Raw genomic sequence first — 71,353 nt, forward strand, 5'->3', positions numbered from 1 at the left:
TTTACCGGAGAGTTTGGTGCATGCAATGTTCACATGCACTGAAAAAGCAAAGAATAGTATGGCCGTTCCTCAAAAAAAAAAAAAAGAAAAGAAAAGAAAAGAAAAGAAAAGAAAAGAAAAGAAAAGAAAAGAAAAGAAACGAAACCTAGAATTACCACGTGGTGGAGCAATCCTATTTGTGGGTATATACTCAAAAGAACCGAAGTCAAGGTTTCAAACAGATATTTGTACATCCATGTTCATAGCGGCCTGGGTCACACAACAGTCAAAAGTGGAGGCAAACGTTGTATGGAACAAGAGCACCGACACACGAATGGGTAAACAGAAGGCTGTATCATACAAGGGAATATTATTCTGACCTGCACATAAGGGGCCTGGAAGACATGCTGAGTGAATATGCTAGTCCCCAAACTCTACACCGCTTACATCTAGCAGGCAATGAATGCAATGAGGGAATCAAGAGTTCACAGTCACATACCCCAAATAACTAAAAGGAGGGACTCTAGCAAAAACTGATACATGAAGGACGCCTGGGTGGCTCAGCTGTTGGGAGTCTGCCTTCCCCCCAGGGCATGATCCTGGGACCCCAGGATCGAGTCCCACATTGGGCTCTGTGCGTGGCGCCTGCTTCTCCCTCCGCCTGTCTCTGCGTCTCTCTCTCTCTCTCTGTGTGTCTCTCATGAATAAATAAATAAAATCTTAAAAAAAAAAAACCCTGATACACGAATGTTCACAGTGGTAATATTCACAGTAGCCAAAAGGTGTAAACAATTCACATGTCCATCACCAGATAAAAGGGTAAACAGAATGTGGTCTATCCACATAACGGAATATATTCAACCATGAAAAGAAGTGAAGCCACCGACCCATGGTGCAACACAGATGAGCCTCAAAGACATGATACTGACAGAAAGAAGCCAGGCACAGAAGACCACATAGTGTATGATTCCATGTATATGAAATGTCCAGAACAGGCAAATCCACAGAGATGGAGAGTAGACTGGACATTACCAGAGGCTGGGGCTTGGAGGAATGCCTACTCAATGGGCATGGGGTTTCCTTTTGGGCTGGTAAAAATGTTTTGGAGCTAGACAGTGATGATTGCTGCACATCACTGTAATAAATGCTACAGAATTGTTTACCTTAAAAAGACCAATTTATGTTTTTTTTTTTTAATTTGTATTTATTTATGATAGTCACAGAGAGAGAGAGAGAGGCAGAGACATAGGCAGAGGGAGAAGCAGGCTCCATGCACAGGGAGCCCGATGTGGGATTCGATCCCGGGTCTCCAGGATCGCACCCTGGGCCAAAGGCAGGCGCTAAACCGCTGCGCCACCCAGGGATCCCCCAATTTATGTTATGTGAATTTCACATCAATTTAAAAAAATAAAGCAGCCAGAGTCACAGAGCTGTTTGGGGTAACTCAGGCAAGCCACATAACCCCTATAGTCATTTCCAGCTTTCATTCAGCAATTTGTGTGAAGGATAAAAGGGAACTAATATTTACTGATTCATATTGACTTTATTAACCTTTTTTCAAAAGGAAATACACACATAGTAAAAACAAAAAACAAAAAACAAAAAACATAAATGTGAAACATAAATCTGGCTCCCAATCTCATGACCCCAAGAAGAAATATTTAATGTGTACCTACTGCCAGGTGATGCTGCTAAATGCTGGTCTGGGGTTGCGCTTGATAAGAGAGGGATTAGAACTTCCTTCAGAAATATTTGTGGGTTTTTAAAAAGATTTTATTTATTTATTCATGAGAGACAGAGAGAGACACACACAGAAAGAGGCAGAGACACAGGCAGAGGGAGAAGCAGGCTCCCAGGTCTCCAGGATCACACCCTGGGCTGAAGGTGGCGCTAAACTGCTGAGCCACCCGGGCTGCCCTATACTTGCACTTTTGAAGTAACCTCTAGGTCTCGTTTCTCATCTGGAAAGTGGAAATCACAGCTGTCAAGTGCGATACTCTAATTCTTTAGGAAGTGTGCCCTTTCCAAATCCACTTTTCCATTTGGGTTTCAAGAGGCTACCAAGTGAAGCTGTTATTTAATAAGTATGGAGTCTCTGTTTTGTGGGATGAGAAAGCTGTGAAGACTGTACAACAATGCAAATATACTTAAATTTCCTAAACTATACACTTAGAAATGGTTATGGTGGTAGATTTTGTTATGTTTTTTTTTTTTTTTTTTTTTTTTTTTTTTTTTTTTTTTTTTTTTTTACCACAGTAAGAAAGTAGTTTTTAAAAAGGCTACCAAGAGAGACATCTGAAAAGCTGTCCCAGGAGAGGGATGATGTTTCTGTGGCTCCTAAAGGAGAGACCCAGGCCATTGGCAAGCAGTGAGAGAAGCCAGTGGGAGTCCTCTTGCAATGGGCAGAAAAGGTTGCATAAGGGATGGTTCAGACCAGGTCAAGGGAAGAATTCCAGCAGGGACACTGTGAAAATGCAGGGCAGGACTATGGGCAAAGGGCTGGCCTTGATGATTGCTAGGGTTCCTTCCAACTTTGAGAGGCTGGATTGGAGCTGAGTCAAGTTCAGCAAATGCTAGAATTTTCCATTCACAGACTATAAAATCTTATGATGATATATTTGAAGAACAGAAGTTTATAAAAACAACAACAACGGTGTGTGCTTTCACACTGTAGGACAATATAACCTGGTCAACATTTCTGGTTGGAATCCACTGCTAAAAATGTATCCAAGAAAACATCTGGACAAGTGTGAAAAGCATGTCATTGCTCTTCGTAATAGCAGAAAACATCAAACAACCTAAATGTCCATTAAAAAAACAGTGGCCACTTGATGACATTCAGAGGGAGGAGACACCACTACTCTAAGCAAAAGGGAGATGTCTGGGGAAGGATGTGAGACAGGAAGTGCAGTGAGCCGGAATACTGCTCCTTTCTGCTTCTCTCCACAGCTTTCTCCGCTTTAAAATTCATGGGACAGACAATGACTGCCTCAGCCTAGACAACATGACCCCTGACTGGCTTCATGTTCCAGTCTCAATTCCCAGAAGCTGAGGGCTCAGCTTGGGTCAGATATCCATTCCTGAGCCAGTCAGCTCTGGGTGGAGGATGGGGTCACATGGCCCTTGCTTGTAGTTAGGCCCATCACCTACACAGGGGCTACTGAGTGATGGGCACCCTGGAGGTGTCTATACTCGCTTATCAGAGTCATCTAGGACCAGCTAGAAGCAACTACATCACCAGGCAGCTCTGAAGCTATGCAGAACCCGAGGTTCCACCCCACACCTAGGAATCATTTTAACAAGGTCTTCAGTGGTCGGTATGTTCATTAAAATTTGACAGACACTGGTTTATCACAAGAAAGGAAGGTTGGCTCTCTTTTGTTTCCTTCTTTCCTTCCTTCCCTCCCTTCTTCAAACAACTTTATTCCATACAGTTCACCTATTTAAAGTGCATAATTCAAATTTTTTAGTTATGTTCACAGAATTGTGCATCTATCACTACAGCTGATTGTAGACACTTTCATTGTCCAAAAAAGAAACCCACACTCTTTGGCTTTCATCTCCCAATTCTTACCACCCCCCCATCACCCTCCTTCCTGGCAATCATAATCCAGACATTTCAGATTTGCCTGTTCTGGACATTGCATGTAAGTGGAGTCATAGGGTATGTGGCCTCTTCTATCCGGCTTCTTTCACTTAGTGGAATATTTTCAAGATTTGTGCACAGTGTAGCATGTGTCAATACTTCATGCCTTTGTATGGCTAATACTATTCCAACATCAGGGCAGATCACATTTTGTTTATCCATTCATCTGCCTGTTCCACTTCTTGGCTATTATGAATCATGCTGCTAGGAGGATTCATGCACAATTCATGAGAGTTATCCCAAACCACCATGGGAAAAGAAAGAGAACATGCTTTCCTGGCAATTACTCAAGCAGATTACCCAGTAAGTGAGATGACTAAACATGTCAGACTCACAAGTTCACTACCCTTATTCTAAGCACTTAGAAAATTCATCTAGTACCCTGGGTCTCTTCATATTCTAAGTGAACTTTTAGCTGTGTTATGAAATAATTCAGTTTAAAAAGGAAACATCCTTTTGAGAGTAATGGAACTAACTGTCACACTGGTTTTTAAATTAAGGTCAAATTCACAGAACATAAAATGGACTATTCTAAACTGTACAGCTCAGTATGCATTCAGCACATTCTCAGTGCTGTACAATCCCCACTTTTATCTAATTTCAAAACATTTCCCTCACCCCAAAAGGGAATTCTGTGTCAATGAAACAGTTACTCTCAATTCCCTTCTCCACCTAGGTCCTGCCAATCACTGGTCTGCATTTTGTCTTTACGGTTTTGCCTATTCTGGAAATTTCATATAAATGAAATCCTACAAGAACCTTTTGTTCTTGTTCAACATAATGTCTTTGATGTTTATCCACGTGGTAGCATGAATCAGTGCTTCTTTCCTTTTTACGACTGAATAATATTCCATCATGTGGATATACCACATTTTGTTTATCCACTCACATGTTGATAGATGTATGGGATGTTTCCACCTTCTGCTGCTGTGAATGGTGCTGCTATGAACATCTGTTTACTAGTATTTGTTTGAATACCTATTTTTGATTCTTTAGGGTATATATCTAGGATAGAATTGCTGGAGTACATGGTAATTCTTTAGTGTCCTAAAAACAACATTTTTCAGTTTCCGTGTGTCAGGAATCTGGGCATAGCTTAGCTGAGTGCCTCTTCCTGGCATAGAAGGCTGCAATTATCTCAAGGTTCAACTGGGGGAGGATCTGTTCTAAGGTCATTTATGTGGCCTTGGCAGGCCTCAGGTTCTCACTGGCAGTTGGCAAGAGATATCAGATCTTTGACATGTGGGCCCTTCTACTAGGCAACTAGAGTGGGCTGATTAGTATCCTTCCCTTCAAATTCACATCCACATGGAACTCAGAATGTGACCTTATTTAGAAACAGCATTTATAAAGATGTAATTAGGAATAATATCATACTGGATGAGGGTGGGCCCTAAATACAATGATAGTGTCTTCATAAAAGGAGAGGACGCAGTGAAGAAGGCCATGTGAAGACAGAGGCAGAGATTGGAGTAATGCACTCCTTTGGGCTAAGGAATGCCAAGGACTGCTGGGAGCCACCAGAAGCTAGAAGAGGTAAGGAAGGATTCTCTCCTAGAGAGAATTCTCTTCTTCAGAAGGAGCAAAGCCCAGTAAACACTTGGATTTCAGACCTTTGGTCTCCAGATCAGTGAGAAAATAAATTTCTGTTGTTTTAAGTCACCCAGTTTATGATAATTTATTATGGTAGCCTCCAGGAAACTAACAAAGTACTTCACATTTTTTTTTAAATGATACAAATCATTTTATTATTATTTTTTTAAAATTTATTTATTTACAATAGTCACACTCAGAGAGAGAGAGAGAGAGGCAGAGACACAGGCAGAGAGAGAAGCAGGCTCCATGCACCGGGAGCCCGACGTGGGATTCGATCCCGGGTCTCCAGGATCGCGCCCTGAGCCAAAGGCAGGCGCCAAACCGCTGAGCCACCCAGGGATCCCAGTACTTCACATTTTAATTGGCTTCCTTCACAGCAAATGAGGGCGAGTTAAGAGAGGTGCCCAAGATGGAAGACTAAGTCTTTCTGTCATGTAATTTCAGATATGACATCTCATCAAGCAAATCCCTAGATCAGCCCACCAGCTGGGTGAGGTGATTACATAAGATCATGAATACAAAGAGGTGGGCATCATTGATGGCTATCTTACAGGCTGCCTGCTAGAGCCACCGCCCAAGCAAAAAACAGAGGAAACTTCTTCTCTGGGCTCTGCCTTCTCCATTCATTGATTCCATCAGCAAATATTAAACACGGGCAGTAGGCTGAGTGTTGAGGATGTGGCCAATAATGCAGATAAGATTCAGGGCACCTGGGTGGCTCAGTGGTTGAATGTCTGCCTTTGGCTCAAGTCTTGATCCTGGGATCGAGTCCCACGTTGGGCTCCCTGCGTGGAGCCTGCTTCTCCCTCTGCCTGTGTCTGCCTCTCTCTCTCATGAATAAATAAAACAAAAATCTTAAAAAAAATATATATAGGCAAGATTCTTTCCCTTAAGATTAGTCTAGTTAGGGAGAGAACACTAAAGAATAATAAACAATATATAAATAAAAACTGTGATAAATACAAGAAAGTTATGAGACAATAGGAATATCTTAGATTGGGGATAAGAATTAGGCAGGTTTTTTTTTTTTTAAAGATTTTATTTATTTATTCATGAGACAGACACACACACACACACACACACACACAGAGGCAGAGACACAGGCAGAGGGAAAAGCAGGCCCCATGCAGGGAGCCTGACGTGGGACTCGATCCCAGGTCTCCATGATCAGGCCCAGGGCTGAAGGCAGGCACCAAACTGCTGAGCCACCTGGGCTGCCCTAGGCATGTCTTTCTGATAAAATGTTGGTTTTTAAAATCTTTAAAAAAGATTTTATTTTTGAGATAAAGTGTGAGCTAGAGGAGACAGAATCTCAAGCCTAACACAGGGCTCCATCCCATGACCTTGAGATCATGACCTGAGCTAAAACCAAGAGTCAGCCACTCAACTGAGTCACTCAGGCACCCCTAAAATGGTATTTAGAGTGTGGTTGAAGAACATGTGGAAATTAGGCGGTGTGTGTGTGTGTGTGCTGGGAGGGGAGATTGTTTCTAGGTAAAGGGAAAGCACATGCAGATAACAATCAGTAAGTTGAGCTGCCAGACTCAGAGTGTAGGAGTTCTTCATCACTGCGTTTCTATTATATAACACAGTGCCTGGCACAGAGAGACACCCGATAAATTATTACTGAATTAGTGAATGGATACATCCAAGTCACCTTCTATTTCCTAATTGTTATGGATAATGTCAATTCATTTAGAAATTTTCTCCCAAAGTTCACTGCTGGATCACTGTTCTCATTTGTAGTAGACAGCACAGGCAAAGCTATTACAAAAAGACTCAAATACATAAAAGCTCAAAAGCAATAAAGGTTTATTTTTTTCCTCAATAGTCCTGGGTGGATATATAGGTCAATGGAGCAGAGGTTCTCCTCTACTCAGGAGTCTTCTATCTTGAGGCCTTGCCTTCTCTAGAACGTTCTCATCGTCTTCCAGCCAGCTGGCAGAGTACACCTGTTGACAATTTTCTGGGCCGAGTCTGGAAACTGCACTGTTGACCAGAGCATAGGCACGTGGTCACACCTACTTTAAGGGAGCTGAGGAACGTACTGTAGGTGAATGGCCAACAAAGAGGATGAATATGTCTGCACCACAACATATATCCAATTACTTGACTTATCCTCTGGAATAGTGCACAAAATCCTCAAATTAACCTCGACAGAAAAAAGTTCTGGATTTCCCACCTTTACTTGCATCAAGGCTTTCATTCACTGAATGGCACCATCATCCCTCCAATTGCTGAGGCCAGATTCCTGGAAGTTACTCTTGATTCATTTCTCTTACCTTCCACATCTAATCCTTCAGGAAATAATGCCACCTGTACTCCCAAAACGTCTCATAAATCCCTCTACTCCATCTTTGCTGCCACTTCCTTAGTTCAAGCATCAAAATAACCTCTCCTCTGGATTTTCCTTTTTTTTTTTAAAAAAAAAAAAAGATTTTTTTAATTTATTCATGAGAGACACAGAAAGAGAGGCAGAGACACAGGCAGAGAGAGGAGAAGCAGGCTCCATGCAAGGAGCCCGATGTGGGACCCAATCCCAGGAATCTGGGATCAGGCCCTGAGCCAAAGGCAGACGCTGAACCGCTGAGCCACCCAGACATCCCTCTCATCTGGATTTTTCCAATAGCCTCTTAATAGCTCTCCGTGTCTCCACTCTTGGTTGCACATGTTTCTCTATCTAGCAGAATGAGCTTTCAAAACATAACTCTGATCCCATCACTCTTTAGTTTAAAACCTTCCAATGACATAGAATAAAATCTAAAGTCATTACCATGACCCTAGGGTGTATGATACAGCTCCTCTCCAACCTCATTCTTTGTCATTATTTCCTACTTGCTCTGCTCCAGCTACACTGAACATCTTGCAGCTCCTTGAACATATTTCGCTTATTTCCACCTTGAGGTTTTTTTTGTTCCATCCGCCCAGAAATCTCCTCCTCAGATTTCCAAAAGTCGGCTCGTTCTCTTTCCTCAGAGGTCTCCGCTTCAATGTTACCTCCGGGGAGCCCTTCCCTGAAAAGTCCCTACATCCAGTTATTCTCTTACCTCATTATCCTGTTCGCGGTCTTCTTATCATCTACAAACTCTGGGTTTCCTCCTATTTGCAGCTTAGCTTTCCTGAAAGCCAGCTCCACCGAGTAGGTACAGACTCCGGTCCTACTCTTCCCCACGTGTTGAGTAGGCCTGGTACACGGTGGTGCTCACTACAGGATTGGACGAAGGAAGACCCACCAAGAGGCGATCTGCCCTAAGCTCCTTCGAGGTCCTCGGACAGGTTGTTGGTGTCGTGGAAGGAGCACAAACGCGGGTGTCAACTCTGATTTGACCACGTCTCAGCTGTGCCCAACTGAGTTGGGCTCTCAGAGCCTTAATTACCTAATCTGTGAACGGGAGAATAAGAACATGCTTACCTCGCAGCGCCAAATGCCTACTTTGAAGAAACTGCTGGGGGGAAAGAGCCTCACGTAAAATTGACCCTCCTAATATATAATTATCGTTGCTATTAATACACACAAGTCTGTTCTCTTACCGTTAGACCCGCCCGGGACCTCCGTTTCCTCTTCCTCATCACGAGCTGCAACCCCCCGGCTCCTTCTCCCCCGGGTGTGTCTGGCGGCAGGAACCTCCTTCCGCGACCCCTGGAGGAGAAAAGAGGCCCTCACCCCGCGGGCGCCGGGGAGCGGTAGTCAGGGGCCCCGCCCCGCCCCGCCCCGCCCCGCCCCGCCCCGCCCCGCCCCGCCCCGCCGGGGGCCAGACGCAGTACGTCATCAGCGCGGCGCCAGCGCTGCGGAGGGCCCCGGGGCCTGTCCCGAGTGTGGCGCAGCCTGAGGAGGCCCTGGCTTCCGCCTGCCAACCAACTGCGTGGTTTGGGGGCGCTCGGAAACCCCAGCGGACGGCGGCGAGGGGCGCGTGGAGCCGTGGGGCCACGGAGTCGGGCGGCAGGAGGGGCGACCCGGAGCTCAGGCGGCGCACAGCGCCGGCGGGCGGGCGGGCGGCCGGCGGGGCTGCCCCGCGCGGGTGTCCCGGCGATGTGTGGCGCTGAAGCGGCATCGGGAGCAGCAGCGGCGGTGGGTTCGGCCTCGGCTTCGCAGCGGTGCCGGCGGCGGAGACGGAGGCGCAGGTTCCTTATTAGGACCTGGCGAGCCCGGGCCTAATCGGCGGCCCCGCGAGGCCTGCGCATAGCGCCTTAGACAGGGACCCTCCCCGCCTCGCCCTGCCCCGGGACCCGCCTGCCTCCCCGGCCGGGGATGAAGCCGGGAGGCGGCCGCGCGGGGCCCAGCACAAAGGCTTGTCCCCGGGGGCCGCCGCCGCCAGCCTAGAGCTGCCCGCCGAAGCGGAGCCGGCGCCGGGGCCCCCATCCCCGGTGGTCCCTGGGGGCGGCTGCTGCCGGTCTCCCCGAGGCCCAGGGGCCCGAGCTCCGAGCCCCTTGCTCCCTCGGCTGCGGTGGGACCCGGCAGCTGCGCAGCCCCCGCCGCTCCCGGCCGTAGAGGCCCTACGGAGCATGTCCGAGGAGAGCGACATGGAGAAAGCCATCAAGGTAAGGGGGAGATGCCCCCTTCCTCCCCTCTTTGTCCCTGTGACATTCCTCTCGGCTCAGCCTCAGAAAGCGGAGAGAACTTGAAGTGAGAGATTCCAGCGACTCCGGGTTTCGGTCTTCCCAGATTCGGTGGACTGCGTTTTACAGCCCTGGGGCGAATGGTGTGTGTCTGTGTAGGGAGGGATGTCCGAGTTCCTCTGACTTCCTTGGTTAAAGCAGGGATGTGATTTGTGCTCTTCTAAAACGGAAGGTGAGTGGCGTGGAGATAGGGTATGAGTGGGCCGGAGGGGACCCTACTGCTCCACTCGCGATCACTCCACTCCCCTGGTGCCGCCAGTATTTGTTTCCGGATGATCGGCAGCAGTACGTGGAGAGTTGGACTTTACCCATCGCTTTCCGTTTGAAACCAGCCTCCTGGAAACCTGCAGTTTCAGAGGGAGTGGTTCGCCTTCTTACAAAACCTGTCTTTTGGCAAATGGTGTTCTTACTTTTGCATATGTTCCTTCCCCTTTTCCTTTTTCCTCTCCTAGGGAGCATTTAATTTATTGAGGAAGAGCTAATGGTGTTCTGTGACTTCTCTGTTAACAACCACAAAGCAAATATGTGTTCCAAAGTGACCCAAATAAAGTGAAAAGTTTTTAAAAATCTGCTTTTTTGCCTTTTTTTTTTTTTTAAACAGGCAAACTTTGAGCTATACTAACAGAAAGTTTTCTAGCTGTAGCTAGCAGATTAGAGTCTTATGTAAATTGAGCCCGAAATTTGATATGTATTATTTACTCATTTTGCAGTATTAAGTCAGTGCATTTAAGAATTTCATTTTCGCTTGAGGGGCAGGCATCCTTTGGCAACTTGGGGTTATTTTCCCCATCCAGACATGGTTAAGAAGTTACACTTCTAACAATTTTTTGTATAGTAAAGTTTATAGAAATCATCAGTCATTCCAAAGAAACTTCACCTTTTAAAGGAGGCATAAAAATATAACCTACATATTAAGGAAGATTAAATTTTAAATAATAGAAAGGTTCTAAAAGGCTACTTTTTTTTTTCTTTTGGTTTGGATTTTATTGGTATGGGTCATGAATTGTTACCTAAAGTTTTATGACTGGGTTTGGGATCAGAGGATATGTGGCAGATTTTTAAGTTCAGGGATTGTCCGTGTTTTGCCAGGTGCTATCTTAGGCACTGAGGGTGCAAAGCCAAACTCCTAGATGTCCCTGCTCTCATGGAGCTTATATTCTAGATGGTGGAGTTAGGTAATAAACATTGCCAGGTGGTTATAATTAAGTATAAAAAGGATGAGTACTATTTTAGGAAGAGAGTCAGGGAAGGCCTCCCTGAACAGGTGACATATTGCAGAGGTCTGAAGAGAATGAGGGAGCAAACCACTGTCTCAGAGAAGAGAATTACAGGCAGTAGGAACAGCAGATACAAAGGCTCTGATGTAGGTACAAGTCTTGTGTGATCCAGGAAGAGCAAAGTGAATGCAGTGGGTCCGTGTAGATTATGTTTTAGGGAGGTGATGAGAAGCTAGAGCACATAGGAACTTGTAGACCATTGTAGGAACTTTGGCTTTGACTTTGAGTAGCAGAGGAACTCTAGGGAGCTTTGAACAGAAGAGGAACAGTTTTTGTGGGTGAATATATAAATTGAGAGGCAATGTTACATTGTGGTTACCATAGTTTCTCCAGGTTGACTCTGGTTACAATCTCAGCCTTGCCATTCATTAATTGTGTCCCTGAGTAAGTCACTTCACTTCTTTGCCCCATAGTTTCCTCACTCATAGAAAGGAGAGAAAAACACTCCACAGCTCATAGGGTTTTTTGAGGATTTAATGAACAAATATATCTAAATGTGCTTACAATAATACCTAACATTTAATAAGAACTTGATGAATGTTAGCTCATAGCAACTGGAGAGTCATTTAAGAAAGTCATAATTTCTTCATTTGGTCACTATTGCCCAATCTGATTTACTTAAATTTTTTTTTAGCTCTCCTTCATGTACTTGACAGGTGAGGCTTCCTCCTAGTTTGGGTGTGCTCAATCAGTACAAATTAGTGGAGTTGAAAATATCTGATCTGACAACCAGTACTGAATAGGCAGTGCTCCCTTGGAAGCAAACCAACATCATATCACATCACATCACATCACATCAAATAAAACTTCTGTGGCATTGTATTGTATTCGTTGTTTTGCTTTCTTGAGGATGTCCCCCAATGGAGAAGTCAGACCATTGGAGTTCAGCTGGAAAAGCTGTTTTCCTGGGCTCTAGTCAGCCCATTTAAACTTCTGTTGCCTGACTACCTAAGAACAGCCTGATTAGACTTTAACATCTCATCCTACTACTCTTTAAAATAATTAGGATAGGGCCAAGGCAACTACCATAGGCTCTGTCTTCTCATTTCTGTCTCTTCTCCCATAGACCCATGACTTCACTATTCCTAAGGCACTTAGCTAAACATGGAGAGTGAGCATTTTGGGATTAGGGATTGTCTTACATATTCGTCTTCTATTGTATATGGCAGAGTTCTTAATATTTGATGAACTTAGTGAAACTTCATTTCCTTAGTTTTAAAAACTACTTTTCAAATTGCAGTATAATTTACATACCATAAAATTTACTCATAAGTGTATAAATATACAGAGTTGTGCAACTATCATCACAATCCAGTTTTAGAATATTTCCATCCTGGGCTTCTTTCTGTGTGGTTCAGTGGGCTGGGCATCCTATTCCAGGTTTTGGCTCAGGTTGTGATCTCAAGTTGTAAGGTTGAACTCCGCATTGGTCTCTGTGCTGGACGTGGAGCCTGCTTGAGATTCTCTATCTCTCTGCCCTCCCCCTCACATTCCATCTCTCTGTCTTAAATAAATAAACGGATAAAATCTTTAAAAAAATTTTTTTCCATCCCCCCTAGAAAGTTCCTTTTGCTTCTTTGTCATCTGCCTTTATTCCCACTCCCCACTCCAGACAATCACTGATCTGGTTTCTGCTACTAGTTTTGTCTCTGGAAATTCCAAATTAATGGAATTGTATAATACATAGTCATATGTGTTTGGCTTCTTTTGCTTATAATACTTTGAGGTTCATCTACGTTAGTGCATATATTAGGACTTTATTTTTTATTGAGTAATGTTTTTATTGTTTATTCACCCCAGTTGATGGACATTTAGATGTTTCCAGTTTTTAATTATTATAAACAAAGTGATAAAACTTAACTGTAAAAAAAAAACTTGACTGTATAAGTTTTTATAGAAATATTTAATTTCTCCTGGATAAATACCTAGGTTTGGAATTACTGGGTGTTACAGTAAGTTTATGTTTAATTTTTTTTAAGAACCTACAAAACTTTCCAAAGTAGTTCTACCATTATTCAAACAAACCAGTAGTGTTTGAGGGGACTTTCTTTTGTTTTTTGCTTTTGTTTTTGTTTTCTCCTTTTTTTTTTTTTTTTAAGATTTTCTTTATTTATTCATGAGAGAGACACAGAGAGACAGAGGCAGAGACACAGGCAGAGGGAGAAGCAGGCTCCACGCAGGGAGCCTGACGTGGGACTCGATCCTGCGTCTCCAGGATCACACCCTGGGCTGAAGGCAGGCACCAAACCGCTGAGCCACCCAGGCTGCCCTTGTTTTTGTTTTCTCCTGACAAATATTTGGTATTGTTAATCTTTCTATTTTAGCCGTCCTAGTGGCTGTGTAGTTTTATCTGATTGTGGTTTTAATGTGCATTTCCCTAAGGAGTAATATTGTTGGGCAACTTTTCATGTGCTTACTTGCCATTTGTGTATCTTTTCTGGTGAAATGTCTATTTGAATCATTTGCCCATTTTTAAGTTGGGTTATTTGTCTTACTGAGTTGTAAGAGTTTTTTTATATACTCTGAGTAAAAACTGATTCTAATGCCATTGAGCATCTTTTCATGTATTTGCCATTCATGTATTTTTTTTCCTGGTATTTATTAAAATCTTTTACTCATTTTTAAATTGAGTTGTCTTATTGAGTTGTAAGGGTTCTCTCTAAACTCTGAATAAAAGTGATTTATCGGATATAAGATCTGCAAATGTTTTTCCCAGTCTGTGGCTTATCACTTTTTAATGGTTTTAATTTTGAAGAAGTCCAGTTGATCTTTTTTCTTTTTCTTTTATGGATTATGCTTCTGGTGTCATAGCTAAGAAATCTTTGCTTAGGCTCAGATTATAAGATTTTTCAACTATATTTTCTTGTAGAAATTTTGCAGTTTTTAGTTCTTTATTTAGGTCTAATATCCATTTGGAGTTAACTTTTGCATGTGGTGTTACATAAAGGTCTAAGGTTTTGTTTGTCTTTAATATGGATATCCAGTTGTTCAAGGACAGTTTGTTGAAAACACCATCTTTTGCCTATTGAATTACTTTGTTACCTTTTGTGAGAATCAGTCGATCATAAGAGTGTGAATTTATTTCTGGATTCTCTGTTCTATTGATCAATATGACTATTCTTATACTAGTATCATAATTTGATGACTGAAACTTTATAGTAAATTTTCAAAATTGAGTAGTATGAGAACAAACATGGTTTCTCTTTTTCAAAATTATATTGGCTCTTCAAGTACTTTGTATTTCCAAATAAATTTTAGAATCAGCTGTCTATTTCTCCAAAAACTGTGCTGGAATTTTGACAGGGGTTCCATTGAATCTATAGGTCAGTATGGGGACAGTTGCCATCTTAACAATATTGTCTTCTAATTCATGAACATGGTATAGCTCTCCATTTTGTTAGGGCTTTCCTGTTTCTCTTAGCAATGTATTTGTAGTTTTTAGTATATAGATCTTGTACTCTTTAAATTTATTCTTAATATTTTACTCCTTACGATGCTATTAAGAATTGTTTAATTTCATTTTTGGGTTGTTTGTCACTAGTGTGTAGAAATACAGTTCATTTCTGTATTTTGATATTATGTTTTGCATCCTTACCACATTTGCTAAGTTCTAGATATTTTTGTTGTTTTGTAGGTTCTTTAGGATTTTCTACATATAAAAATCATGTCTTCAGTGAATAAATACCGTTTTACTTCTTCCTTTACAGGATGTATCCTCTTAATTTTGTTTTCTTGCCTTATTCCGTGGGTAGAACCTCAGGTACAATGTTGAGTGAAAGTGGCAAAAGTGGACATCTTGCCTTGTTCCTGATCTCAGGGGGAAAGCATTAAAGACTAAGTAAGTGGTTTTGTAGATGTCCTTTGTCCAATTGAGGAGTTTCTTTCTATTCCTTGTTTGCTGAGAGTTTTTATCAGGAATAGGTGTTGAATTGAATTTTTGTTACATGCTTTTTCTTTATCTATTGAGTTGATCATATAGTTTTTGTTCTTTAGTCTTAATGTGGTATACAGTAACATTAATTGATTTTCAGATATTAAACCAATCTTGCATTCTTGGTATAAAACCTATTTAGTCTGATGTAAAATTATTCCTATATGTTTCTGTATTCAGTTTGCTAATAATTTTGCTGAGGATTTTTGCATCTGTATTCATGAGAGATATATATCTGTAGTTTTCTTGTGATGCCATTGTCTAGCTATGATATGAAGGTAATATTTGCCTCAGAATGAGTTGGGAAGTATACCCTCCTTTATTTTCTGGAATTTGTGTGGAGGTTTGGTATTATTTCTTTAAATCAATAGCTGTCAATAGGGGCCAATTTTTGCCTCTCACAAGACATTTGGCAATGTTTGGAGACATGGTTATTCAGTGCAGGTAGGGGCCAGGAATGCTCCTGAACATCTTAATGCACAGGACAACCTCAAACAAAAAAACTACCTACTTCAAAATGTCAGTGATGCTGAGCTTGAGAAACTGCACTTTAAATGATTTGGTAGAATTTACCACTAAAGCTATGTGGGCCTAGGCTTTGCTTTGTGGGAAGATTTTTGTTGTTGTTGTTGTTATTAATTCAGTATCTTGCTATAGATTTACTCAGATTTTCTATTTCTTCATGAATGAGTTTTGGTCATTTATATGTCTTTCTAAAATTTGTCCATTTCATCCAGAAGTCTAATTTCTTGGCATAAAGTTGTTTGTGGTGATCCTTTATAATGCTTTGATTCCTCTAAGGTCACTTGTGATGCTCCCTCTCTAATTAATTTCTTTCTTTCTTTCTTTCTTTCTTTCTTTCTTTCTTTCTTTCTTTCTTTCTTTCTTTCTTTCTTTTTTTAAGATTTTTATGTATTTATTCATGAGATGGGGGGGGGGGGGGCAGAGACACAGACAGGGAGAAGCAGGCTCCATGCAGGGAGCCCGATGTGGGACTCAATCCTGGGTCCCCAGATCAGGCCCTGGGCTGAAGTCGGAGCTAAACTGCTGAGCCACCCGGGCTGCCCTCTTTAATTTCTAATAAAAATTTGTATCTTTTTTTCTGTCAGTCTAGCAAAGGTTGTTAATTTGGTTATCTTGAAGACTCAACTTTTGGTTTTGAGTTTTCTGTCTTGTATTTTATTGATTTCTGCTTTAGTGTTTATTATTTCTGCTTACCTTGAGTATTTTTTTTTCTAGTTTTTCAAGATAGAAGCTTACGTTATTGATTTGTGATCTTTCTTTATCATAGATATGTATATATAGGAAAAACAGTATATATAGGATTTGGTACTCTCTCTGGTTTCAGGCATCCCCTGGGAGTCTTGGGACAGACAAGGGGGACTACTGTATTGTGTTTTTATTTTCATTCAGATCAAAATATTTTCTGTTAATAATTTCCCTGTTTCTTCTTTGACCTATTGGTTATTTAGAAGTATTACCCAATTTTAAAAAAGATTTTATTTTTATTTATTCATGAGAGAGACAGAGAGGCAGAGACATAAGCAGAGGAAGAAGCTGGCTCCCCGCGGGGAGCCCAGTGCAGGACTCCATCCCTTAACCCTGGGATCCTGACTTGAGCTGAAGTCAGATGCTCAACTGCTGAGCCACCATGAGCCACCAGGTGTCCTGTCCTGTATTATGTAATTTTTACATTTTTGTTGATTTCTAGCTTAATTCCATTGGTGGTTGAAGAACTTTATATAATTTCAGTTTTTAAAAATTTGTTGAGACTTATGATCCGGCATATGGTTTATCCTAAAGAATATTCCATATTTACTTGGGAGGAATGTATATTCCTTTGTTGTTGGATATGGTGTTTTTTTTTTTTTTTATTTTAAGATTTTACTTATTTATTCATGAGAGAGAGAGAGAGTAAGAGAGAGGCAGAGACACTGGCAGAGGAAGAAGGAGGCTCCATGCTGGAAACCCAACATGGGACTCGATTCCGGGTCTCCAGGATCACGCCCCGGGCCATAGGCAGTGCTAAACCACTGAGCCACCTAGGCTGTCCGATATAATGTTCTATAGATGTCAAGTCAAGTTGACATGTTATCTTGACATGTTATCTTCTACATACAGTTGACAGTGTTATCTTCTACATCTTGCTGATTTTCTGTCTGGCTTTTCTATTATTGAGGGTGGCAGTATTGGAATCCCTAAATAATAATAATAATAATAATAATAATAAATTATTTAGGATTCCAATAATATTAAATATTATTAATATTAATAATTACATTTATAATATTAATGTTATAATCAATAACATTATTAAATTATTGTTATTTAGGGATTCCAATAATATTATTAAATATTATTATTATTATTATTATTGTCATTTTATTTAATTTTTAGAGAGCACAAGCAGGCAGAGTGGCAGTCAGGAGAGGGGGAAGTAGGCTACTTGCTGAGCAGGGAGCTGGATGTGGGCCTCAATCCCAGGACTTTGAGATTCTGACCTGAGTGGAAGGCAGACAACCGACTGAGCCACCCAGGTGCTCCTCCAACTATTATTATTATTTTTAAAGATTTTATTTATTCATGAGAGACAGAGAGAGAGAGAGGCAGAGACACAGGCAGAGGAAGAAGCAGGCTCCATGCAGGGAGCCTGACGTGGGACTCGATCCTGGGTCTCTAGGATCAGGCCCTGGGCTGAAGGCTGTGCTAAACCACTGAGTCGCCTGGGCAGCTCCCAAATACTATTTTTGAATTATCTATTTTCCTCCTATATTCTGTTAATTTTTGCTTCATGTATTTTTGAACTCTGTTGTTTGGGACCTGCATATATGTTTATAATCATATCTTCCTGGTGAATTGACCTTATCTTTTTAAAAAGTGCCTCTCTATTAACATCTTTTTTTTTTTTTTTTAAGATTTTATTTATTTATTCATGAGAGATACACAGAGAGAGGCAGAGGGAGAAGCAGGCTCCGATGTGGGACTCGATCCCGGGACTGGGATCACACCCTGAGCTGAAGGCAGGCACTCAAGTGCTGAGCCACCCCAGGTGTCCCAACAGTTTGTTTTAAAGTCTTATTTTGTGTATTGTCTGTATAGTTTCTTCAGCTCTCCTGTGGTTACTCATTGTATATCTTTTCCATCCTCTTCTTTTTCCATTTATTTTTTTTTATTTTTAATTTTTTAATTTATTTATGATAGTCACACAGAGAGAGAGAGAGAGAGGCAGAGACGTAGGCAGAGGGAGAAGCAGGCTCCATGCACCGGGAGCCTGACGTGGGATCCGATCCCGGGTCTCCAGGATCGCGCCCTGGGCCAAAGGCAGCCGCTAAACCGCTGCGCCACCCAGGGATCCTTCTTTTTCCATTTAATAAGTTGTAATAAAATTACTTGTAACAAAATTTACCATTTTAACCATTTTTATTTTTAATTTTAATTTTTTAAATTTATTCATGAGAGACACACAGAGAGAGAGAGGTAGAGACAGAGGCAAAGGGAGAAGCAGGCTCCATGCAAGGAGCCCGATGTGGGATGCGATCCCGTGACTCTAGGATCACGCCCTGGGCAAGGCAGCACTAAACCGCTGAGCCACGGGGGCTGCCCAAATAACCATTTTTAAGTGTATGCTTCACTGGTATTAAATATATTTATAATGTTGCACAACCATCCACCATCCATCCATATAATTTTTTTGGTCTTGTAAAATTGAAACTCTGTACCCATTAAATGGTAACTCCCGTGGCCCCTTTCCCCGAGCCTCTACCAGCCACCTTTCTACTTTCTGTCTCTATAATATTGACTACTCTAAGCACCTTAGAAAAATGGAGTTATACAGTATTTGTCTTTTTGTGACTGAATTATTTCACTTAGCATAATATTCTCAAGATTCTTCCATATTATAGCATATTTCTGAATTTCCTTACTTTTTAAGGCTGAATAATATTCCATCATATGTATACAGGCACTTAGGTCCCTTCCATGTTTTAGCTATTGTGAATAGTGTTGTTATGAATATAGATTTACAAATATCTCTTAAAGATGCTGCTTTCAGTTCTTTGGGGTATATACTCACAGTTAGAATTGCTGAATCATACGGTAATTCTATCTTTAATTTTTTTGAGGAACTGCCATACTGTTTTCTATGGCATTGGAAATGTACCATTGTATATTACCACCAGCGGTGCACAAGGGTTCCAATTTCTCCATATCCTCACCAACACTTGTTATTTTCTGTTTGTTTTTTAAGCAGTCTTCACACCCAGGGTGGAGCCCAGTGTGGGCCTTGAACACACAACACTGAGATCAAGACCTAAGCTGAGATCAAAATCTGATTCCTAACTGACTGAGCCATTCAGGCATCCCTGTTTATTTGTTTTTTGATAGTAGCTATCCTAATGAGTGTGAGGTTGTATCTCATTGGAGTTTTGATTTGCATTTTCTTTTTTTTTTTTTTTTTTCATTTATTTATGATAGTCACACACAGAGAGAGAGAGAGAGGCAGAGACATAGGCAGAGGGAGAAGCAGGCTCCATGCACCGGGAGCCTGACGTGGGATTCGATCCCGGGTCTCCAGGATCACGCCCTGGGCCAAAGGCAGGCGCTATACCGCTGCGCCACTCAGGGATCCCTGATTTGCATTTTCTTCACGATTAGTGATGCTGAACATCTTTTCCTGTGTTTATTGGCGTTTGTATATTTTTGGGGAAATGTCTATTCAAGTTTTTTTTTTTTTTTTTTAAGATTTTATTTATTTGAGAGAGAGTGAACAAGAGAGAGAGAAGGAACAGGGAAGGGGCAGAAGGAGAGGGAGAAACAGACTCCCCGCTCAGCACAGAGCCTGATGCGGGGCTTGATCCCAGGCTAGATCATGACCTGAGCTGAAAGCAGATGCCCAACCAACTGAGCCACCCAGGTGCCCCTCTATTCAAGTTCTTTGACCAGTTTTGAATCAGGTGGTTTGGGTTTTTTTGTTGAGTTTTAGGAATTCTTGTATATTCTGGGTATTAATCCTTTATTAGATACTTGATCTGCAAATATTTTCTTCCCATTATGTGGGTTGCCTTTTTTACTGTTAATAGTGTTTTATGATGCACAAAATTTTTAGATTTTCATCTTCATCTTATCTGGTTTTTCTTTCATTTCCTGTTCCTTTGGTGTCTTATCCAAGAAATCATTGCCAAATACAATGTTATGAAACTTGTGTCTTATGTTTTCTTCTGAGAATTTTATTGTTTTAGGTCTTACAGTAAGGTCTTTGATCCATTTTCGGTTTTTGTATATAGGATTAAGCATCCACCTTTGTTCTTTGCATGTGGATAGTCTACCCCAGCACCATTTGTTGAAATCTTTTTAACTCGTTTGCTTGTCTGAATCTAAAGTATAAGTCTTACCGACAGCTGTAGTTGGACCTTTTTTGTATTTGTCACAAATATTCCTATTATTTGCAAAAACAGACAATGGATAGTTTTGTCTGTGGGTCGTGATTTCCTGGCCCTTGGAAGGATTTAGAAGAATTACTTCATTCCATGTATTCATATCCTTATTAATTTAAGGTAGTATTTATATTTCTTTAGCAGAATTCAGTGTTTTTCATTGATGCCTTTGAAGTAGTATATAATTTATTTCAGTGAATTATGCCTTCCTACATTCTCCTTTGTCATTAAAATATGTGAGAAAATAAGCCATCTACACATAGAAGAGTTGACAGATGTGAGAGTGTTACTTCTCCTCCCCAGTTGGGCTTCTTGAAGACTTAGACGGGTTAATGTTTATGGCACCATCACCAAAAGTGAGAACTAAACCTGGAAAAGAGGACAAGAGGTGTAAGGAAAACAGGGTTCAGAAATCAGAGCTGTAGGGAGGCCTGGTAGTGCTTCTCTTACTTCCCGTAAAGTCAAGTGTTAAAACTCTTGTCAGAACCTCTCCAAGTTGAATAGTCTTGGCTGTGTATCAGGTAAAGTACCATCTGAATAAGCACCAGCACAGTGACTTTGGTCTAACGTTATTTTCACATCCCAGGAACTGTGCAAATGAATAGTCCCTTGATCTGTTTATGACAGATAATTCCATGGAAAAAAACTCTTTCTCCTGAATCTCCTATGAATGTACATATTCATTAGAGTTGAGAAGAAGGAGAGGTCTAGCAAATGATTTTACTCTACCATGAAGCTTAGACTATACTCCCAACTCCCTCTTTCCCAATCCTGTATTCCTCCTGTCTTCTCAAACAGTCTACTCATGGAAACATGAAGGAGGAGGCAAGTTAAGTGGGTAGGTTTGAATTCTGTTTAGGAGGTAGTGACTGGGGCAGAGCCTGGGACCTCCCTGAGTGGGCAAGATTTGTCCCTAATCTTCAGTGTAAGGCAGTTACCTTTAATAGCTAGAATGGTGCTAGGGAAGAAGCCAAAGCTTAGATTCTAGTCTTACTAGTGCTTGTAACTCACTGTGTGACCTTGACAAGCTCCTTAACCCTGAAGTACAGTTTTTCAGAAGGGAGTTTGTGTAATGATCTTACTGATCTTTCCCAAATTAATATCCCTCTCTCATTTGGCTTTAGTCTACCTTTCTGGTCTTTCATTCCAATTATTGAGCATTTATTATATAATGAGAACTTTTATCAAGAACTGGGTATCAGAAAAGTGGAGATGATGACCAGTCCAAGCTTATTTTGTATTTTTGCATATTAATTGAGCAGAAGTTCTGTTTTTGTCTCTGAACTTAGTCTGGTGTCTGGCACACACCAGTTGCTCAATGAGTGTGTGTTACATGGACAGATATCCTGTTCCCATATACTGGGAATCAGGATTCTACTAGATTTTGCAGGAAAACAATTTGAAAGTGTCATGAGTCCCAGCCTACTTTCTCAAGGTCTCCATTTGGTTTCCTTTTCTTCCTGTGGAACCCTGAAAAATGAATTTTAGCCTGTCACAACTTAAATATATGGATGGCTTTCATGCCTGAAAGCCTATGGCAACAGAAGTTCAACATACAGTGTTTAGACAGGAATTCCATAAACACTTCCACTAAACCATAGAGACAATACCTGGAACTATTGAAAGCTATTAAAATTGTAAATAAACAATTGAAAACTATAAAAAATACAGTTAATGAATACAACACTTGAAAATTAGATAAACTTATTATATTCACTACTACCTTATTTGAACTTTTAAGATTAAAATCATTTAGTTATTCCAATAATTTGATCAGCTTGTTCAAGGGTTTAGGCCTCAGTATCATAGAAGCATGTATGAGACCAGTCTTTCTGGAACCTCAGAAAATATACTGACCATTTTAGTAAGTGAATATTCAGTAGTGAAGCATTTTAAAAGAATATCTTCCTCTCACACTCTGTACCCTCCCCGAAAAACACTGAGTATCTACTCAAATGGACCTGTAGATGAGCTGAAGAATTTCTTCTTTTCCAAAAGTGTTTGCTTTCTCTTGTGCTGGAAAACAGTGCCTAAGTCATTTAGACAAAATACCTAATTATAAAGCCAAAAGAATGCAAAACCCTAGTATCAGTTTCTTTTAGAAGATGAGATATTGAGTGGTAAGGTTGTCTCACCCTGCTCAATTATTTGTTTTTTTAATTGGAGAATCATTGTCTGCCCCTCCCTTTTTTTGTTTTAATAGGAAACCTCTATTTTAGAGGAATACAATATCAATTGGACTCAGAAGCTGGGAGCTGGAATTAGTGGTCCAGTTAGGTAAGAGACCCACATGCAAACTATGGCAGAATTACTCTGCAAAGGGCCATTTGACGAACATTGTACATTAGAAGCATCAGCTGTGCCAGATTTGTGAAATAGCTTTAATTTTAACAAGTGGAGGTATTAATGTTAGGCTTTTTCTCATCCATTTAGAAATATATTTAAGTGACTGAGTCACATTTTAGTGACTGAGTCACTATGTCACATGGTCTGTGACATAGACTCATTTAAGATATCAAGACTGAGGCACCTGGGTGGCCAAGTTGGTTAAGTGTTTGACTCTCGATTTCAGCTCAGGTCATGATCTCAGGGTTGTGAGATTGAGCCCTGTGTTGGGCTTGCACTAGGCATAGAGCCTGCTTAAGATTCTCTCCTCCCTCTGCGGCCCCACCCCCCCTCATTCTCTCTCTCTCTCTCTCTCTCTCTCTCTCTTTTTAAGATTTTATTTATTTATTCATGAGAGACACAGAAGGCAGAGACATAGGGAGAGAGAAAAGCAGGCACCTCACAGGGAGCCCAATGTGGGACTCGATCCCAGAACCCTGGGATCATGCCCTGAGCCAAAGATAGACTCTCAACCGCTGAGCCACCCAGGAGTCCCGTCTCTCTCTCTTAAAAAAAAAAGAAGAAAAAAAAAAAGTCTCACACACACATATACATAGTGAGACTGCAGAGCTACTGTGAGAGTCACCTGTCGTGAGTAGAGGCCATTCTTGGCCATCCATCCTCAGGATGCTTCCTCATGGCTCAGGAGCTGAGGCCTGTGCAGGGTGGGTGGGTAAAGATGGCTTTTCTGCCTCTCCACCTGCTAGCTCTAGGGGCAAATTTGTTTGGATGCACCTGGATATATTCTTGATTAGAAGTGCAATTCTAAAAGAACAAACTTGTTAAATTAGTTTTCACTGTAACATAGATGATTTCTGATTGAATTTTTTTCCTCCAAATCTAGAGTCTGTGTAAAGAAATCTACTCAAGAACGGTTTGCACTGAAAATTCTTTTTGATCGTCCAAAAGCTAGAAATGAGGTATGGCCCTTTATTGCCTTGATTTGCCTAAATATTGGAAGTGCCTAAGAATTATTTTTTTTTACAAGGCAGCTTCCAGGAGGGAATATAGAGATGCATACAGAATTTTATTTACCCCTTTTCCTATTGCTTTATCATTATAAAGCAGTCCCACATCTACCAGTACCAAAGCCTGTCAATCTTACTTCCTTTCAACCACCTCTTGTTCTTTAATTAATGTGGTTCTTATACCCTGAAGTATTTAGGTTTACCTCAGCTTATACTTATTGGACAAGGTCCTTGAAGAGCGGAGAATGGTGGCTAGTGTCCTGTAAGTGTGTGCAGGAGGGCTGTAAGGATATGTTTCTAGTTCTAAAAAATATACATTTGTTTTAAATCATCTGAGTGTGGTGATGACATATTAGTGACATGTGCAATGGAAAATGTATTCTTTTGCTTAGGGGTATATGAAAATTTCTGAGACAAATGAGTTATCTGCCAGATTTTTCATTTGCTAATGGGGGGGGGGCAGCAGAAAGTAAATCTGTCGGTGAGGTGAAATGTTTCATCTGTTCTCTTTAAGGTACGTCTGCACATGATGTGTGCCACACACCCAAATATAGTCCAAATTATTGAAGTGTTTGCTAACAGTGTACAGTTTCCTCATGAGTCCAGCCCCAGGTAAGACCACATGGAGGTCAGCACCACATGTCCACCTCTCCACGTGTAGGCCAAGGTATAGTGGGGTTTTCCTCTCTTTTGTGCTCTTTTCCCCACCCCCTTTTCTCACCATCCCTCCTTCCCTCCCTGCCTCCCTCCCTCTTTCTCTCTTCTTTTGATTTTGGAAAGTCTCAAACATTTGTAAAAGCAGACAGAATTATGAAATGAATTCTCAGGTACCCATCACTGAACCTCAATAGTTACCCACTCATTGCCAGTCTTGTTTCAGCTATGCCCCATATACTCTCTGGGACCCTGATTATTGTGATTACTTTCTCTTTAAAGAAAAGAAAAGTATGTAATGTGGAATTAAAACAGATTCTATTTCAAATTAGTGAAAGGGGACCAAATATTATTAGGCACTGGCTTACGTTGATATGGCAAAAAGCCCTTATTTAGCCTGACGTCCCTTTTTTTATTTATTTATTTATTTATTTATTTATTTATTTATTTATTTATTTATTTATTTATTAATTTATTTATTTATGATAGTCACACAGAGAGAGAGAGAGAGGCAGAGACACAGGCAGAGGGAGAAGCAGGCTCCATGCACCGGGAGCCCGATGTGGGATTCGATCCCGGGTCTCCAGGATCGCGCCCTGGGCCAAAGGCAGCCGCTAAACCGCTGCGCCACCAGGGATCCCCTGACGTCCCTTTTAAAGGAGGAAATCAATATTATTTTTTTAGCTGCCAAATGGGTGGCATTCCAGGGAGTAATTCAAGGTTAAATAAGGTATGATTTCTATTGGAGACTGAGATGTAAATCTATCATCATAGCAATGTGATAGGCAGCAAGGAGAGGCATCCATAAAATATCTTGAGCTTATAAAGGAGAGGAGAGCTGCTCACTGTAGGCTGGGGAGACAAGGTATCTCACAGAGTGGTAATGTGGGTGCTAGGATTTGAAGGGGATGGGTAGGAGTCTTTGGGTGGAAAAAAGAAGATGGATTTGTAAAAACAAATGGGAAATCAAATGACTGTTTCTTACAACTGTGCTCTGTTGGTGAAAGCATTTGGATAGAAACTGGAAGCATTTGTATAAAAGAATGATAACCAGAATTACGATTTTTTCTTAACAACATGAAAATTTTTGCTTTTCTTTAGTAGCTGTGTAACCCTGTCCGGCTGTCTTGCTGGGTATGCTGTGGCTCACATGGAAAACTAGTGTAGTGGGGGAAGGAGTGGAGAGAGACACACAGACATAGACACAGAAACAGACAGATGCAGAATGAGAGTGAATAACCAGGCTAGCCCAACACCAGCCAGCTGACTTGAGATTCATATCCTGTACAGCTGTATTCCGTTTTCAATATACTTTCCATCTAGCTGCCCTAAATGCAGTACAAAACATCACTTAAAAGATCACTCCTCTTTAACATCTAGTAATAACTAAGTACAGTATCTTCAAGAGGATCATTGTCTTCAAAACTTATTTTATTTCCTTTTTAGCTTCTTAGAAAGTTCTAAGTAAAGGATATTCCTTGTCTGTAGCATCCAGTTGGTAGTGACAAGGGGTCCAACTCCAAGGGGCTAGACTTAGGAAGTAGTTACACACTTTGTAGATGAGGTATCTTTAGGTTAGCTATTTGATGTTTCAGGTTTTTTTTTTTTTTTTTTTTTTTTTTTTTTAACTTAACAAAATCAAATGCTTTCAAACAGGGCTCGACTCTTAATTGTAATGGAGATGATGGAAGGGGGAGAGCTATTTCACAGAATCAGCCAGCACCGGCACTTTACAGAGAAGCAAGCCAGCCAAGTAACAAAGCAGGCAAGTTAACCCCGGGTACCAATCAAACTGCCAACAATGTTGGTTAATAAGCACAATTTCATTGGGGGGAATAAAAGAAAGCTTGAAGAAAAGCTCTATTTGATCTCTCATTGCCTGCTTTGTTATGTAATCAGAAAAGATGCTTTGACAGGAGAATTGTGACCCCTTTTATGCTTTGGGGGGGACTGTATTTTTAAGTGGTTGTCAATTGCTTGCCTACTAGAAGATTTAAATAAACTCTGGAAGGAAGGTAATCTTTTAGTTCCTGTGTAGACCGTAGATATCTTTAAACATGTGGTGTCCAAGCACTGTTGCTGGACTTTGAGATAAATTGCTGCTGATAACACCTGAAAGATTGTATGGGATAAAAATATGTTCTGGGACAATTGTATACAAGATGCTTTTTGCTTATGAGTCACCTCATGAGATTTTAATAGAATTCTTGGGTCTTTGTAATTCTGGGTTATTCCTGATTATAGTCTCTGTATTTTGTGTGTGGGTTTTTTTTTTTTTTTTTTTATAGTCTCTGTATTTTGACATCACATTGGATTACTAGAAAAATGATATATGTCACAAACAGTACTGGGAATCTAACTGGAAATAACCTCTTGAGGAGGTGAAAAGCTAACTCTGCAAGGCTTATCTTCAGGCCAAGCAAGCAAGGCAAAAAGCAGGAATCAGCACAACTGGTTCTAAACAGAAAATTCTTCCAAATTTTCCATGAACCTCAAGCATTTTTTTTCCACTTATAGTGAGAATTACTATCAAAGTCTACTTGATTGGGTCAGAGCCCCTTGTCATGTTAACAGAAGACCTGCCCCTCAGGTAGTACACTACCTGCACTTGCACGGCAGCTGGTGGCCTTAGCTTTGGGTGCTAACAATGTGCAGGTACCTCAAGCATTTTGTGATGCCTCCTTTCTGGTAGGGAGGAACTGATATTTGGAATGCCAGGGCAATTTCATGCTGAGAGTTGAAGAACAGATAGAATTTGTTCTATTTAATTTTCAAAATTACATCTTATATTTTTCAAATATTTCAAATATTAGGATGTGCTCAGGGGATCTTGTATAAAACAAAAACCCTTCAAACCCATCTAAACAGGTGACATTTCATTTCAGCAAATGGGATGAGCAAATTGGAACATAAGGTAGAAAAATGCAGTTAGCGACTTTCTATTTTTCTTGAAGGCAGAGCCTGGCATTGAGCCCCCCGGACAGTGCAGTTCTCTTCGGAGCCAGGTGTGAGTGCCCACTGCCCCGTGGGGGGAAACCCAGGCCTGCTGAAGGCTGCCTGGCACAGCGCTTACTCTGCAGTGCTGGTTGCATCTCAGATGAGTGGAATTGGAAGCATTTCATTCTTTCCATTTTGTACAGGATTTAACTTTGACAAAGAAGTGTTTTACTGTTTTATTTTTCTTTTTGTTTAATGAAACACAGGTTGCAGCTAAACTAAGCTGAATTCATTTCTATTTCTTGGTACTCAAAGTCTTACTCAATTTCTGCTGTAAAACTGAAAGCCAGCCACAGTCTTAATTGACTTAATTAAGGATATATATATATTAATATCCTGAGTTCTCTAAGCCAGGGGTGTTAAAGAGCTATCTTTTCTAAGATATGGTTGCTCCATTATGTCCTTTTCCAGATAGCTTTGGCTCTACAGCACTGTCACTTGTTAAACATCGCTCACAGAGACCTCAAGCCTGAAAATCTGCTTTTCAAGGATAACTCTTTGGTGAGATGACTTGTTTTTCTGCATTTTAGTGTTGTCACTCTCAACACAGTTCAGGAATGGGTGTGTAGGTGTAGATTCAGAGTGCTCTGAATTCATGGTGAAGAAGCGTTAAGCCAAAGTGCTTCCAGCAGCTTACTTTCCCCACTTCCTTGCTAGAGGCTCAAGGACATTCTGTTATACCCCTTGCACTGATAATTTTGGATGGTACTGATATACATTTGTAAGACTTAAGATTCTGGATATGATTTGGAGGTGATGTTAAAAAGACAGGAATCTATATGCTGTTAAATATTCCCTTGAAGTGTAATAGTTGTATTTGTCATTAATGCTGATAAGGTGTTTTTTCCTCTCCAGTCTCACCCCCTGCCCCATGTACCATGTCCCACCGAATAAGTTGCTCTGGCAACCATGAAGCTGATGCTGAAAGTGAAGTTGCACCCTGGATTGAAGAGAGATGATGGGCCAGTAGATAGAGTCAGGGGGTACTTTTAGTATTGCATATACAGGTCACAAAACAAGGCTAACTGTGAGTGGGTAAAAATGCTTTACCTCTGTGTTACTAAGAAAAATTCCTCAGTATGAATAATTGTGAGGAATCCAGATGTGAGGACTTGCTATTCATAGGCTCAAGGTGTCAGCCAGAACCTCGTGAGAGACAGCTTAAGGTAACTTGTCTTCCACCTGGATTTTCCTTTAGTGTTTACTGACAACTCTGGAGCAAGGACTCCCATTTGTTTTATTTCAGGATGCCCCAGTGAAGTTGTGTGACTTTGGATTTGCCAAAATTGACCAAGGTGACTTGATGACACCCCAATTCACCCCTTATTATGTTGCACCTCAGGTAAGCATTTCTGTTTCTGCCACAGGATGTGTCACCAGGCTGTCTATAGACAAGTTTCTTCTCTTCGACAGCACAAGTGAGTGTGTATTACCAATGGGAAGGGGAGAAGTCAGCTTCAGAAATCTACAGTCTGCTTAATTAGGTGCAGGCATTTTATTTTATTTTATTTTTTTAAAGATTTTATTTATTTATTCATGAGAGAGACAGGCAGAGACACAGGTAGAGGGAGAAGCAGGCTCCATGCAGGGAGCCTGACATGGGACTCGATCCCCGGTCTCCAGGATCAGGCCCTGGGCTGAAGGCAGCGCTAAACCGCTGAGCCACCTGGGCTGCCCAGGCATTTTATTTTAAAATCAACTTATTTTAAAAACAATGTATGATTTATGTATAATAAAATACTACTTTTAGTGTAGTTTGATGAATTTTGACAGATACTCCTGCATGGTCACCACCACAGTCAAGATATGAAACCTTTCCATCATTCCAGAAGCTCTCCTGGACCTTTGTAGTTATTCTGCTCCCCACATAGTCCCTGGCCGCAGGCAACCACTTATCGACTTTCTGTTGTTATGGGGTAGTTTTGCCTTTTGTAGAAAATCATATGAATGGAACTCATTATACTTGTTGTATTTCACTTCTTTTGCTCAGTACGTGTTTGAAATTCATCCATGTTGCTGTGTCTTTCAGCGTCTTTCAGCGGCTAATTCCTTTTTGTTTTTTTTTAAAGATTTTATTTATTTATCCATGAGAGACACAGGGAGAGAGAGAGAGAGAGGCAGAGACACAGGCAGAGGGAGGAGCAGGCTCCATGCAGGGAGCCCGACGCTGGACCCGATCCCATGACCCCGGGATCACGACCTGGGCGTGAAGGCAGGCGCTAAACCGCTGAGCCACCCAGGCTGCCCTCCTTTTTGTTGTTAAGTAGTATTCTGTCACAGAGGACTAATATTTGTTTATCCTTTGACTGACCGATGGCCATTTTGGCTTTTTCATTTTTGTCTATTATGAATAAAGCTCGTAGGAACATTCATTTATGTGTTTTGGGGGACATCTTTTCCAAAATGGTTGTACCATTTTACATATTCCCCAGTAATATCTAAGAGTTGCAGTTGCTTCATGGTTCTTACCATCCACTCATGTTTGTTAGTATTTATAATCTTAGTTTATTAGGTCCATAGTATTATTTAATTATGGATTTAATTATAACGTTTTCTTAATTATATAACTGTTGAATATTTTCTCATGTGTTTATTAGACATTCAGTTGTGAAGTATGAGTACCTTCTCTTGTGAAGTATGGGCGTAAATCTTTTGCCTGTTTTTTGGTTGTTGGTTTTATTTTTTTTTTTTTGGTTGTTGGTTTTATAATTGTGAGGTATAAAAAGTTATTTTCTGGATACAAATCTTTTGTTGTATATGTGCATTACTTTTTATTGCTACTGCATGAATTGCCACAAACATAGTGCCTTAAAACAACAGTTTATTACCTCATGGTTTTAAAGGTTAGAAGTCTGAAATGGTTTCAGTGTGTTGGCAGGACTGTTCCTTCTGGAAGCTCTGGGAGAGAATCCATTCCCTTACCTTTTCCACCTTTGAGAGGTGCCTGCATTCTTTGGTTGGTGGCCTCTTTCTTCATTTACAAAGCCAGTGCTATAGTATCTTCCAGTATCTTGGACTCTGACCCTCTGGCTTCATTTTCACAATTATGATTACATTAGATATATCCAGACAATCCAGGATAGTTCCCCATCTCAAGATCCTTCATTTAATAAAATCTTCAAAGTCCCTTTTCTGTGTAGGGTAACATATTTACAGGTCCCAGGGATTAGAACATGGACATCTTTGGGAAGCCATTATTCTGCCCATCACATATATATTATGAATATCTCTTTCAGACTGTGGCTTGCTTTTTAGAGTGACAGCAGTTTTTTATTTTTTTAAATTATATTTTTGTTTATTTATTTATTTAAGAAATCTCCACCCGCAGTGTGGGGCTTGAGCTCACAACCTGGAGGTTAAGAGTTTCATGCTTCACTGACTGAACCAGCCAGGCACCCCAGAAGTTTTTTATTTTGATCAAGTCTAAGTCATTCTTTTTTGGGGGGGAGGGGAAAAGGGAGAGAGGGAGAGAGGGGAGGGACACAGGAAGAGAGAGAATCCCAAGCAGGCTCCGTGTGCAGCATGGAGCCAGACATACGGCTTGATCTCAATCCTGAGATCATGATGTGAGCTGAAAACAAGAGTTGGATGCTTAACTGACTGAGCCATCCAGACACCCCTCACCCATTTTTTTAAAATTTTAAAATTTTTATTTTTTTTTAAAGATTTTATTTATTCATGAGAAACACGAGAGGAGAGAGAGAGAGAGGCAGAGACACAGGCAGAGGGAGAAGCAGGCTCCATGCAGGGAGCCTGACATGGGACTTGATCCCGGGTCCTCAGGATCATGCCCCAGGCTGAAAGCAGCACTAAACTGCTGAGCCACCCGGGCTGCTCTCATTTTTTTTTTTTTAAACGGTTGGTGGTTTTGTTCCTAAGAGATTTTTCTGTACCCATGTACATAATTTTTCTCATGTTTTCTTATTAAAGGTTATAGTTCTAGCTTTTAAAAAAAAAAAAGATTTTATTTATTTATTTATTTATGAGAGACACAGAAAGAGAGAGAGAGAGAGAGAGAGGCAGAGACACAGGGAGAGGGAGAAGCAAGCTCCATGAAGGGAGCCTGACGTGAAATTCAATCCCAGGTCTCCAGGTTTCACGCCCTGGGCTGAAGGCGGAGCTAAACCGCTGAGCCACCTGGGCTGCCCCAGCTTTTCTTTATAAGATTTATTTATTTATTTTAGAGGGAGCATGAGGAAGGGGGTAGGGGGAAGGAGTCAGATGCTTAAGTAGGGGGAGGGGCAAAGGGAGAAGGAGAGAAGCCGACTCCCTGCTGAGCATAGAGCTTGCCTTGGGGTTTGATCCCATGATCCTGAAATTATGACCTGAACCGAGATCAAGAGTTGGATGCTTAACCAACTGAGCCACCTGGGGTTCCCCCCACCCTTTAATTAGGCTCCATGCGTAGCACGTGCCCAGTGCAGGGCTTAAACTCAAAATCATGAAATCAAGAACTGAGCTGAGATCAAGAGTCAGATGCTTAATCAGTTGAGCCTTCCAGGTACTTCTATAGTTTTATTTAGCTTTTACCTTTTGGACTATGATTCATTTGAGGTGTGTGGTGTGGGTGTGTGTAGAATAAAGGTCAAGGGTTTTTTTTCCTTATGGTTGTCAAGTTTCCACATTATTTGTTGAAAAGAATAACCTTATATCATTGAATTACCTTACAATTTTGTCAAACTGAATTATCTTGCTGTTTTGTCAAAAATCAATTGACCAGGGGCACCTGAGTGGCTCAGTCACTTAAACATCTGACTTGATTTTGGCTCAAGGTCACAATCTCAGGGTCGTGGGATGGAGCCCTGTGTCAGGCTCTGGGCTTAGCACAGAGTCTGCTTGAGATTCTCTTTCTCCCTCTCCTTTGGCCCCCTCCTCCTTCAAATAAATAAATAAGTAAATATCTTAAAAGAAATCAGTTGACCATATATGTTAGTCTGTTCTAGTCTATTTTGATTGTCTATCCTTGCAGCAATATCATGTGGATTACTATAGGTTTATATTAAGTTTTGACCTCAGATATCAGATAGTATAAGAAGTCCTTCAATTTTATTCTTTTTTAAAAATATTTTATTTATTTGATCAAGAGCAAGCGAGAGAGAGAGAGAGAGAGAGAGAGAGAGCAAGGGAAGGGGTAGACAGAGAGGAAGAAGCAGACTTTCCACCGAGCAGGGAGTCTGATGTAGGATAGGATTCAATCCCAGGATGTTGGGATCATGACCTGAACGAAAGGCTCAACTGACTGAACCACCCAGGTGCCCCAAATTTATTCTTTTTTCAAAATTGTTATGATTATTCTGAATCTTTTGTACTTCTCTATGTTTTATTTATCTTTTAAAGATTTTATTTATTTATTTGACAAAGGGTGCACACAGCAGGGGGAATGGCAGAGGGAAAGGGAGAAGCAGGCTCCCCACTGAGCAGGGAGTCCGATGTGGGGCTTGATCCTAGGATCCCTGGATCATGACCTGAGCCAAAGGCAGATATTTAATCGACTGAGCCACCCAGGCACCCTACTTTTCTTTTCTCTTTTCTTTTCTTTCTTTTCTTTTCTTTTCTTTTCTTTTCTTTTCTTTTCTTTTCTTTTCTTTTCTTCCTTTCCTTTCCTTTCCTTTCCTTTCCTTTCCTTTCCTTTCCTTTCCTTTCCTTTCCTTTCCTTTCTTTCCCTTCCTTCCTTCCCTTCCTTCCTTCCTTCCTACCTTCCTTCCTTCCTTCCTTCCTTCCGATTTTATTTATTTATTTATTTATTTATTTATGAGACCCACAGAGAGAGGCAGAGGCAGAGGGAGAAGAGGGCTCCATGCAGGGAGCCCAATGTGGGACTCAATCCCCAGACTCCCAAGATCACTCCCTGAGCCAAATGCAGATGCTCAACCACTGAGCCACCCAGGCATCCCCTTACTTTTCTATAAATTTTAAAATTCACTTCTCTAAAACGGAAAAGTCTCCTGGGATTTGATTTGGATTGTGTTTAATTAATCTGTTGATGAATATGGAGAGAGTTGACGTCTTAACAATATTAAGTCTTCCAATCAGTAAACATGATAGATCTTTTTATTTAGGTCTTTAATTTTTCTCAGAAGTGTTTGTATTTCTTAGTGTATAGGCTTTATACATATTTTTTTAGGTTTATTCCTAGATTTTATATTTTTGGATGCTGTTGGAAATTATATTTTTAATAATTTCATTTTCCAGTTTGTTGTGCTTGCAGAAGTACAAATGACTTTTGATCCCTTATATCTTGCTAAATTCACTTATTTATAGTAGATTTTTGTAGATTTGTTAAGATTTTCTACATATAAAATCATGTTTTCTGTGAATAATAACAGTTTTACTTTGCTCTTTCCAGTACATTTGCCTTTTTTTTCCTTTTCCTTGCCTTATTGTACTGGCTAGGCCCACTAGCTGAATATAAGTGATTAGAGCTGGGGGATCCTTGGGTGGCTTAGCGGTTTGCCGCCTGCCTTTGTCCCAGGGCGTGATGCTGGAGTTCCTGGATCGAGTCCCACATCTGGCTCCTTGCGTGGAGGCTGCTTCTCCCTCTGCCTGTGTCTCTGCCTCTCTCTCTCTCTCTCTCTCTCTTTGTGTCTCTCATGAATAAATAAATAAAATCTTAAAAAAAATAATTAGAGCAGACATCCTTGCCTTATTTCTGATCTTAGAAAAAAATGTTCAGTCTTTTCCCATTAAGCATATTAACGGTGTTGTTAGATGCTCTATTTTGGATTGAGGAAGTTTCCTTCTATTCCTAGTTTACTGAAAGGGAATGTGTTAAATTTTGTCCAATGCTTTTTTTGCATCTGTTGGGCTGATGATATATTTTTCTTCTTTCTTTTGTTAATGTGATGAATTCATTGATTTTTGAATGTTATACCAATTTTACATTCCTGGGACAGACTCTGCTCAGTCATGATATATTTATCTTCTTGCTTGATTTGATTTGCTAGTATTTTGTTAATGATTTCAAACAAGAGAGATGTTGGTCTATAATCTTTTTTTATAATGTGTTTGCTTGTTTTCAGAGTATTAGGATAATGCTAACCTTAGACAGTTGGGAAATGTATCCTGGTTTATTTGCTGAAACAGTTTTGCAATTGCTGAAACAGTTTGGAGTCTTCATTGAAAGTTTTAAATGATTTAATCCATTTTTTTAAAGATTTATTTATTTATTTATTTATTTATTCATGAGAGGCACAGAGAGAGAGGCAGAGACATAGGCAGAGGGAGAAGCAGGCTCCCTGCAGGGAGCCCGATGTGGGACTTGATCCCTGGACCCCAGGATCACACCCTGAGCCAAAGTCAGATGCTTAACCACTGAACCACCTAGGCATCCCTGATTTAATCAATTTTAAAATAGGTATATAGATTAGTTGAATTTTTTATTTCTTTAGCCGTTTTTCAAGAAATTTGACTACTTGTTGAATTTATTGGCATAAAATTATGGTAATCTGTTATTAATTTTTGAAATATCTTTAGAATCTGTAGAGACAGATGTGAATAGTAGTTATGCCTTGAAGTGGGCTTGCTGCACCTGCTGTTAGTCATTTAGTGTAGGGGGTAGGTGGCTGAGTCAGTCTGCTCAGAAGTTGAGCTGAGTTTGAGCTTTCTTGTTGCTATGGTTCTGTTCAGTGCACCACTGGCATCCCTCTCTTGTTGCCTTGTGCCTAGTGTGGGGGCTGGGAGTACCAGCGGGTATTATTTATTTATTTAATTTTCATGTTCCTTTTCCACTGTTAGCTTTGGCTGCACCTGTGTGCCTATGCATGCACCTGTGCACCTGTGCCTCAGAGGGGCTCTCGAGTCACAATCTTTCTCCTCCCCTAGCAGTAGATTATGCTTGCCTGCCTGGCAGAGGATGACAACAGCTAAGGATGGGAAGGTACATGTTTTCTGAACCAGCCCCAGTCTTCTTGTGCAGGGGTCCTGTTGAGCATGTGGCAGAAGTCTGTGTGGAAGAATCTGTGAGGGGTGCAGATTCCCCTTGTTTCTGTGATTCCTACAGAGTCTGCCAACCCCTCATGGTAGCCCACACTTAGCCTTTAGCAGTTTCCTGAAAATTTAGCTGAATTCTTTTTACTCGTGTGGTATGCTATAGTGCTTACTCCCAGGCTCTGTCATAGATGAGCCATTTTTCACATCTTGCCTCTTCCTGGAAGGGTCTTTCTTTAGATTGCAGGGTACTTCAATTGCCTCGAGACCTCTGATCTGTAGGGTTCAGGAAAAGTGAGATTTTGTAGTTTAGCTTTTCCTTGCTGTTACAGTGGGAGTAACACTCCAGCTTTCTACATTCTAAACAGAAACAAGTCCTAGCAGTTTGACTAGGGTGTAGGTATTTGTTTTTCCTGCTAGGGGTTTGTTGAGTTCCTTGGATCTGTTAGTTTATGGTGTTTATCAATTCAGAAAATTTTTCAGACATTTCTTTAAACATTTTTCTGCTTGTCCTCTCTGCCTTTTTTCTAAGACTCCAATTACATGTGTGTTAGATCATACAGAGTACTGAAGTTCTGATCTTTTTTTTTTTTTTAAGATTTTATTTTTAAGTAATGTGCATCTAATGTGGGGCTCAAACTCAAGACCCTGAGATCAAGAGTCTCATGTTCTACCAACTGAGCCAGCCAGGCACTCCCATGATTTTTTTTTTCCCATCTTTTTTTCTATCTGCTTCACTTTGGCCAAGTTCTATTGCTAGGTTTTCTTCTGCACTAATTTGTGAATTTCATCATTTCACATTTATATCATGTTTCCCTTCTCATTTTGTTCATGTTTCCCTTTAAGTACCTCAACATATTTAATAACATATTTAAATCCTTGTATGCTGATTGTAACAGCTCTGCCATTTCTGAGTCTGCTTATTGACTGATTTCTTTCCTTCCTGGTTATAGATCATATTTCCTGGTTATGGATTACATTTTCCTGCTTCTTTGAATATCTTAAATTTTGATTGGATGCTGGATGCTGTAATATTATCTTGGTAAATGTTGGGGTTTTGTTGTCATTTTAAAGTATTAAAGATTGTTTTGGTGAGTGGTAAGTTACATGCAGATTGACTTCGTTGTCTTGAAATTTGCTGCTCAGTTCTGCCAGGGCAAGTCTAGATTAGGCTTGATCCTAGGGCTACCTCAGCCCTGCTATCTAGAGGAAAATTTCTGGTCTCCTATTGATGCCCCAATGATCAATAAGGTCTCTTTACTTTGGCTAGTTGGACCTCACATATCTCCTAGACTTTTGTAACATTGGAATTACTCTCAGCTTAGAGATCCCTGGTGGTGGTTCTAATAGCTGGTTGCTTTGTTGGCCTCATGGAATCTTATTCTATTATGTGCAACTTACTATATTTAGTCAAAGATCAAAGGGTTCCTTATGCAGATTTTTGGGTACCTTCCCTACAGCTGGTATTCTCCATAAATTTCATCCACGCTGCTGAACTCCTGTGAGCCCTATGTACACTGCTTAGATTCTCTTTCTCTGCATTGCTCTTGAATCTTTGTCAAAGATCAATCGAATGTATATGTGTGGGTTTAATTTGGATTTTCTGTTCTGTTCCAGTGATCTTCGTGTCTGTCTTTATATCCATACCGTACTGGTTTGATTACTGTGGCTTTATTATAACTCTTGAGATAAGGTAGTGTTAGCTCTCCAACTTAGTTCTTATTCATAGTTGTTTCTAATTTCTTTGCATTTCCATATGACCTTTATTTTATTTTTTTAAGGATTGTATTTATTTATTTTTTTTTTGAGAGAGAGCAGAGTGAGAGAGAGAGAGTGAGCACAAACTGGGATAAGGGGTAGAGGGAGATCGAGAAGCAGGTTCTCCACTGAGCAGGGAGCCCAATGTGGGGCTCGATCCCAGGACCCTGGGGTCATGACCTGAGCCAAAGGCAGATGCTTAACTGACTGAGCCACCCAGGTGCCCCTCCATATAAACTTTAGAATCAGCTGTTAATTTCTACAAAAAACCCTGCTGGGATTTTGACTGGGGTTGTTTTAGAGGTATGGTTCAATATGGGAACACAGATATCTGAACAACACTGAGCATTTTAGCCCACGAACAAGCTGTATTGCTCCATTTATTTTTGCCTTTAGTTTTTCTCAGCAATACTTGTGTGGTTTTCAGTGTATAGATCTTTCTCATCTTTATTAGATTTATTCTTACTATGTTTTATGCTGTTATAAATGGCATTTTCTTTTTTCAGGTTTTTTTTTAAAAATATTTATTCATGAGAAACAGAGAGAGAAAGGCAGAGACATAGGCAGAGGGAGAAGCAGGCTCCCTGCAGGGAGCCTGATGTGGATTCGATCCCAGGACCCCAGGATCATGTCCTGAGCCGAAGGCAGACGCTCATCCACTGAGCCACCCAGGCGTCCCTCTTTTTTCAGGTTTAATTAATTCACCTTATTCTTGTATAAAAACACTATGTGGTGGTCATAGTTGGAGCCTGGGTCCTCCACATGGAGACTCTGATGTAGGTCTTTACAAGGTGATCAGTAAATTCCTGACACGGAGACTTGGTGAACAGTCTCTTTCCAGAGTGTCAGAGTGAAGCTGCTGTAAGTCTTGGAGATGGCACTGAAGGTCGCTCTGGCAAAGTTGGCCCAGGTGACAATGAAGCTCCTAGCTGAGGTGTGGCAGCTGTCAACAACTGCCATCAACAGCTTCATGGGCACAGGGCTAAGACAGTAGTGTGGGTCTGGGTGTGAGGAGGAAGCAAACTAGTGCAGAGTCACAGCATCCTGTCACCTTGCAAGGAATCTGTGGGGTATGCCAGCATTGTTCCCCTAGGGATCTCACTGCACAGGACAGTTGAGAGCTTGGCCAGGATGATGGTCTCATGGATGGCAGTGGTTGCATCCTGAGCACTTAACACCCAGACCAACATGACTGTTATAGTCCTTGATGGCAGCAGGTACCTTGAACCTGATCCACTGGCCAGCACTGTTCTGCTTTTATACACATGTAAGGGATATCTGTGTCTCCAAGAAAAAGTCCATGATCTCAGATGCCTTGATGGGCAGGAAGAAGAGCTAAATCTCTTCCAAGGACTTGATCCTCTTGTCCTTGACCTGGGCAAACACTGATATGCTGGTTGTAAGAGGGAAAAAAGGTTTTTGAAAGTTTGTGTTTTCTGGAGGGTTTTTTTTTTTTTTTTTCATTGTTAACTGCTAGTGTCTACCCTCTTTCAGCATTCTTTTTCAGCATTCTTTCTCAAGTTTTAGGTTATTGGTGTTGTTTTCAGTAAATTGTCCCCTTTGGTCTGACTCTGACAGGTATTGGAGGCACAGAGAAGGCATCAGAAGGAGAAATCTGGCATCATACCTACCTCGCCAACACCCTACACTTATAACAAGGTAGGGGAAGAGACACTTACCTTCAGCCTTCAGGTGTAGCCCCTATTCTCCTGTGAGGTGTTTGTGGTCCTTTGGGAATGTGACTAATTCCATTCTTATCTTTTAATATTCCTACCCAAAAGGCTGGCAGCAGCCACACATGCAGAAGAGTACTTGGAATTCAGGTTTTTTTGTCTGATGAAATATGAAATAAGGTTCATAACAATTGAGGTTTTGCAGCAGGAACCAAGAGCAATGGTCACTTGTAGGGTTATTTATTTGGATAGTTTATAGTCCACTGACCACATTTAAAAGATGTGGTTGTCTTGCTTTTTTCAGGTAGAGGCCATTTCTCAGAACATTCCATGGCCATTTATGGTATCAGTCTTTCTTCCCATAAAATACCCAACTTAGAATAGTGTCTGCAACATACAGCAGGTGTTCCTGGTCTTACAGTTCTCAGTCTGTGGCCTACACATCAAATATCTCTATTCTAAAACAAAGAGGATTAGGACCTCTTAAAGCAGGCCCTGGAGTCGCTGAGTAGATCAGAAAAATAATGATGCTGCTTGGGGACTCAGGGCTGAATATAGATGACAGAGGGACCCGAGGGTGGTAAAAAGGCAATAGGCCAGCTCTTCTTGGGTCCCACATATTTCTAAGCATGTGCACACATGCACACACATAAACACAGGCTCCTCTGCCACTCAGGACCCTGTTCTTTGCACTGTCACTGGCACAGTGTGACCAGAACCCTAAACATCTACTTTCATTGCCATTATTACCCTACAAACTCAAAACCATGGTCAGCTCTCTTATGTAGTGAAGGTTTGAGGACTATGCTGATTACGGCATCAGAGTCAGAAACTGCTTCCTGCTTCTTAATGTACACAGGAAAGGAGTGGTAGAAGCACTTAAATGACATTAATTTACTCACTAAAATTTTCTCAGCATGAATGCAATGGATTCTTGTGTGATATATTATTTTCCACAAGTATTTTTTGTCTTCTTTTCCTATTCCATTTTGTGAACCTAGTGGTGCTCATGCATTAGCATGGCATTCATAAAAATTACACATTGCAGATGAGTAGCATGTTGAAATAAACAGCTCCTTTATTTTTGAGTATATATATATGTGTGTGTATATATATATGTATATATATATTAGAGATAATCCTCTTTATATTGGCAGCTAAATGAACACTGCTACATTTGCAAATAAAATTTTTAACAAAAATACATAACAGGATGTAATTAAGTTTTTAGAAGTTAAATACATCAATCTTCATAAAAACAAAAAGTAGTATCAGTTTTCTCGTCTGGAAAGTGAGGGATTTGAACTATTTTTAAGATTCCTTTTACTTCTGTAATTTTTTTTTTAACGTTTCATTTATTTGATAGAGAGTATGAGCATGGTGAGGAGCAGAGGGAGAAGGAGAAGCAGACTCCCCCCTGAGCAGGGATCCCAACTCAGGGCTCTGTCCCAGGATCTCCAGATTATGACCTGAGCTGAAGGCAGATGCTTAACTGACTGAGCCACTCAGGCGCCTCACCTTTATAATTTTAAATTGTGGTCTGTAGCATAGGTCATGTCATCTACAAATACTGATTAGTATGATGCCAAAACATAGGTGGGAGTAGCTGAGACATCCCATTTTCTAGGCTTCTCTCATCAGGACACTGTGTGGTATGAAAATAGCATGTGGCTGCAATAACAGGCTCCTTTGGCTTCCTTTCTCAAGCAGACAGACACTGCTTTTGTCCGGTGACTCAAGATAGGTTTGAATTGAAACCTCTGAAGACCCAGTATCGAGGCAGGTGGAGCTGCATTTAACTAAATTACGAGTCTACGAGTCTGTTACTAATAATCATGCTGTGACTGTAGCCCATGAAGGCACCTTAGTACCCACAGACAAAATAGTTGGTGGCAGTTTCCTTTCTTTCAGAGTATCTTCTCCAGGAATGGTGTATGGTCCTGCAGATGGGTACAGTGAGTCATCTGTGGCCAGAGGAGTGCTTTTAGACCTCCTATTCTTCCCTCTAGTGCCTCTTCCTGATCTGTGTCAAACTGCTTTGGGCCTTTATAAAATGACTTGTGCTGTTTTATGGGGTCAGCCTGCCTGTGTCTTAGCTGCTTTGTGCTTGCAGCCTCAACCTTGCTCAGGTTGACAGCGTACATGTTTCCCAACCAGTTGACTTATCTCTGTTATTTCTCTGGCTGGAGGTGAAGTATCTTACACCTGTACCCAGGTCAACTACTAGCTTGGGCCTGAGCAGTGAGAATAAAAGTGACTGTTTATTTCACATTAGACTGGCCTTGTGTGCTGGTGTGTATATATATATATATATAGTGTTGGTGGCATAGAAAACATATGATGGAGAGAAAGGTTAGTTCCCTTAAGACTTCCTGAAACTTTTCCAGTCTCTGTGAGGTGATTTTTGGAGATATCAGCCTGGGTATGTCAGGGGCTATTTCTGGGCTGGTCCTGCGGGCTTTATTTTGGGGCTGTGCCTCTGCCATAAGTGACAATTCTCATTTTCCTTTCAGAGCTGTGACTTGTGGTCCCTAGGGGTGATTATCTACGTGATGTTGTGCGGATACCCTCCTTTTTACTCCAAACACCACAGCCGGACTATTCCAAAGGATATGCGGAGAAAGATCATGACAGGCAGTTTTGAGTTCCCAGAAGAAGAGTGGAGCCAGATCTCAGAGATGGCCAAAGATGTTGTGAGGAAGTGAGTCCCCAGGCTGGGGAGTGGGGAGGCCAAGGAGGCTTTAAGGTGGTGAAGCACAAGGGAAAAGTTACTGGTGTTCCAGGCATGTTCCTTCCTATTGGAACATTGTAGAAATCTATACCTGGAGCCTGAGATGAGAGCTCTTCATGTCCACACCTACCTAAAATGGAGCTTTGCTCTCTCCTGTTGTATTCTTAGAATTTGTCCCCAGGGTTGTGAACTTGGGTCCCTCAGAGCATTAATTTAGGACCTGAAATGGAAGCCCCTTGCTGTGCCCTTCCTGCATATTAGCCAGTCATGTGGAATAGACATGGCATCAGGAACTGAACTCGGGCTAAGATGATAATGACGTTTTGGCTTTTCATTCCTTTGCTGCTGTGGGGGTAGGTGGCTGCTCTAGCCTCCCCACTGCTAAGATTGATTTAGAAGATTTTGTGCTAGTGAGTAGATGAGGCAGAGTTGACAGAGACCTTTGGTACCTGAAGCACTAAGCAAGAAGTCAGACCTAAATTTGACGTATATTTGTTTTTCCTGCCCACCTGTGTGGGAGGCTTAGCTGCCTGGGATTTGGGGCACTCTTCTGGTATTCCTACTGCTTGGTGTTCACCAAGTAATTTTTCCTCTTTTGGTTTGTTTCTTCATCTGTAATGTGATGAGGAGCATTAAAGAGGCAGTGCCTGGGAGCTTTCTCCTGACAGTACAGCCATTTCTCTATAGAGATTCCTCCTTTTCAATAGTGAGCTTGTTCTGTTGGTTAAGGAGATACACACACACACACACACACACACACATATTTTAAGATTTTATTTACTCATTCATGAGAGACACACAAAGAGAGGCAGAGACACAGGCAGAGGGAGAAGCAAGCTCCATGCAGGGAGCCCGATGCTGGACTCAGTCCTGGGACTCCAGGATCACATCCTGGGCTGAAGGCAGGCGCTAAACCGCTGAGCCACCCAGGGATCCCCAAAGATCTATATATATAAAGACAGACTAGTTTCTAAAATATACAAGTAAAAGTTTTTAGGAGTGTGGAGGCAATGTTTAAAGCTTCATTTGTCTTCTCATGCTGTTTCCATATCATATTCTCAGCTATTTAACCAAAACATCAATATCCTCTAAGTGGTTCTTTGTCAATTCTATAGAATGTATTTCCTGTCCTTAGAGTGACATTATCTTCTTTCAGCTTTGGGATTCTTTTCTAAATAATTCTTTCTTTAGAATTTGAAGCTGTTTGTTCAGAATGATCCAGAAGGTTGCAGAGTATCTGAAAGAGCAAGTGTGCATGTTGTCCTGACTCTGACGTTTACAGTGGGAGGATACATAGTTGGAAGGAGGGACTAAAAAGCCCAGGGAACATGCTGAGATGAGCCAAGAATTACATCAAAACATGAGTATGAGTGGACAAGATGTGAAGAAGTAGGATCAAAAAGCAGATGGTATAGAGCAATACATTTGGCTTAGAAGGAAATGCCATCTCCCTTATCAGAGACTCTAGATTTTTGGCTTTTGAATGTTTCTGGAATAAAAGGTTCATGTCCTGTCATATGGTGACATCTAATAGCTTTATCACAAGTAGCAACCTGGATTTTCATAACCACATGACCCCTCAACTAATTTTGTAGTCACTGTCAGCCAAAAGAGCACTTTGAATCCCTTTTGGAAATTGGAGCCCACTGTCCTAAAAAAAAAAAAATGCATGTGGAGATTCAAGTGCCAAGAACAAGAAGTTGTATGTAGGCTTACCGAGCCTAGAACTCAGTCTGAAATATCACTGGATTAAGCCTTTTTCTACCATTTTTATTTCACTCTGCCTAGTGTAGAAAGGACTACTAAAGGACACAGTGCCCTCACCACTAGGGATTAGGGACTACATCTCCACCCCTACCTGCAGATGGAAAACCTTAGCTTATAGGAGTTGGTGGAAAATCAGAAGTTGGAGCTGGTTAAAACCAGACCCAGAACTTCCTGGTCCTTTGGAAGCAACTATGAACAGCAGCCCTGTTGGCCTTTTTTTTTTCCACAGGCTCTTGAAGGTCAAACCAGAGGAAAGACTCACCATCGAAGGAGTATTGGACCACCCGTGGCTCAACTCGACTGAGGCCTTGGATAATGTGTTACCCTCTGCTCAACTAATGATGGATAAGGTTTTGAGTGATGCTTATTTTGTTTACCAAAAAGACTGTTGAGAAGGAGTGCTGACAAGGCTCAGGGAGGGGTTAAAGGCAGAGTAATGCAGAGAACTCAGTCTTTCCCAGAGACATATCCCTACTTTCCTGAAAATCAGGGTCTGAAATTAAAGCTTCTTGGAGTAAAAGACCAGATCAAGGCCTGGTAAATATACACTAAGTGAAAACTCAAATTCTCCATATTTGTGCTATGAGGTTGGGGGGCACAGAGTACTAAGAGACAACCTCCTTCCCCAGCGGCTTAAATAAGACAATTGGAAAGACCAATTTATGTGAAACAAGGAAGGAACATTGCAGACATCTTAGCTTCGCATGCTACATTTTCTATGAACGCACTAGGAATTCAGAAAAAGAGAATATCTTTGAAGGGCTGTAATTAGGGAAAGGTTCCCAAAGAGAAGGCAAAACCCCTCATATTTATTAATTACTGCATGGCAGTTTTTAACCTCTTCACATGTTTAGGCATGAGCTGCCTTAAGGAATTTAAATAGACAAGTGCCCAAGTATAGTTTTTTTTTTTTTTTAAGATTTTTTATTTATTCATGAGAGACACACAGAGAGAGGCAGAGACACAAGCAGAGGGAGAAGCAGGCTCCATGCCGGAAGCCCGATGTGGGACTCGATCCCAGGACTCCAGGATCACGACCTGAGCCAAAGGCAGACGCTTAACTGCTGAGCCACCCAGGCGTCCCAGTGCCCAAGTATAGTGAACAACAGGAGCAATCAACTATAGACTGAAGTGCGTCTGTGGGTACATTAATGGGAAGTCAGTAAAATACATGTGGTAGTGCCAGGTTTTAAAAGTACACAGAGGGGGTTAAGTCTTGGTAGGACATAACTGAGAGGCAGTTGTTAATTTTTGGGAAGAGATTGGCCACACGGAAGGTATTTATTTATTTATTTATTTTAAAGATTTTATTTATTTATTCATGAGAATACACAGAGAGGAGAGAGAGAAGCAGAGACACAGGCAGAGGGTGAAGCAGGCTCCATGCAGGGAGCCTGATGTGGGACTCGATCCCAAGTCTCCAGGATCACACCCTGGGCTGAAGGCAGCGCTAAACCGCTGAGCCACTGGGGCTGCCCGCCACACGGAAGGTATTTAGAGATGCATATTACATTATTTATATAATTCTATATAATTTTTTTGTTTTAATTTCAACAATAAAATTTGACAATTTTAAAAAGTAGTTCCCTGTTAAGCATGCAAGTAGATTTAGGTAGAGTCTGAATTCGTTTAAAGGAACTATAATAGCTGGCCCTGACTATACTGGATCTTCACATCACCCTTATCAGTGATGGCCCAACCAAAAAGAGGAGAATAGCTCAAGGTTATGAGCTCAGGCTTCATCTGCTAGGCAGGGCTTAGAATGGACACTATTCAACATCTGTATATGTGGCCATTTTTCTACACTTCAAAGTTAGCCAACCCACATCATGACCCCATCATTTCTTTAAAAATGGGAATATACTGTCACCTTGCAGTTACACCTTATAGGCCTAGGGCCCACTCTTTCTCATTAAGATCCTGCATATTCATATTTGGCTTCATTATACACTAATTCTACAGTAACTCCAGAAAGCAATCTTATTTCTGCAATTCCAAGGTCTTAAGGAAAGCCATTCTGTAACCCCCATGTGCTGATCTAAGAAATCCTTTAGGATTTTGGCTGACTTGTAGATGAGTTCCTGAGGACCTACTTATTTACCATATGAAGTGGTTGGGGTTCTGAGCCACCCGGGCTGTCCACCAAGGGGTAGGGGGGAAGGTGGGGGGGGGCAGTGAATAAATGCCACTGTGGAAGGCTTCTCAGGCAGCAGCTTGCCAGCCTTTTCCCTGATGTACATAAACGCCTCTCTTTAGACTTGCTCTTGCCAATGACGGTGAACGTGAGTCTTAGTATTTCTTACTTGCATTTCTATCCCTGTGCAGGGAAGAAGGTGCTAGCTGTTGTATGGCCCTTGGTTTGCCTGGTATTCCCTGGGCTTGCTGAGCCTTCGAAAAGATTGCTCTGGCTATTCAAAATTTGTATATTGCCAGTGTAAAAGTGCAATTGTCTTTTTAGTTCTTGGAGCTTCTCCTTCACAGTCTCTTAGATTTGCTATTTTGGTGCCCTGAAATGAGGTGAAAACTGATCATAGTGTTTCCATTCAGGCGGTGGTTGCGGGAATCCAGCAGGCTCACGCAGAACAGTTGGCCAACATGAGAATCCAGGATCTGAAAGTCAGCCTCAAACCCCTGCACTCTGTGAACAATCCTATTCTGAGAAAAAGGAAATTACTCGGGTAACTGAGCTTATTCTGTGGATTCTCCTTCATGGTCCGCATGGTTAAGCGCAGGGTTCTGAAAGAACAGCCAGTGGTTTGCCCTTTTGCTACTTAAGAGGGTAGAAAGGGTAAACCCCTTTAAATAGCATGAGAAGTTAGAGACACTCAATAGTTAATTATTTATCTGAAAAATGTGCTGCCTTATGTTTAGAGTTAACTGTGGAGAATTGGTTTTTGAGGTTTCACCTTGTTGTTCCTCTCTCCCAAACTTTTAAAGCACCAAGCCAAAGGACTGTGTTTATATCCATGACCGTGAGAATGGAGCTGAGGATTCAAATGTTGCCTTGGAAAAGCTTCGAGATGTGATTGCTCAGTGTATTCTCCCCCAGGCTGGTAAAGGTCACGCCATTTATGAATGTTCCGTATGTGTGGGTGGGGTGTGTGTGTGTGTGCGCGTGCACGTGTGCACATGACAGAAGGAGCAGTTTAATTTGAGGCTTTCTTTTTCATTTTTGTGTTATAAGAAAATAAGTACATTATATAAATTACTCTGTGCCCACTAAAATAAGAGAGGGCAGCGGGAGCTCAGAAAGGTGGTTAAATTGTGCCCCTCCTTTGGTTTTCTCTAAAACTGCTAGTTAAGGTTTAATTGCCTGTGTCTGGTGCAGCATGCAGTTTTATGTTTTCTTAATTTGTTAACGAAGGCACAGGATAGAAGATGAAGAATGGAAAATGTGGACAGGATCAGCGTGTGAAGAACAGGAAGCATTTCCAGAGCCTTTAGAGTACAAGGCTATCATTAATTTGTGAATATAAAGAGAGCACCTCCCAAGTTGTATCATGGCCAGAGTGTGACTTGTACACGTCTCCTTTTGAGTGAGAACTTTGTTTTAGTGTGGTCTCTCTCCACTTGGTGGAGTGTAATGGGCTCTTCTCAGCAGACGAATGAGATGCTTCAAGTAGGAAGCCAGAAGGCTGTCTACATTCCTTGGGTTTTTAGAGAATTCACATAGTGTACTTAGATAGCTTCCAAAGAAATGAGCTTAGTAGGATAAAGAAGGTGGTCCACTCAGCCTTGTTCTGTCCTCTCCTGGTCTGTTAGGTTAACATCTGTTTTTAATCAGCAGCAGAGTCTGACTCTGTTTACTTCCCAGACTCTAGTGCTAAGACCCTAGGTACATCCGAGGATTTGTGTGAGGCTATCTGAGTAGAAGAGTGCAAAGCCCAGAAGTGGCCTACGTGTAGTGTAGGCACTAGTAGTAACAACAATGCTAAAGTTTGCACTTTTACTCATCACTTCTCAACAAGTTAGACATGTCCTTCCATCTCTGACCCTTAAAATCCCATGATGCCACAGGAAGACACAACTTCTTCATCTTTATCAATAGGAGAGAATGAAGATGAAAAGCTGAATGAAGTAATGCAGGAGGCTTGGAAGTATAACCGGGAATGCAAACTCCTAAGAGATACTCTGCAAAGCTTCAGCTGGAACGGTAGGAACCTTCTTTCTTTCTCCGTGGATGCAGAGAGTGATTATTTGTAGAACATGGAGGATATCTGGGGGCTGGCTGGGGTTGTTTTGAGGTGAAGTGAGGCTAGAGAGTGAGCGGAGTATTATGGGACGACGGGGGTTAGTCCTACATTAGCTGCACAGGTGTATCTAGATGTCTGGCTCTTTCACTTGTTGAGTTTCAGAGTTCAGATAAACTGTGTGCTGCAAATTCAATCCTGCAGATCCCCTGTCATACATCACATGATTCCGTTATTGGGTTCTTGTCAAGAATCTCCCTTCCAAACATTTGGAGACTGACTTTTTCTTTTTTGCATTTCAGGTCGTGGATTCACAGATAAAGTCGATAGACTAAAACTGGCAGAAATTGTGAAGCAGGTGATAGAAGAACAAACCATGTCCCATGAATCCCAATAATGACAGCTTCAGACTTTGTTTTTTTTAACAATTTGAAAAATTATTCTTTAATGTATAAAGTAATTTTTATGTAAATTAATAAATCATAATTTCATTTCCACATTACTTAAAGACACTGTATAGATTTAGATACAGGACTTACTCATAGTATAGTTCATTTGTTTTTAAGAAAAGCTCAGTTCTTAGAGATACACTATTACTCTAGGACTGTTTTCTCATATGTTTGTAAGATGACAGATGGTATTGTCAAACAAGATTGTTTTATTTGTAATAAAATGTACAAAAACCATTTGCCAGTGGTAGACAAAGGACTGACTATACTGACCTGTCTGTTAGTAAACAGTTGAACCAAGTACTGTGGAATCTGGTTTCACTTGCCCTGTGTATTTGCTTTCTGCACTATTGGTAGATTACCTCTGGTGCCAAAAAACTTCTGTGGATCCATACTGCAGACTGCCTGCTGAAATCCACAGGATACAAATTCCCATAATGGAAGAGACAGGGAGATGAGCCCTCATTTCTCTTGTTCCTAATTATTTTGGGCAAAGTGGTAGCATTTCTTTTTTGTCATATCTTTTAAAAGGTATTGGTGTGTTTCTTAAACCTAATGGGATTTTGAGTTTGTTCTTTTCATGCAGAACCAGAGCTTCATTCCATTCATCTGAGGTCCCGCTCAGTCCTCTCCCCTTCCCTGCAGCCCCACCAAGCTCTGTTGCTTCTTCTTCTTCTTCTTCTTTTTTTTTTTTTTCTTTTTCTCTGTTCTCCTGGCTCTATTTATTGGATGATTTTTCTGAGAAAGTTACATATCATGTAAACTGGACTTTTGGGTTAGCATCTAAGGTGGTCTAGTTTTTTTCTCTCAGAGCTTCCCTTGTACTGTCAAATGTTTTGGCTTGCATTTTACATTGACATCCTGGGCTACATTTATTTTGATCAGTACCCTTCATTTTCAGGAAGGGTGGTTTTGGCCCAGAGATTAGCTGTTTGAATGGAAAACAAGCCTGGATGCTTTTTAAAAGTTTTCTGTTGTGCACATGGGCTTCCATAAACCATTTTTATTTACTTATTTATTGTAGCAGTTTTTGGTGGGTACCTGCGTTGGTAAATAGAAGGGCTAGCAGGCAAATTTCCAATTTACAGAGCAGAGGAAGATGATCTGTTGACACAGTTCTTCACTTTCATCCTGTCACATTCTCTTCAATCAAAATTGATCTCACAGAGCTCACTTTGTAACTCCTCCACTTTATTCGGCATGTCTTCAGGATGACATTTGGTTAGTATGCCCCATATGTATGTGACTGGATGTGTGGGATAAAAATACAAAGTATCTTGTAAGAATTAACTTACTACATTGAATAATAAATATTTTTTGAGGTAAGGCTTCCTAATCTTAGGTGATGAATTACTTATAAATAGATACCCTGTATATTATGCTGAGTGAAATAAGTCAGTCGGAGAAGGACAAACATTATATGGTCTCATTCATTTGGAGAATATAAAAAATAGTGAAAGGGAATAAAGGGAAAAGGAGAAAAAATAAGTGGGAAATATCAGAAAGGGAGACAGAATATGAAAGACTCCTAACTCTGGGAAACGAACTAGGGGTGGTGGAAGGGGAGGTGAGCGGGGGGTGGGGGTGACTGGGTGACAGGCACTGAAGTGAGCACTTGAGATGAGCACTGGGTGTTACTCTATATGCTGGCAAATTGAACACCAATAAAAATAAATTTATTAAATAAATAAATAAATAAATAAAATATTGGCTAACTAAAATCTATGAAACCTGAGTAAGCTTCTGGAATAAAAATCATTAATGGAAAAAAAAATAGATACCCTGTAAAGAGAATTCAGTAGTTGTTTTTTTTTTTTAAAGATTTTATTTATTTATTTGAGAGAGTGTACAAACAGGGAGGAGCAGAGGAAGAGGGACACCAGACTCTGTGCTGAGCATGGAGTCCAAGGGGCTGGATGGATCCCATGATCCCGAGATCATGACCTGAGCAGAAATCAAGAGTCAGATGCTTAACCAACTAAGCTATGCAGATGCCCCAGTTTTCAGCTTTTCAAAGCTAAAAATAGATATGTAATTTTTTAGGGGCACCTAGCTAGCTCAGTTGGTAGAGCTTGTGACTTGATCTCAGGTTATGAGTTTGAGCCCTATGATCGGCATAGAGCTTACTTAAGAAATTTTAATTTTTAAAAAAATTAAAAAGATAGCTTTTTAAAAAGAGCTTATAAGGATGCCTGGGTGGCTTAGCGGTTGAGTCTGCTTTCGGCTCAGCGCGTGATCCCAGTATCTGGTATTGAGTCCCTCGTCGGGTTCCCTGAAGGGAGCCTGCTTTTCCTTCTGCCTATGTCTCTGCCTCTCTCTCTGTCTCTCTCTGTGTGTCTCTCATGAATAAATAAATAAATCTTTTTTAAAAAATAAAAAGCTTATATTCATGTGAGAAAGAACAAATAGAAGGAATTATTGGTTAAAGAACTCAGATGTTCTAAATCACATCTTGTGTGTGAATCAAGCAATGTGTTTCAATTTGAGAATTGGAAAATTGGATATACTTAGTTATAATTATATTTTTATTTATTTAAAAAATAGAAGTGTTCTTTCATTTCTGATTATTTTATCCTACAAAATGACAACCTAATTTGCCCTGCCTGTTTGGTTAAAATAAGGGAAATATCTTAAATCTGTGATAATTTCCAAATTATTTAATTGTAAGAGGCCTTCTCTCATATAAAATATGAGAAGAAATTCAGCTAAAAATCATTTTACCTTTTTTGCTATACACTTTTTTATATTATTTTTTATTGGAGTTCGATTTGCCAACATATAACACCCAGTGCTCATCCTGTCAAGTTGCTATACATTTTAAAAATGGACTTGTGATATGACAGTACAAATTTTTTGCCAGATGCTAAAGATTAAGTTTTTAAATCTGTATTAGGAATTAATATTACTGAGTTGATCTGCTCTCTTGCTCATATCTAAAATCTTATGGTACTGTACCATTCCCTTTTTTTGTTTTGTTTTAAGATTTATTTATTTGAGAGAGCAAGCACAAGTGCAGGGAGGGGCAGGAGAGAAAGAGAATCTCAAGCAGACTCCTCACTGAGCATGGAGCCTCACAGAGGGCTTGGTCTTACAACTCTGAGATCATGACTTGAGCCAAAACCAGGAGTCAGGATGCCCAATGGACTGAGCTACCCAGGTAACCCCGTACCATTACTTTTTGAATTAGATAGGATATATCCCCATTTTTGAGTGTTACTTGCAGTTACAACCCTTTTTAAAAAAGGTTTTGTATTGTAAATATTTGACTTGATAAAATATTTTCATGAAGGATAAAAGATGTACAGTTTTATTTTAATTCATCATAGAATGTACAGGAGAACAACTGCAAGGAATGTGGATAGTGCTTTTTTTCCCTTTTGAAAGTACTGGTAAATATGTCAGGAAATTGACACAAACCCAAACCCAAGGACTTACACAGACATTACATTTCAATTTTAGTTATAAGAGTGAAGAAATCTACAAAAATTCTTACACAGTCCATTTTTTATTTTCTTGATGGAATGGTAAAAAGATAGCTAGTTAATCAGTTTGTTTTTATGTTGGGGCAGTTGGGAGGAATTGAATGTTGGTCATGATCACTTGTATACTTCCATGGTAAAACTAAGCTCATTTCATTTATCACTTAATATGTTAATTAGTAAAACTTCAAGTAGGGAAGAATTATGTTTATATTCAGACACCATGCAAAGTGTTTAAACATCTGTTATGAACAAAGGCTGAAAAAGGAGGGTTGAGCTGCAAACAATGTCCTGAATACTACGGATATGAGGAAAGGAAGCAGTGGATACAGAGAACTTTGTCCTGCTTAGAGATCCCCAAAGAATCCCTGTCCCCTCCCCCTACCTCCTGCCAGAATGTTGGGTTTCAAAGAATGAGCAGATTAACGGATATCAGGTGTAGTGTGGCCTGGGCTGAGAATAAGGATAATTTGCCTGGGTTATAGTACTGTCTGAATCATTACAGTCCACCTATGTGGCATAACGGTGAAGATAAAGGGAACTTACCCAAGGAACATTAGAGCTTCTGCTGTTGGAAGGAAGTCATATTGTAAGGGAACTACCAAAGGCCAAGAGCGAATAGAAATAGAGCCCCGAAGCCTGTATTACTCAAGCTGCGCAGCAGTCACCCCTTAGGGAGCCAGCCAATATCCGGGGCTAGTGCCTGAGTCTCAGCATGTCAAGAACTGTTGCCTTGAGACCTAGGCCACGCAGCATCAACTGATTCACAATGGCCATATCTATGGCAGTTTCTTTGAGACACTCTGCCTCTATACTGCCTTCACTATGGAAAAACCAAGGGGCCTTGAAAGAGGGTAAGATAAAGTTTCAGACTTGGGCTCAGCAAAAGAGGGACTTCAGGCTGGGACCAGTGCCACAATTGTCCTCTGTCAGGTTGGGGATTTTGTTGCTGTTGGTACTGATTTTCTTGCCAAGCTTGTACTGTGACCCTGGATCTGTATATTACTCTTCTTATGAAACAGTCATCCCCAAGAGTCTGACAGCCAAGGGAAGGGAAGACCCAGGGGAAAAGGCATCCTATGTACTATTAATGCAGGGCCAGAAACAGGTGATTCACCTGAAGGTGAAGAGAGACTATTTTGTGAGTAATTTTCCAGTCTTCAGCTACCACAATGGTGTCCTGGGGCAAGAAATGCCTTTCATCTCGCATGACTGTCACTATGAAGGCTACATAGAAGGAGTCCCAGGTTCTTTTGTTTCTCTCAACACCTGTTCGGGCCTCAGGGGCATCCTGATTAGGGAGGGAAAACCCTATGGCATTGAGCCCATGGACACTTCAAAACGGTTTGAACATGTGCTGTACACCATGGCACACCAAGCTCGAGTCTCCTGTAATGTCACTTCCAAAGGCAGCCAAGTGGTGTCCACCAGCCGGCAACAAGGGAGCAGGGAGCCTCGCAGTCTACAGGCACCGTCCTCCTTTTGGTCACACACCAAGTACGTGGAGATGTTTGTCGTGGTCAACCACCAGCGGTTCCAAATGTGGGGCAGTAACGTCAATGAGACAGTCCAGAGAGTAATGGACATCACCGCTCTGGCCAACATCTTCACTAGGGGAATAAACACAGAGGTGGTGTTGGCTGGAATGGAGATCTGGACCGAGGGGGACCTCATAGAAGTCCCAGCGGACTTGCGAGTTACACTCAGGAATTTCAATAGCTGGAGACAGGAGAAGCTGTTCCATCGTGTGGAGCACGATGTTGCCCACATGATCGTTGGACATCATCCTGAAGGGGATGCGGGGCAGGCATTTCTCAATGGTGCCTGTTCGGGAGGCTTTGCAACAGCCGTTGAATCCTTCCATCATGAAGATGTCCTCCTGTTTGCAGCGCTCATGGTCCATGAGCTCGGGCACAACTTGGGTATTCAGCACGACCACTCAGCCTGCATTTGTAAAGATAAACACTTTTGCCTCATGCATGAAAATATCACTAAGGAAAGTGGCTTCAGCAACTGCAGCTCTGACTACTTCTACAAGTTCCTCCGGGAGCATAAAGGGGCCTGCCTATTTAACAAGCCTCGGCCCAAAGGTCGCCTGCGTAGGCAAGCCACATGTGGAAATGGTGTGTTGGACTACAACGAGGAATGTGACTGTGGACCTGACTGTGGTAATAACCTTTGCTGTGACCAAACATGTCGGTTGAAGGAGCAGGCACAGTGTAATGATGGACTATGCTGTTTTAATTGCCAGTTCAGACATAAAGGATTCATGTGTCGCTCTGCTTTGGGAGAGTGTGACCTCCCAGAGTATTGTGATGGTTCTTCTGGTAAATGCCCCACAGACCTCTATAAGCAAGATGGTACACTGTGTGATATAATTCACTATTGCTTTAGAGGCCGGTGTAAGAACCCTGATATTCAGTGCATGGATATATATGGTTCCCCTGCAGTGTCTGCTCCAGAAGACTGTTATATTTCTATGAACAGCAAAGGTAACCGGTTTGGGAACTGTGGCTTTGGGGCCTCACCTAGGTCAAAATATGTTAAGTGCTTTGATGAGAATATATTTTGTGGGAAACTTGTTTGTACAAATATTAGACGGATACCAGTAATCAAACCCTATCATACACTGATCCAGGTCCCTTATGAAAAAGACTTCTGCTGGAGCATGGATGCCTATAACATCAGTGATATCCCTGACGATGGAGATGTGCACACTGGCACTCTCTGTGCCCCACACAAAGTCTGCATGAATTACTCTTGCACTGATCATGTCGTACTCAAGTACGACTGTGAACCAAAAGAAATGTGTAATGGGAGAGGAGTTTGCAACAATTTAAAGCACTGCCATTGTGAGGCTGGCTATGCCCCACCTGACTGCAAAGCTCCAGGAAATGGTGGTAGTGTGGACAGTGGTCCCCCCAGCAAATCACCTAATAATGAAAATCTAAGTGCAGGAGGAATTGCCATTCCTACTAAACGTACAAGTGAAATGAAGATTCTTGGCAAGGTAATTTTCATACTCCCCGCATTTCTTTTACTATTATTGTTGATTTTAATATTTTTCATTAGCCTTAGGGCTGGAATTGAGTCAATAGAGACTCCAGGGGGATCCTCAGAGGTGACCTCAGAGACCACAACGACTACTGAGGCAACAGAGTTCCTAACACAGGACTTAGGAAAGAACGTTGCAAATGTTTCAGAGATGGGTCCAGAGAAGGAGCCACAGGAAGCCCAACCACCAGAGGAGCCCTCCCCACCGCAGGAGGAGCTGTTTCCACAGGAGGTGCCCCCACCCCAGGAGGCCCCCCAACCACAGGATGCACCCAAACCACAGGAGACCCCCAAACCAAAGGAAGCCTCACCCCCAGAGGCCTCTGCAACCCTGGACACCCCACCCCCAGACGCCCCTCCACCCCCGGACTCCCCTCTACCCCCCGACACCTCTCCACCCCCGGACATCCCTCCACCCCCCAAGGCCCCACTGCCTGAAGTCCCAGGAGAGCCTGTACCATAGAGGTAGCAGGTGAAGGACAGGAAAAATCAAAGGCAGAAGAATAGTGGAGGAAGAAGCTAAATACATAAAATACGTCACGCACTGAATGGGAATGAGAGGCTCATAGAGGCAAAGGTGAAGTGAGAATTGATGGCTCCAGTGGCTCTAACTGGACTATATAGTTTAGAGAAACATAGTAATCTGGGAGGAGGGAATCTAGCTTTCAATATTTATATTAGCAATTTGGTTATACATTGATACATGAAATCATAAAAATATTGTGTAGCTTTACCCATTTCCTGAAACCATTTTATTTAAGCTCTTCTCATGAATCATTGCTATAAATATCTTGCGTCACTTGGGTCAATTTCTGAGCTAAAATTATTTTTCAGGGCATACCATCTTCCATCTACATTGTTTGACACAATTATTGTACCTATATTATTACTATCCTGAGATTATTCAACCAAGTCACATAAATGCATTATTTTAGGAACATTATCTTTTGAGTACTCTAATTTGCCATGACAGTTTCTATTCATGAAATAGAGGTAAGTTGAAATAAATAAAAGACAATGTTTGGATGAAGCATCACTTCAGTTCTGATGCAGCTTAGTAATTGGGGATTTTTCTATATTGAGGCTCACTGGAACAGGCTGCAGCTGAATCAGGGATCCAGCTGTATGGGGTAGTCTGGGCAACAGAGGCCAGGGGACATATACACAGTGTTGAATTCATGTTTGACTTTTGTTTATTCTCTTGATTTCTTAATTTCTATATTAAAGGTGATATTTACTCACTGGTAAACCATGGGAAACTCTCAAATTATAGGTAACACATAAAATTGGTAAATCTATGTAGAGAGATCATAAAGCATATATAACAATAAGAATCCCATTCTATCCAAGACACTGTGCTAAACACTTCACATTTGTTGTCTTAATTTTATCCTCCCATCTGTCCTCTGAGACCTCCATCTTCTAAAAGAGGAAACAGACCCCAAAGAGTTCTGCTCTAGAGTTAGCAACAGGTGTCTTGCCCAATGTACAACTGAATCTACATTCCCCACTGCTTCATGAGCCCTTCCTTCAAAAAAAAAAAAAAAAAAGTGACAAGTGACTTTAAAGACAATCGATATGTCCTTTATGTGCCCACAACATGGCTTCTTCCTCAGTGACTCTGAGGAAACTAAAGCCATACCAGACGGGTGCTTGATCACTATCGTGAACCCACCAGACTGTGTACTTGTTACCAATGAAAGTGCCTTTCCCCCTATTACATCCTGACGTCATGGAGTGTCAGGTTTTATCTTATTCAGCTCTGAGGTCCCAGCTCACTGTAGGTGCTCAGTAAATGTTGACCAAGTGAAGGACTTTAAAATAGGAGGGTAACTTCTATGAATGCCACTTGCCAAAACCTTGCTCGGGTGCAGTGTTGCTTCATGTTGAGTGTTCTGAGTCTCAGGGAAGTTTCCTGAGCATCAGTCCCTGATGATACACTTGCTGAGTCCCTCTTCTAATGCCTGACCACACATGCGCAGAAGAGAACAGAAAAAAAAAATTCCGTTAAGACGTGATTTCTGCCTTCAAGAAGCTTATGTTAATTACTTTTGCTGGAACAAAACTAAACTTCAGGGCAAAATCCAAACTCAGGACTTCGTTATGTAAGATTCCAGGTCATGGGATTCGCTGCTAACCAAATCTCAGCGTGTTTTGTGCCAGAAGATCAGGATGCATGGTGAAAAGACACCATTAGTTGGTAGTCAGCCGAGAGTTGTGACGACAAGGGTGAAACTGAGTAAGTGAAGGTCTCCACTTGTAAACTTACACATGTGATTTGGGACTTTTTGAAAAAGATGTGGAGGATTTCTGCTGAGAAGCACTTCAGTGGAGAGGCAGGAGGGGTTACTTTCCTAACTGCACATGTGATGGTGACTATGGTAAGAGTTAAGAGCATCACATATTTTTACTAGCTTCTCAAGCATAAGGGAATCATGATTTAGATAGGGGGTAATTATGCTTAGCTAATTTAATGGTGTTCTTTAAAGACCAAAAGTCAGATAGATAATTGGGAAACTATCAGTAAAACCTATTTAAAACTCCACAACATGAATACTTGGGTGGCTCAGTCAGTTAAGCATCTGCCCTCGGCTCAGGTCATGATCTTGGGTCCTGGGATCCCAGCCCCTGGTTGAACTCCCTGCTCAGCGAGGAGTCTGCTTCTTTTTTTTTTTAATTTTTTAAATTTATTTATGATAGTCACAGAGAGAGAGAGAGAGAGAGGCAAAGACACAGGCAGAGGGAGAAGCAGGCTCCATGCACCGGGAGCCCGACGTGGGATTCGATCCCGGGTCTCCAGGATCGCGCCCTGGGCCAAAGGCAGGCGCTAAAACCGCTGCGCCACCCAGGGATCCCCTCTGCTTCTCTGTCTTCCTCTGCCTCCACCCCTACGCTACCCGCACTTACCCCCCCCCCATTAGTGAATGTAATATTTTTTTTTTTTTAGTAAATGGAATCTTAAAAAAAAAAAACCCAAACCAAAAAACTTCACAATATTTACATCAAACTTTAGAAAAATTAGCAAATATGCAAGTTGTAAGTTGAATGAACTTTGTTTTTTAGTTGCTGTCCTATGACTGCAAGAAGAGGTTGAAGGCAGGAAACAAAGGTCAGGACAGGCTATTTGAATGAAGTTCCTCTGAAAAAGAGATAGAAAATTGGACGTATTTATAAACTGTCAGATGAATCTATTTTTTAAAGATTTTATTGATTTATTTGAGAGAGAGAGGAAGGAGAGAGAGCACAAGCAGGGGGAGTGGCAGAGGGAGAGGTAAAAGCAGGCTCCCTGTTGAGCAGGAAACCTGATGCGGGGCCCAATCCCAGGACCCTGAGATCATGACTTGAGCCAAAGGCAGATGCTCAACCGACTGAGCCACCCAGCCACCCGTGTCAGGTAAATCTTAAAATATGTGGAAACCCTAAATCTCAGGGATTGAAGGCTGAAGTTCTTTAGCATATGCTATGGCAGGGAGAGACCAATTTTAGTGTGGGCACAAGAAGGGAGGTAGGGTACCTTGGGTTCCAGGTTCAGCGTTCTGCATTTTGTGTGACTGCTTCTACAAAGCACACTCTTGCCTGATCCTCCGCCCCCCACCCCATTATGTTTGGGGTATTCTGAGGCGTTCTTGCTTCCATGTTCCAATAACCTGTGTGGGTAGTCACTAATGACCCAGCCAGCTGCACCTAAGAGATTCTGACAGTGACTCCTTGCCGTCCTTTGCCCCCCCTTCCCTGAGTGGCTATTGTCCTCTCTCTGCTCCCTAAGGCTGGTGGAGACCGAGGCCCTTCCCTTAGTTTCCCAAAGCACAGCCAAGTCCAGGCTCTAGATTTTTATCCAGGTTTAGAGGGAACAAAGGGAAACTACAGTGTGGAAAATAATGTATATTGGGTGCTGGCCAATATTAAAGTTCTTGGAGTCCAGACGTCTTGCCCCTCCCTCGGAGACTTGGACAGGTCCTCTCTTTCTTTGGACTTCCCCAACGTGACATCTTTCCTTGTCCATGCAGGAGTACTTTGGGAATGTCCTCAAAACTGGAGCCAAACACCAACCTCCCTTCTGGGGCTCAGTTGAAGGAAAGTAAAAGATTTATGTTAAACACAGGTGACATATCAACCTCATAGGGGTGCAGTTCTGCACTAAATAAAGTTTTGCACTCATCACCAAAACTTTTTTTTATCTGCAAAATTTCTTGACACCATGTTAAAAATTAAAATGAAAACTTAATGGTATTTACAAACTTCAGAATTTAGTGTTTCCTTTGGGCAAATATGCTCACTGAAATGTTTTCTCAAAACCAAGAGCAGACTTCCTTCAAGAATGTTTGCAAAGTGCTGACTCTTTAAAATTACTATTCCCCTGCTTCTGGACATAAGGCTTTAAAACTTCTTGGACCAGGGAAGAATGGGGGGAGAAAAAGGTCCAATACCACTTTTCGTTATTTAATATAATTATGGCAGTCTTACATGAGGAGGTCATGTGTAAGGACATGTATGAGGACCAAGAAGGCATTGGATTAGTTTGTGAAGCAGAAAGCCATGGGTGAGTCTTTCCCACAGGTGTAGAACACAATTTTCCAAATACTTAACAAAGGAAACATCGGAGGCGGTAATTATGACCAGTGTTTGCAAACCAATGCCTAGTTTTATCTGCTGGAAACTACCTAATCGGGCTCTCTAGTGACCTTCCGTGAGGTCTTCTCCATACACAGACTGTGTCACCACACAGCCTGGGAGTTCAGGAACGTCCACTGCTCTCAGCTTCGTTTATCTAGGTAGTAACCTGTGAGGGGCCTTAAAAGTGCTCTGACAAACTTGGGTCCTCATGTCCACTTAGACTTATCTCCTACGACTTTTGAAAACAAACATGTCCTCGTTTCTCCTATTCGTATGTCTGACAGGGAGGACCTGTGTTCTCGCTATATGCCATGGCCACTTGTCCTCTCTGGGCTTTTGATTCTATCAAATGACCTTACTCTTCCCTATGCTCACTTGGTTCAACCTTCCCAGCTCCAGCGAGGCTCTTGAAATTGCTCCAGCATACCTTTCTCTACTTTTTTGAAGGACACATGGGTTCTCTTTGAGAATACTCACGGAAAGAACCTATAGGGCAGTCAGTCTGAAACAGGCCATCAGGGGATGTTTTCTACAGAACAAGGGAGCATCCATCATCCTTGTCCTTGAGTGAAATGACTGGGTGACGGGCACTGAGGAGGGCACTTGATGGGATGAGCACTGGGTGTTATACTCTATGTTGGCAAACCGAACTTCTATATATATATATATATATATATATATATATATATATATATATATATTCAATATTGTATATATATATTTAAAAAAAGAAATCTCCAGTTAGTACGTTGAAAGTGAGAAATGTGTGTACCCACGCAACATGTTCTCAGAACCTCAAAGTCTGAAGGTACTCATGCTTTGGTGGAGAAATGGAAAGAAAGCTTCTCAAAGACACAGGAGGAGTGAGCTGCGAAGCCACAACCTTTCTTCTAGTAATGCATTTTTCGGTCACCTACTAATCACGAACTAGGTGTGAGTGCAAACAGTTTCCCATGAAAAAGGGATATAAAAAAAGGCACAGTGTCAGTGCCAGGGGATGGGAGAGAAGGCTCTCCCTCATGCTTATCCACCTAAAGCCCTCCTTTACGGTTCCCCAGGTAAGGTAGGTCATCAGGAAACTACGGAAATGCAAACAAAGATGCCAAATAAAGCAAAGGCTACCAATTAATCCTATGCTTTGGAAAATGACAATGGATCCCAACTTTGAGGTAACTGATGTGTCATGGTTTAAGGGAAGCCTACAGACAGGAATCTCTTTATAAACTGTTGCAACAAAATGATGCCAGTACATTAGATCCCCCAGCTATTCAGGGGAACTCTATTGCAGAATTTACATTTTATGGAACAATGTGTATATATATATATATATATATATATATATATATATATATATATGAAACACTTGGTTTATTCACAATTTTTTCCAAAACAGATACAATTTTTAATCATCTTTATTGTCACGTTAGCTGTTTTTATGACCAATGTCAATGTCTAGTAGTGTTTTACAAAACAATTAAAGCGTAAGAGAAAACAATCGGCTACCTTTCCTAAACACTGTGAGAGCTCTTTTCTTCTCCTTGGATGATGCTAAGAGCGTGAATGCTGTGTAAGCTTGGAGTCTTGTGTTCTGATAGCCTAAAAAATCCAGCCAGAAGGATTTTCTGAGAGCAAACAACCTTATTTAAAAGAAGAAAGTCACCTTTCTTCTGATTGAGGGGGCTTTCATATTCCCTGTCTCTAAATCCCAGGCGTTACTTTCTGGCTCATTGGTCTTAGACATCGAACTTCACTTCCTTGGGCCTAGGTTTCTGATTCAGTAAGATGGCCACGCGAAGGACGCCCCTCACATAGTGGGTTGAGAGATTAAGTTAGGTAATGCCTGTGCTCGTATCAGGTGCACTGCTTGGCTTACAGCGGGTGCCCACATAAACACTGAGAAGATCTAAAGTCACCTGTGTCTATGGATGTCAGATTGTATGAATTCTACGTTGTTCAGCAATGGTAAGATCTATCACTACCTAGTCGTAATACTGAATTTCCTTCATACCAATGGCATTCTGGCCTATCACACACATGGGCATTTGCAAACATGTTTCTACTTCCCCTACTAAATTGAAAATCTCTGGGGGGTGAGGAGGAGTAAGATTTGATTGATGTGGCAATCACTGCCTCGGGTCCAGTTACGGGTAAGACTGGTAAGGGCTTTATTCTCTTCCTTAGAGCCCCTCTCAAGACCATGGTGGCATTGAAAGCAACACTGCTGTTTGGGTCCTAAGTCAAGATTCTAGTTTCCTCCCTCTTCTGACTGTACCTTTAATCCTGAACGTGCAAATGGCTCAGGAGAGGTCAATTTGCACATTTGAGGCTTACTGCCCAACCTTGATGCCTTTTTACAGAGTCTAATTTGACTATGAAGCTGACACATGTCACCTTGTCTCATTCACTCACTCATTGATGCATTCATTCATTCCACCACTATTGAGTCCTTACCTATGAACTATTGAACTAGTACTAGGGACATGGTAGAAAATAAGACAAAGCCTCTAATCCCATGAAAGTTAAAAAAAAATCACAAACCTGGCAGAAACAAAAAGATAACTGTATGATGTGCCAGGTTGTAATATGTGTGTGATGGAACAGAATGGAGCAAGAAAGGGGAACAAGAGTGATGTTAGGGTGGAGTGCTATTTGAAGGCCATGGTCAGAGAAGGGGAAGAGCAGACCAGGGAGAGGGAAGTCTAAGTGGAAAAGTCCTGAGACGGGAACATGCTTGGCAATGTCTGAAGAACAGCCAAGAGGTCAGCATCATCTGGACAGAGTGGGCATCGTGTGTAGCAGTTGAGGGCTGTGAGTGGAGACAGGTCACATGAACACTTGGTAAGGATCGTAAAGGAATTATGTTTCTATTTCAGTGGAGATGAGAAACACGGGAGGGCTTTAGCAAAGGAGTGACCAGAGCTGAGAAGTACTGAAGGATCACTCCATCTGCTACATGATCAATGAACAGGCAGGGGTAGGGCGATGGGCCATTGCATAAATAGAGAATCCTTAGAGACCTTGTGATCTGTCAAGTGGGAGATGTTGGAAGCATTCAGGAGGGTGGCTGAAGTGGTAGTGGTGAGAAGAAGCTAGATTCTGGGTACACTGTGAGGTAGAGCTCAAAGGGTTTGCTGACAGAGCAGATGTAGAGTGTGAGAGAAAGGCAGCAAAGAAGGATGACTCCAGTGGCTCTGCCCTGAGCAACTGCAAGGACAGAACTACCATTTACTGAGGTGCAGATGAGTGTGGAAAGAGCAGGCGTTGGACATGGTTAGTTTGAGATGCCTGTTAAACACCTATGTGGGCATGCTGGCTAGGCAGCAAGTTGACTGAGTCTGGAATTCAGGAGAGAAGTCAGCCACAGATGTCTATTTGAGAGTTGCCAGTCTGGAGATGATATCCAAGCCACGGGATCGGTTGACACTGCCTAGGGAGCAGAGTGAGCAGCTAGAGAAAGGAACAGATCTGAGGGCTGGGTGAGGATGTAGCTCCAGGGTGTTTCACGTGTAAGTGTTGATAAGATTGAGGGCTCAGGAAAGAAGTGGGAGAAGGAGTGGCTGGTATGGTATCACCAAGAGAGTGTTGTCCTGAAAACCAAGAAAGGAAAGTGTTTCTAGAAGAGCGTTACACTACAGACTCAGTCCCAACAGCAAATTCTCTTGGCTCTACTTTCAACACATACCCAGGCTGTGACCTCTTATCTCCACTGCCCCCAACCCCCCACTGTCCAGCACACTGCCAGCCAACATCAACTCCCTCTTCTCTTCGCCAACCACAAAAGTCTCTAACTGGTCTCTCTGCTTCCACCCTGGCTCTCCCAACAGCCTATTTTCCACCCAGCAGGCAGAGTGATTATTTTAAAAGGTAAGTCAGAACATACTGATCATCTTTTAAGTGCTGCCAATAGGTCCACGGTGAGGACTGAGTTTTGATCATTTGATTTGACAACAGAGACATATCCATTGGTATCCTGGAGCAGAGCAGTCTGGATGGATGGGTGGGAATGAAAGCTTATTCTACTGGCATCAAAAGGTAAAGGATGAGTCAAGCAAACATCTCTGAGGGTGTTCAGTGTCATCAGTATTCAGAAAAATACAGATTGTATAGCTACAAAGAGATGTCACTACACACCCACAAGACTGGCTGGACGAAACAGAAAATTCCAAGTATTGCTATGGAGCAGTGGAAGCTCTCCTAAACTGCTTCAGGAACATAAAGTGGCATGCCGCTTTGAAATAGCACTCTTAATTTTCCAGTTAAATTTATTTTCTCAAGTACCCTATAACAGCTCTTTGACTCTTAGGCAAATGCCCTATACACTTCTGCTTATTTGCATCATGTTACTGGACAATAATGGTCAGAGAAGCACTCTTCATAGTATTTGAAAAGAAAAGAACCCTGTGTTCACTGATCCTCAGTAGAATGTTGTGACTGATCCACACAGAGAAAGACAGGTGTAGTACAACATGGAAAGGAATGAACTATGGTGGCACCCAAGAGAGTAAGTGTAAACTTAAATACCATGTGGAACAAAAGAGGCCACATCGCATTCGTATGAATTCATAGGAAGTTAAGAGGTAAAATGGGAAACGTTTCCAAAATGTTAAAATAAGGTCCTCTAGAAACTCCCTCCTCCACATGAGCAGTTACGACAAAGGCAAATAGAGTCAGAGTCCACTTTTTCGAAGTATGGAAATTAATCAAAGACAAGGAACCATGTGAAGCTTGTTTGTTCAAACACAAACAGTAAAACAGCTGAATCTTGATAAGAGCAGCAAGCTACGGGAAGTTTTAGTTGCCCTAGTCCCGTATCCCTCTCCCTCAGGCCCTCACTATCCTTGAAAAACAGCATCATAGCTACTCGGGTAGCTGTGAAAACAGGCAACCTAGCACCCAGTGGACTGGGCAGAACAGTTTGAAGCCCCCCCAAAAGGCCCACGGCCATCGAACTGTCGGTAATTTTACGTCTAGCAGTTGCCCAGAAAATCCCCATTCACAGGACGTGCCTTGCTATAAACTCTTAGAAGAAAACATAAGGCAAAAGTGTCACGGCACTGGATTTGGCCAAGATCCTTCTGATGCACGACACCAAATGTGCAGGCAACAGAAAATAGACAAAACAGGCTTCAACAACACTTTAAAAATTTTGTGCATCAAAAAACACTATTAACACAGGAAAAAGGCTACCCACAGAACAGGAGAATATATTTGCAAATCAAGTGTCTGATAAGGGACTAATACACAGAGACACTCCTACAACTCAACAACAACAAAATAACCTGATTAAAAATATGGGCAAAGGACTCAAGGAGACACGGCTGCAAAGAGGATACACAAATGACCCATGAGCACCACTAAAAAGATGCTCACCGTCACTCATCATTAGGGAAATGCAAATCAAAACTACAGTGAGACACCACCACCCACCCATAAAGATGGCTTCTGTCAAAAAAACAAAAAACAAAAACCCCAGGAAATAACATGTCCCGTGTCAGAGAGGACATGGAGGAAACTGGAGCCCATGTGTGCTGCTGCTGAAAATGAAAAATGGTACAGCTGCTGTGGAATACGGTGTCACGATTCCTCACAAGATCAAAAATAGACTTGTCATACGATACAGCAATTCCAATTCTGGGTATACACCCAAAAGAACTGAAAGCAGGGTCTTGAAGAGATATTTGCATGTCCATGTTCACAGCAGCACTATTCACAATAGCTGAAACATGGAAGCAACCTAAGTGTCCATTGATGGATGATGAACAGATAAGCAAAATGAGGCATATACATACAATGAAACATTCCTCACCTTTAGAAAGAAAAGAAATCTGACACGTGCCACAACACAGATGAGCCTTTAGGACATTATGCGGAACAAAATGAGCCAGTCCCCAAAAGAAGTATCTTGTAGGATTCTTAGGGAGTCCTTAGGGGAGGCACTTAGGGGAGGCACTCATAGTAGTCACAGTCATAGAGATAGAAAGTAGAATGGTGGTTCCTACGGGCTGAAGGCAAGGAGGCAATGGGGATTTACAGCTCAATGACTATAGAGTGTCAGTTATAAGTTATAAGAGGAAAAGGAGTCCTGGGGATTGGTAGTGGTGATGGTAGCACAACATTAAGAATGTATCTAATGCCACTGAACTGTGCACTTAAAAACGGCGACGATGGTAAGTTTTATGCTATGTGTGTTTCAACCCAATAAAAAAGAAAACAGGGAGAACAAAAATGAAATACTTCTTCATTCTGAGAGAAACACTAGCACTGGGAAAGTGAAAAGACAGCCCACAGGATGGGAGAAAATATTAGCAGATCATGTATCTGATAGGGACTAGTACTCCAAAAATATTAAGAACCCTTATAACTCAACAAGAAAAAGACACCCAATTTTAAAAGGGTACAGGATGTGAATAGCCGTTTCTCCAAAGAAGAAATAAAGAATCAGTAAGACTGTGAAAGGATGTGCAATATCATGAAGTATCAGAAAAGTGCACATCAAAACTATAATGAGATACCCCTTTATATGCACTGGGATGGCTAAAACCAAAAAGACAGGCAAGTATCAAATGTCAGTGAGGATGTGGAGAAGTTGGAATCCTCATTCACTGCTGGCAGGAATGTAAAATTACGTGGCTGCTTCAGAAAACAGTTGGGCAGTTCCTCAAAAGGCCAAACATAGAGTTAACACATGACTGAGCAATTCTACTCCCAAGTACCTACCCAAGGGAAATGAAAACATATGTCCAAGCAAAAACTTGTACTCAAACATCCACGGCATATTATTCACAATAGCCAAAAAGTGGAAACAACCAAAATGCTCGACTGCTGGATCAAAAAAAATAAACGTAACATGTGGTTCATTCATTCATTCAAAAAGAATCTATTATTTGGCCCCAAGGAAATGAGGTACTGGCACATGCTACACAGCTCATCCATGAAAACATATGATGTGAAATAAGGCAGTCACAGAAGACTATTATGACATGTAGGAGTGCATTGCTATGAAATACCTGGAACAGACAAAGTCCTAGAGCTAGAAAGCACACTGGTGATGGCCAGGGGGGCTCGGGGAGGGGAGAATGAAGAGGGACTGGTAATGAACATGAGAATTTTCTTGAGAGGGTGGGGAAAAGCTTCTAAAATCGACCGAGGTGATGGTTACATAATTCCCAGAACATGCTACAAACCACTGACCTGGACTCTTGGTATGTGAATTGTATCTCAACAAAGGTGTATTGTTGACAAGCTAAAATAAAAGTACACAATTACACTGGCGTGCATATTTTGGAAGCAAGACACGTTTTTAAAAAGTGAGAAAGTAGTTACCATAAGAGACAGGATCATGATTATCTCTGAAGCAGGAGGCTTTGTGACTGGCAATGGCACACAGGTGATTTCTATGGAGAAACTGATGATTACTGCACTGGTGCTGCACATATACAGCTGTTTTGCTCCCTCAGTCAAATATACATAACATAAAACTAACCATCCTGGCCATTTTTAAGTGTACAGGTCGGTGGCATTATGTACATTCACACTGTTGTGTGGTCATCAGCACCATCCATTTCCAGAACCTGTCATCATGCCAAACTGAAACTCTGCACCCATTAGACAATAACTTCCCCGTTACTCTTTCCCCCAGCCCTATTCTAGTAGAGCTCTATTCTACTCTGCCTCCATGAACTTGACTATTTGAGGAACCTCATCCAAAGGAAATCACAGAGGAGGAGTTAAGATGGCAGAGGAGTAGGGGACCTTTTTTTTTTTTTTTTTTTTAATTTATTTATTTATGATAGTCACAGAGAGAGAGAGAGAGGCAGAGACACAGGCAGAGGGAGAAGCAGGCTCCATGCACCGGGAGCCCGACGTGGGATTCGATCCCGGGCGTCCACGGGATCGCGCCCTGGGCCAAAGGCAGGCGCCAAACCGCTGCGCCACCCAAGGATCCCAGGAGTAGGGGACCTTAATTTTTGTCTGGTCCCTGGAATTCAGCTAGATAGTTACCAAATCTTTCTGAACACCTGCAAAATCAACCAGAGATCTGAGAAAAGAATTGCTGCAATTCTACAAACAGAAAAGTGACCACTTTTTGGAAGGTAAGAGGTGAGGAGACGTGATCCGGGGCAATACATGGGAAGATATAGGGCAGAGGGGTGGGAACTTGCGTGAGGAGGCTACCGCAAAGTATTATAAGCAGTAGGGCACAAAATCAGAACTTTTAGAAGTCTGCTACAATAGAGGACACCCCTGGCTTGAGGGTGCTCAGGTGGAGAAGCAGGGTGGAAAACCAGGTCGGACAGCATGGCCTCAGGATCCCCGGGGTCACCAGAAGAACGGAGGCGCCTGAGTGTGGCAGAGTTTCCAGACATGGGAGCTCGGAAGCTGGCTGAAAGCAGCGAGTCCAGGAGCTGGCTTTCTGCTGTGTGTTGTCATAAACTGTGAACTGCTGCACGGTCCTACTTTTGTGCCCTGGGCAGGGGCCCAGCAAAAGGCGGAAGCTGGGCCAGACACCCCCGCCCCTTTCTTGGGAGGAATGGCGTGGGTCTGTGCCATGGGAGTCCATAACATTTGGAGACTCAAAACTGGGTCATGTGCCTGAGATAAAACACTCGGTCACAGGCTGGGTGAACAAAGAGTTCGGATGAAAACCAGGGAGACAAGAGTGATTGAGTCACATAGTGTAATCCAGAGTTGCTTATGCTGAGCCCAGCCCCCTGGTAAGGGGGGTGCAATTCTACCCAGGCAAGGACACCTGAGAATCAGTGCAATAGGCCCCTCCCCCAGAAGACCAGCAGGAACAACTCATTAGCACCAAGTTTACCGATCATAGAGATTGCAAAAGTTCAGCTTTTGCGGAAAACAGGATATATCATTCATGGTTTTAAAAAATTATTCTTTAATCTTTTGGTTTTATTGTTTTTCAGCTAGTTTCTTATTTTTCCAATTCTCTGTTCAAGTCTTTAAAATTGTTTTAATATATACATTTTTAGTTTTTGTTTTCCTTTCATTGTATTTTACTGTATTTTGGAGTCTGTATGTATAAACATATATACTTATATGTTTTCCTTTCTTTCCTAGTTTGAGATCTAGTTTCTCTTAACAAACAAGCCAAAACATACCCAGGATCTAGTTTATTGTTTTGTTTGTTTTACTTCTTGTTTGGTTTCTTATTTCGTTTTGTTTCTGTTTTCTTCTGGTTAGTCCTGTTTGTATTTTCTGGTGATGCTGTTGTTATTTTTGTCTTTCTCTCTCTTTCTTCTATTCTTTTTGGACATAATTTTGAGATGGAGAAACTCACTCACCCCAAAAGAAAGGACAGGAGAAAGTACTACTTGCTGCCAGGGATTTAATCAATATGGATATAAGTAAGATGTTGCAGTGAAATTCAAAACAATGATTATAAAGAAATATGCTTGGAAAAAAGCATAGAAGACAGCAGAGAATCCCTTATTGTAGAAATAAAAGAATTAAAATCTAATCGGGTGAATATAAAAAATGCTATTATTGAGATGCAGTTAAAAAGAGAAGGTCTCACAGCCTGGATAAACAAGGCAGAAGAGAGTGTCAGTGATATAGAAGATCAAATGATGGAAACCAAGGAAGCTGAGAAAAAGAGAGAAACAAGTACTGGATCACAAAGGGAGACTTTGAGAAATCAGTGAGACCACAGAGTGAAATAATATTCAAATAATAGGGGTCCCAGAAGATGAAGGGGGGCAGGAGGCTTATTTGAACACAAATTACAGCTGAGAACTTCCCTAATCTGGGGAAGGAAACAGGCATTCAAGTCCAGGAGGCACAGAGAACCCCCCTCAAAATCAATAAAATAGGTCAACACCCCAACACAGAATAGTGAAGCTTGCAAATTTCAGAGATAAAGAGAAAATCATGAAAGTAGCTTGAGACAAGAGGTCTCTAACCTATAAGCGTAGAAACATAAGGCTGGCAACAGACTTGTCCACGAGACCTGGCAGATCAGAAAGGACTGGCATGATATATTCAATGTGCTAAAGGGGAAAAAAATGCAGCCCAGAATACTTTATCCAGCAAAGCTGCCATTCAGAATAGAAGGAGAGATAAAGAGTTTCCAGGACAAAGAAAAATTAAAAGAATTCATGAACACTAAACCAGCCCCACAAGAAATATTAAAGGGGATCCTTTGAGTGAAAAGAGAGCCCCAAAGTAACAAAGCTCAGGAAGGAACAGAGATAATCTACAGAAACAGCAGTGTTACAGGTAATACAATGGCACTAAATTAATATCTTACAATAGTTACTCTGAACATAATGCTCCAATCAAAAGACACAGGGTATCAGATTGGATTAAAAAAAAAAACAAGACTCATCTTGCTGTCTACAAGAGACTCATTTTAGACCCCAAAACACCTCCAGATTGAAAGTGAGGGGGTGGAGAACGATTTGTCATGCTAGTGGACATCAAAAGAAAGCTGGAGTGGCAATCTTTCTATCAGACGAACTAGATATTAATAAGAGATGAAGAAGGACATGATATAATAAAAAGGTCTATCCAACAAGAAGATCTAGCAATTATAAACATTTATGCCCCTAACTTGGGGCAACCCACTATAGAAACCAATTAATAACAGAATTAAAGAAACATGTTGACAATAGTAGCAGACTTTAATACCCCACTCATGGCAAAGGACAGATAATCTGAGCAGAAGATCAATAAGGGAACAAGGGCCCTGGATGACACCCTGGACCAGATAGACTTCACAGATATATTCAGAGCATTTTTTTCTTCTTTAGGTTTTATTTATTTGGGAGAGAGACAGAGAGACAGAGACAGACAGAGACAGAGACAGAGAGAGAGCACATGAGTGGGACGGAGGTGGGGGAGGAGCAGAGGGAGAAGCAGATCCTCAACTGAGCAGGGAGCCTGCTGCGGAGCTCGGTCCCAGGACCCCGAGATCATGACCTGAGCTGAAAAGAGCTACTTAACCAACTGAGCCACCCCGGTACCCTATTCAGAGCATTTCATCCTAAAGCAAGAGAATGGACATTCTTCTCAAGTGCACATGGAACATTCAATTGAGCTCACACCATGCATATTTTCAGAACACGATGCTTTAAAACTTGAGTTCAATCACAAGAGAAAATTTGGAAGGGACACAAATACATGGAGGTTAAAGAGCATCCTACTAAAGAATGAATGGGTCAACCAGGAAAGTAAAGAAGAATTTAAAAAATACATGGAAAGAAATGAAAATGGAAGCACAATAGTTAAGAATCTTTGGGCTGCAGCAAAGGCAGCCCTAAGAGGGAAGTATATAGCAATACAGGCACCTTCCTCAAGAAACAAGAAATGTCTCAAATACACAGCCTGAACATACACATAAAGGAGCTGGAAACAGAACAGCAAATAAAGCATAAATCCAGCAGGAGAAGAGAAATAATAAAGACGAGAGTAGAAATCAATGACACAGAAATAAAAAAACAACAACAGTAGAACAGATCACAAGGAAACTAGGAGCTGGTTCTTTGAAAGAATTAATATGATCGACAAACCCCTAGCCAGATTTATCAAAATGAAAAGAGGCCTTCCTCCCAAACAAACAAAATCATGACTGAAAGAGGAGAGACCACAACCAATACTGGAGAAGTACAAGCAATTACAAGAGAATATTATGAGCAATTATATGGCAACAAATTAGGCAATCTGGAGGAAAAAGATGCATTCCTAGAAACACATAAACTACCAAAACTGAAACAGGAAGAAATAGAAAACCTGAACAGACCCACAACCAGCAAAGAAATTGAAGCAGTAATCAAAAACCTCCCAACAAACAAGAGTCCAGGGCCAGATGGCCTCCCAGGGGAATTCTACCAAACTTTTCTTTTCTTTTACTCTTTAAAGATTTTTGACTTATTTATTCATCACTCGCACATACACACACAGAGAGAGAGAGAGAGCGAGAGCAGAGAGAGAGAGAGAGAGAGAGAGGCAGAGACATAGGCAGAGGGAGAAGCACATAGGCACAGGGAGCCCGATGTGGGACTTGATCCCAGGACCCTGGGATCATGACCTGAGCCAAAGACAGATGCTCAACCACTGAGTCACCCAGGCGCCACTCCACCAAACATTTACAGAATAATTAATTCCTTTTCTTCTGAAGCTGTTTCAAAAAGATAGAAATGAAAGGACTTCCAAACTCATTGCACGAGGCCAGCAATACCTTGACCTCAATGCCAGACAAAGACCCCACCAAAAAG

At 41.5% G+C, this 71,353-nt stretch overlaps 2 protein-coding genes and 2 long non-coding RNA genes across 7 annotated transcripts in view; 2 read left to right on the forward strand and 2 right to left on the reverse strand.

Annotated features, from left to right (window-relative positions):
* Positions 1 to 7,014: 7,014 nt before the first annotated feature.
* LOC100687157 lies at positions 7,015 to 8,934 on the reverse strand. The gene is made up of 3 exons (XR_005378989.1): positions 8,753 to 8,934; positions 8,269 to 8,603; positions 7,015 to 7,210 (listed from the first exon to the last, which is right to left on the reverse strand). It is a non-coding gene; the product is annotated as an uncharacterized LOC100687157 (long non-coding RNA).
* A 313-nt stretch (positions 8,935 to 9,247) lies between these two features.
* MAPKAPK5 (MAPK activated protein kinase 5) lies at positions 9,248 to 48,277 on the forward strand. Of its 4 annotated transcripts, XM_038575115.1 has the most exons (15): positions 9,248 to 9,760; positions 22,682 to 22,755; positions 23,708 to 23,783; positions 24,346 to 24,443; positions 26,142 to 26,250; positions 27,894 to 27,983; positions 28,729 to 28,777; positions 28,896 to 28,900; positions 38,745 to 38,825; positions 41,353 to 41,540; positions 43,567 to 43,687; positions 45,885 to 46,015; positions 46,275 to 46,396; positions 47,386 to 47,490; positions 47,830 to 48,277. In XM_038575115.1, the coding sequence occupies exons 1-15, from the start codon at positions 9,725 to 9,727 to the stop codon at positions 47,922 to 47,924; spliced, it is 1,380 nt and encodes a 459-aa protein (XP_038431043.1). In that variant the 5' UTR covers positions 9,248 to 9,724; the 3' UTR covers positions 47,925 to 48,277. The 4 variants fall into 4 exon arrangements, with proteins under 4 accessions (XP_038431043.1, XP_038431041.1, XP_038431042.1 ...); XM_038575113.1 differs by lacking the exon at positions 28,896 to 28,900 and having other exon boundaries at positions 9,250 to 9,760; positions 28,729 to 28,824; XM_038575114.1 differs by lacking the exon at positions 28,896 to 28,900 and having other exon boundaries at positions 9,250 to 9,760; positions 28,729 to 28,824; positions 46,275 to 46,390; positions 47,830 to 48,022.
* Positions 48,278 to 52,545: 4,268 nt separating this feature from the next.
* On the forward strand, positions 52,546 to 55,029 carry LOC119877622 (disintegrin and metalloproteinase domain-containing protein 1a-like). Its single transcript, XM_038576087.1, has one exon. The coding sequence runs from the start codon at positions 52,546 to 52,548 to the stop codon at positions 54,970 to 54,972; it is 2,427 nt and encodes an 808-aa protein (XP_038432015.1). The 3' UTR covers positions 54,973 to 55,029.
* A 2,501-nt stretch (positions 55,030 to 57,530) lies between these two features.
* Positions 57,531 to 71,353, reverse strand: part of LOC119877583 — a 17,310-nt gene continuing 3,487 nt past the window's right edge. Inside the window, exon 3 of the long non-coding RNA XR_005379168.1 lies at positions 57,531 to 57,648. This is a non-coding gene — a long non-coding RNA (uncharacterized LOC119877583). The remainder of the gene's footprint in view (positions 57,649 to 71,353) is intronic.

Source organism: Canis lupus, chromosome 26 (genome assembly GCF_011100685.1).
Source record: "Canis lupus familiaris isolate Mischka breed German Shepherd chromosome 26, alternate assembly UU_Cfam_GSD_1.0, whole genome shotgun sequence".
Classification (NCBI taxonomy): Eukaryota; Metazoa; Chordata; class Mammalia; order Carnivora; family Canidae; genus Canis; species Canis lupus.

Excerpts from the sequence above, each read along its gene's own strand:
- MAPKAPK5 (XM_038575113.1), top strand. The coding sequence starts at position 9,725 with ATGTCCGAGGAGAGCGACATGGAGAAAGCCATCAAG. Across the intron at positions 23,784-24,345 it reads GTCCAAAAGCTAGAAATGAG|GTACGTCTGCACATGATGTG; the intron begins GTATGGCCCTTT and ends GTTCTCTTTAAG. Across the intron at positions 27,984-28,728 it reads TTTTCAAGGATAACTCTTTG|GATGCCCCAGTGAAGTTGTG; the intron begins GTGAGATGACTT and ends GTTTTATTTCAG.
- LOC119877622 (XM_038576087.1), top strand. The coding sequence starts at position 52,546 with ATGCAGGGCCAGAAACAGGTGATTCACCTGAAGGTGAAGAGAGACTAT.